At 38.2% G+C, this 66013-nt stretch overlaps 2 protein-coding genes across 7 annotated transcripts in view; both read left to right on the top strand.

The window, feature by feature from the left end:
• LOC135584199 (PTI1-like tyrosine-protein kinase 3) overlaps nucleotides 1–12797 on the top strand; it is a 13506-nt gene extending 709 nt beyond the window's left edge. For 2 of the 5 annotated variants that reach the window (XM_065093880.1, XM_065093882.1), the window contains exons 2-9: nucleotides 697–827; nucleotides 6549–6793; nucleotides 6949–7075; nucleotides 7259–7532; nucleotides 9406–9538; nucleotides 12068–12154; nucleotides 12350–12528; nucleotides 12618–12797. In XM_065093880.1, coding sequence (XP_064949952.1) covers nucleotides 697–827; nucleotides 6549–6793; nucleotides 6949–7075; nucleotides 7259–7532; nucleotides 9406–9538; nucleotides 12068–12154; nucleotides 12350–12496 — 1144 coding nt within the window. In that variant the 3' untranslated portion in view covers nucleotides 12497–12528; nucleotides 12618–12797. Of the gene's footprint in view, nucleotides 1–693; nucleotides 828–1104; nucleotides 1239–6548; nucleotides 6794–6948; nucleotides 7076–7258; nucleotides 7533–9405; nucleotides 9539–12067; nucleotides 12155–12349; nucleotides 12529–12617 lie in introns of those variants that run through there. The other 3 variants (XM_065093879.1, XM_065093884.1, XM_065093881.1) reach the window with 2 other exon arrangements.
• Nucleotides 12798–31504: 18707 nt separating this feature from the next.
• On the top strand, nucleotides 31505–63938 carry LOC135599123 (flowering time control protein FPA-like). Of its 2 annotated transcripts, none has more exons than XM_065093877.1 (6): nucleotides 31505–31992; nucleotides 38998–39243; nucleotides 39506–39640; nucleotides 39765–40705; nucleotides 40795–42219; nucleotides 63581–63938. In XM_065093877.1, exons 1-5 carry the CDS (start codon nucleotides 31678–31680, stop codon nucleotides 42197–42199), a joined length of 3042 nt encoding a protein of 1013 aa, XP_064949949.1. In that variant the 5' UTR covers nucleotides 31505–31677; the 3' UTR covers nucleotides 42200–42219; nucleotides 63581–63938. The 2 variants fall into 2 exon arrangements, with proteins under 2 accessions (XP_064949949.1, XP_064949950.1); XM_065093878.1 differs by lacking the exon at nucleotides 63581–63938 and adding an exon at nucleotides 61876–62010.
• The last annotated feature ends 2075 nt before the right edge of the window (nucleotides 63939–66013 follow it).

Raw genomic sequence — 66013 nt, 5'->3', positions numbered from 1 at the left:
GGAGTTTATGGTTCCATATGCATCTTTTTTCGTATATTTTACCGATTGAAATTTGTTCGTATGTTTCTTTTTGGGTAACGGCTCATGTCCTCTAACCGTATCTTATTTGAGGATGAAATGCGATGACTCAAATATTATAAAGATTAAGAAACTACCTGTCTCTTGGTCCCAGTGAAGGGCTGAATTCGTCAGCAACATAGCGGTGTCCATTTTCTGCACCCTATGGTTGTCAAAGTCTCTGAATTGCCGGTATTGCAATTCGGGCAATTTTGTCATCTTGCTTTTCTTGTGCTCTTTTTTTCTAATCTTTATTTAATTTTCTGTTATACCGTCACTGGCCACGATCTTGTGCATTTACTACAATGTGTTTGTCAAACAGCAGATTTTATTGAATGGATCATGAGTCAAACAGAAGATTTTATTGAATGGATCATGATTGGGATAAGAATGTTGTCCTTTATGAATCATGATTTGGACAAAATTGTTCCGAGATATTGGTCTGTAGTCTGTGTATTAACCGTTTAAGTTTCTCAGAATTTGGGAATCTGTTTTGCATTCCATTCTCGATACTTATTTTACTAGAGAATATCAAGTACCACATACTTGTTTGCATTCTCACATTATAAAATTAAAGATATCTGGAATTTGAATTTCTATCATGTTCTAACACAATTTTTATGGCACTCCTCCTAGAAGATATATACAACACATAAAGAAGACAAAGAAGAGTAAGATGCGGCGCTGGCTTTGCTGTGCTCGTCATTTGGGCGGTTCTTACCATGCTCATGAAAATGAATACCTGACAAGCCCAACAGATGATGCATATGGTATATGGTTTGACGTGTTAAATAAACATACAAGAATTACTTTCTGTGAAGTATCCTGATGTTTTTCTAAAATATCTATGTTCTTGAATCTTCACCCTGTGCACTGAGATTCTAGATGGGCTAAAATAGATACCTTATGAAGATCTCTATCGTCATTGAATCTAGGGTTTAGTGGAGAGACATTTAAAGTGTATTTATCTAGTCCTTGTCACATGCCATGGCTTCTCTAAATCATCTACTTTGATCATTATATTAGTAGGTCTCTTGTTCAGTTTTTTCTTTCTAACTTCCTTTTTTCTTCCTCATTATGTCATATGATTTGCTTGTGCTCTGAAATCTGCCCCTTTTGGATTGAGATTCTAGAAGAGCCAAGGCAAATATCTATGAAGGTCTCTGTTGTCATTGTTAAAGGTGAGACATTTAAAGTGTATTTCTCTAGGTTTTAATCCTATCCTCGGTCCTTGTTGCATAACTTGTCTTCTTGAAATCATCTACTTGGATTGAGATTCTAGAAGAGCCAAAGCAGATATCCATGAAGGTCTCTGAAGTCATTGTTAAAGGAGAGACATTTAAAGTGTATTTCTCTAGGTTTTAGTCCTATCCTCAGCGCTTGTTGCATGTCTTGGCTTCTTGAAATCATCTACTTGGATCATTACACTAGTAGGTTTTCTTTTTCAATTTTGATTTTTAACTTCACTTTCACATACTCATTATGTCCTTTGATTTGCTTACATTCTGAAATCTGTGCCTACTGCATTGATATTCTAGAAGAGCTAAAGCAGAAATATATAGTCTTTGTTGTGGTGACTTCTAGAGATCCTCTACTTGGATCATTACACTAGTAGGTTTTCTTTTTCATTTTTTGCATTCTAACTTCTTTTTACATGCCCATTATACCATAATGTCATGGATTTAGCTGGAATTGCCTAAGTCATGAGGCACCCTTGCGGCAAAGTCACAGACTTAGTTAGAGTTGCATAAGTCATGAAGTACCCTTGCGCTAACGTCTTGGACTTAGCTGGGATTGCCTAAGTCATGATGCAATGTCGCGATATGCATCTGCAAAGGGTCAGCCAATTTGCAACCTCGCTCAAGTCCCGTAGGACCTATAAAAAGAGCAAGTTGATTAGTTCGAAAGTTAACGGCGGATAAGTGCTGATGTCTCGCGAAGAGGGAAGCTTTACAAGCAATTCAACAATCACTTTGAGTGCAAGAGAGAAAAGAGAGGAATGAGAAAATAAGGACTTTAGAAGGCAAACCAAACAATCGCAAGTCCGCAAACGATTGCTCACTGGGTGTCGAGTGCGATGGCAAGTTTCTGTCAAGTTAACGTGCGAACTTGTGTATGCCGATCAACGCCTAACACTACCCCGAAGCCCCATCCACCCCTGCGCCACCCGAGGGGTTCTAGGGGTTTGAGATGGCTAACATTTTGCGCATGACTACGGTCTGCAGAAAACATGTCGTGGCACACAAAAACGAAACCATTTTGGGGTAGTTTTGCCTAGCATGGTGAGCGGTTGCACTGTAGTGCTACGAACAATTCTTGCTTACATTTTTCCAACAAAAACACATAAAACCAAAGCAAAACATGCTGCCAAGCATCTGTACAAGCATGCAAAAGCGACAAACAGTTCATTGAGCGAAGATGTTATGGGTGCGCGACGACCGTTCGTGGCACTATGCATTGCTTCTTTTTTATTCTTTTGCTTTTTATTCTCCTATTATGTTATTTCACTACTTGAATTTTTTAGCTTGTACTTCACTAACATAAACCACGATTTTGGTCCCTTCATAACCTAATATCTTGGTCTAATACCTTTATATTATTTGTCTTATGGGGTAAGTAATATTCCTTCGAGCCTGAAACTATTGTGCATTGTATTTATTTATTACATTTTTTATGGTATAATCTATGTCACATCCTAGAATTTTGTTTTTCATATAATTACAACATCTTTTCATAAGTACATCAAGAGTCAAATAAATAAACATCATTTTATTAATATGTATAAATTATAAATATTATTATAATTTATTTATTCATCAAAATATAAATAAAAAATAGCCATAAGCCTTATTAAGAAACATAGTAATGTCAATCCAAAAATAAAATTCAATTGGCTCTACCTAGTGATAATGGAGGGTCTGTTTTTCACTGGAATTTAGTTTAGTGCTATTGGGAGGTTGTTTTGAAAATAAAAAACAAAACAAAGAAATTTCGACAACACTAAGTAAGAACCCCTATAAGTTAACTATAAAACAAATACATGTTTAAAGGTCAGTCATCCTACGAATAAAGAGGCTTTATCCTATGGGATGAGTTTATGTTCCTAACAACAAATGGAGACAGACTCATATCACACCCCCAATAGCAGATGGAGTGGTGTCCCTCACCTGCCAAAGTGGGGACACATTCCTCCCAACAGTGGATGTAGGAACCATCCAATCGTCACGTATGACGGCCCACCAATCTTCAAAGGGAATCGTTTTACCTACCCTTAACAGGGAAATAAAATCATCTCATACTGGTCATGTCCATATCAAGATGAAATAATATATTGAAACATTTTATTTTATCTTTCAAACATCATTAATGTCAAATAATATCAATTAGCTCTCAATTGGCTTGAATCATAACTCAATCGATCTAATTAAACTCTAGTTAACAAGAACCTAATTGAATTGGTCTTTAATTTTTATTTAATCGATCTGGAATCACCTTAGGCTGGTATAATTTAGATTAGGTTGAGTTCAATTTAGGTTAAATATATTTGAATAAGTCAAACTGATTCATAATTATCTTGAATCGATTTAAACTGATCAAATCTGATTTGGTTCAATTAATGTTTAGGCCTAAATTAAATAAAGCAAGGACAATGGGCTATATTGCATGGCATTAGGCTAGGTTGGGCCAACCCATGTATTGGTCATGTGCACTGCACATGATTGTGCATGCACTATACCAAGTTGAGCCGGCCTAGAGCTCATGGATTGGTCATGTGCACTGTACTTGATTGCGCATGTTGGGCTAGGTCGAGCTAGCCTATAGGCTAGGACCTAGCCTACTTACTGGGCTTGGCCTGTTGGCTGGGTTTAGTCTATGAGTCGTGGCTTGGTCTTCGAACTGATTTTTAGCCCAAATACTAACCAATTCCCTCAATTCTTAAATATAGCATCATAGAATTATAATCAAACTATTTAACGATTAACATTGAGTCATTACAACATAATAAATAGTAGTAGATTAAAAATAAAATTGCATAAGGGAGAAAATAACATTTTTAATCATCTAGTATTATGCATGCAAAATAAAAAATTTAGAAACTGCATATAACATGAATAATTATCACATGTATTAATCCAAAAATAAAATTTTAAACACTTGAAGGAATAAAAGAAAATTTTAGAAACTGCATATAGCATGAATAATTACAACATGTTTTAATCCAAAAATAAAATTTTAAATACATAAAGGAATAAAAGGAAATTTTAGAAACTACATATAGTATGAATAATTACAACATATTTTAATAAAATTTTAAACACTTAAAGGAATAGAAGAAAATTTTTATTTTTCAAGAAAGGCCAAGGAACCTATCTCTCCTTAGTACGATGTAACTCTTCGTTTTTCTCACTACTAAGCTTAGCTTGATGAGGAACGAACAAAAGGAATCCCTCTTCAGAGGAGGTGAGCACTTCACATAAGAATTTTTTTTATATTATTAATATTTATTTTATTTAATTTATTGACAAAAATAATATCACCCAACTTGGAATGTTAAATATTTATTTCCTAAATTTTATTAGCAAGAAAGGAAATGAAATAGTTATACTTAAATTGGAGGATTTGATTACAATCTAAGGTTTACAATTCTAGTTTGATGTTGACACCAGCTGATAGCTAGACCAGTACAGTTCAAGTGTGGACTGATGTACTGAGACTTGGTATGGGTTGGTATTGTTTGGACCAAGACATGGGGGAGAGAATAGGGAAGAAGGAGAAAAGTGGACTGGCAGAGTGTGAGGAAAAGGCGAAAGAGGATAAGAGGAGGAGGAGGAGGAGGAGGAGGAGGCCGGCAAGAACGCATACCAGAGGTGGAAGAAGTGGTGACCCAGCAATGCAGTGAGTGACAACAGCGAGGTTGCGGGAAGGAAGAGACAGAGGGAGAGAGGAAAGAGAAAGGTGGAGAGAGAGGAGCATGGGGGAAAGCTAAAAGAAAAATAAAAAGATATATATGGTAAAGCCATAAAAGTATTAAAGGATAAGCATCTGAATCCTTAATATTTTTCAGCCTTCTGAGTGAGGAGGAAGGAGAAAAGTTGACTGGCAGAGTGTGAGGTAAAGGCGAAAGAGGATAAGAGGAGGAGGAGGCCGGCAAGGACGCATACCAAGGTGGAAGGAGTGGTGACCCAGCAATGCAGTGAGTGACAACAGCAAGGTTCTGGGAAGGAAGAGAAAGAGGGAGAGAGGAACGAGAAAGGTGGAGAGAGAGGAGCATGGGTGAAAGCTAAAAGAAAAATAAAAAATATATATGGTAAAGCCATAAAAGTATTAAAGGATAAGCATCTGTATCCTTAATATTTTTCAGCATCTGAGTGACAACAGCAAGGTTGCGGGAAGGAAGAGACAGAGGGAGAGAGGAAAGAGAAAGGTGGAGAGAGAGGAGCATGGGGGTATTAAAGGATAAGCATCTGAATCCTTAATATTTTTCAGCCTTTGATTTGGAACAGTGAGACTTGTAGAAGAACCTTAGCTGAAGTTCAAACAATTTATCTTTGGGGATGAGATGACTACATTATGAATCTGCCTGTGGCTTCACTAAGGCATGAAATCTTGACCTTGTAGAACTATATACTTATGGGACAGTAAGGATGCAATGATGTAGAGCAGTAAGAGAAGTAGAGAGAGACCAAGAGAGCAAGAGTGGAGTGAGATTAGAGAGTAGAGTAAGAGACTGGAAGAGAGAAGAAGGAAGTTTTTTTTGTTCAAATCTGAACTGTTTCATCCATTGTTAAGGTAATGATTCCCAAGAGTAACCTCCTAGACTTTCCTCCTTTGACTTCTAGAGAACTTCTAGGAGACCTAAACAGCTTTAAATACTTATCACTGCTTTAAAAAGAGTACACTCAATGACTCAATACAAAATTAGAGTCCCAAGATTAGCATCTAGAAAGATCAAAAGACTCTTTACTTTCCCACACAACTCTTACGAGTTTCTGGGCTAATTTTTTTTTGCTGATTTCTTTGCCTAGAATAAATTCTTCTATAATCCTTTCTGCTGATTTCTTTGCCTAGAATAAACTCTTCTACAATCTTTTATAAACTTAGATGGTTCTTCATCATACAATTTTTTTACTTTCTGATAAATGCGTTGTATATTCAGTAATAAGAATGTAATTTTTTTTTTTCTGTTTATGATAATCTTGCTCAGATGTTGTCATAAAATATGACATGATTGTTTATATATTCCTTGAGAAACTCTCAATTACATTATTACATATTCACTCAATAAATCAGAATATCACATGTATGATTTAGATGTAGTTACAAAATGTTCTATATATTGTTTTTCAGACATATATTAAACATCTAGAATGTTTACTCTTTCTTCTTTAGTTTTTTTGCAATATCTTGCTCTTGTGTGCAACTTTTTTGATTGTGCTGTTTCCTATGTTCCCATTGTTGCATTAGCTGTTATTTTCTTTTCTTTTGTCCAGGCATGCCAAAGTACTCTGCTGGTCCCAAAAATGAACCCCCCAAGGCACCACCTCCGATAGAAGTGCCAGCACTCTCATTAGATGAATTAAAAGATAAGACTGATAATTTTGGATCAAAGGCTTTGGTAGGTGAGGGATCATATGGAAGAGTGTATCTTGCAGTTTTGAACGATGAGAAGCAGGTGGCCTTGAAAAAACTTGATTCTTCATCAGAGTCCGAGACCAATGCTGAATTTTTGGCTCAGGTATGTCTTCTAGTAGAGTATTATTGCAAGAATTTCTCTGCCTCTTTCATCTTAACTAACAGACTTTGCAGGGCAATAAATAAGTCTCAATTCTGTTTACTGTCATTTGGTTGTGTGACCTTGAAAAGTTGACTTCCCACTGCTTTGAACATTAGGTTTCAGTGGTGTCGAGGTTGAAGCATGAAAATGTTGTAGAAATGTTGGGGTATTGTGTTGAAGGAAATCTGCGATTGTTGGCCTATGAATTTGCTACAATGGGTTCTTTACATGACATCCTTCATGGTATGATATGTTTTATTGCTATATATATCACATTTCTCATTATTTTGACAGCTCTTGGCATCCTTCATGGTATGGCATGTGCTGTTGCCATATATTTCAGATTCTTCTGACAGCCATTTTATATCATTTGGACTGTTTCTATTGTTCAAGAAACAAGGATTCTGACTCTTAGTAGAACTATAGGTAGAAAAGGAGTTCAAGGCGCACAACCTGGTCCCCCACTTGACTGGATGCAGCGTGTCAGAATTGCTGTTGATGCTGCAAAGGGGCTCGAGTATCTTCATGAGAAGGTTCAGCCTTCTATAATACATCGTGACATCAGATCGAGCAATGTCCTTTTGTTCGAGGACTTTAAAGCAAAAATTGCAGATTTTAATCTCCTAAATCAGGCACCTGATATGGCTGCTCGTCTCCATTCAACTCGTGTCCTTGGAACTTTTGGTTATCATGCACCAGAGTAATTACACAACTTGGAGACCCTAAGTTCCCTCAACATTATAATGCTCATATGTTTCATGATCCTTTTGTGTCCTTTGGCTGGCTTGGTTTTTTACTTATTCAAAGTTATGCACTTGTGATATGGTTTCTATTCAACTATGCTGCTTGTTGTGCTAGGTAATTGCTCTTGTAACAGGTAATATCTTTGTATTTATGTTAGTAAGGTGAACTAGGTCTTATAGCATAAAGTAGGTGATATATATATATATATATATATATATATATATATATATATATATATATATATATATATAGAGAGAGAGAGAGAGAGAGAGAGAGAGAGAGAGAGAGATTTTAACAAGGAAAAGGTAGAAAGATGGAACATGAGAAGTTATGAAGTGGGTTAAGTAGGTCAAAAATAACTATTCATGCTTTAGATGTATTAATCATAAAGGATTTGAAAGAAGGCTTCAAGCTGTTTGTTTACTCCATTGCATGTTGATGAGTATATGGAGTGATGTGACCATGTACTGGTTGTATTCAGTCATTATGTGTATCAAGACTTATGTGATACTATTGTAGGATTTGGATTGGGATGATACTTGGTTGAAACAAAAACCTTAGAGCAGCCAGTACCTATAGGATAGAAAAGGGAGCGATAGGCAAAGCCGGCAATAAGTTCTGATTCAGTGAACTTTTAGCAATCATGTGAAGAAAACATTATTTGTTTGTGAAGATCAGCAGCTTTTCCAATTACATATGGAGTAAACTTTCTGATTACAATTTTTTTGAGTCCTTTATCCCCTGGATGGCATTCAGTTTGATGTTTTTGAATTTCAAGGTGGTTTTGGAGGTGGTACCTACCTAAGAAATCCATTTTTTTGTTAATTTGAGGGCTTTGATTGTTTCCACCATGTTGAAACTTGTTTTCAGATTATTTCTTTTAGAGATAAACCATGCTCATCCTGGCAACACTTTTATTGTCAGTAAATTGCATGTACACTCTTGTAACCAGGTTAAATGTGTTAGTTAAAAAAAAGCACTTGTTACATTACAATTATGTGCTCATTTATTGGCTTCTTCCATGTTTGTAGAAAAGGATTTGATAGAACTTAGGCAGTAACAGAAGACAAGTAGTGTCCCGTATGATAAGCAAATAAATTTAAAGTAATTAATATGTAGAATACTTGTATAATTTTATAACACAAACAATCTGCATTTGCAACTTCTTGGACCACATTGGTTTATCAGTGGCTTCCAATTGATTCAGATGTCTAATTGGATAGGTTAATCTCCTAATTCCTTGTATTTTACTGCTTGTTTTGCTTCTCCCTTGGGAATCGAATCTCAGATAATTATGAACAAGGGATCTCTAATTGAGGATTGGTTCTATGTCCTCAGAACATATAAAATGTTACTTCTGTGGCACTTGTGTTTTGAATGGTGGAATTATTTGTTGGAGAGAGTTTTTTGTCCAAACTTAAGAAAATATTCTGCTCCATAAGCCTTGTTAATCTAGTACGGTATATAGTTGAATAATTCATAGAGAATAATTGGCTGGCTTTAGTCATTATAGAGGTTGTAGCTAGTAGTGAAAGAATGTTGAAATGTTGAACCAGCTCACTGGAATCAAATGGCCTAGCATCATTTATAAATTTGATCATATGCTGTGATAACAATTGTAAATTTCTGTCTTCATCAACAACATCTATTTTTTCTGTTAGACTTAGATAATTTTGTTTTACTAGTTGAATCTGTTTCTCTTGTAGCAACTAGATAAATCTTATCATGGAACTTAAAGAGATGTTAATCTAATTTGGGCAGAAATACTATGCATGCTTAAATGTCATTCATATTACTTCTTTTAGTGAATAACATCAAAACTTATGCAGGTATGCTATGACAGGCCAGCTTACACAGAAAAGTGATGTATATAGTTTTGGTGTTGTTCTTCTGGAGCTGCTGACTGGCAGGAAACCAGTTGACCACACAATGCCCAGAGGGCAGCAAAGTCTGGTTACTTGGGTAATTGTTACTTAACTATTGGCTGCAAATTTTATCTCATCACTTGTTCATGCAATCTAAAGTATGAAGTCTCTGATGAGAATATACACATACATATTCTTATACATGTATGAAATGTTCAAAAAGCTTACGGTATTTTAAGTGCAGATCAACTTTTACTAGCACAACTTATGAATGATACATAGAACAGGCATACCATCTGATACACTTACCATACTGTGCAATCCTGTGAAAATTTGAAAATCTAGCTGGTATATATAGGTGCACTGGGTGGTTAACCTACCACCCTAGATGTTTCTATGAGACAGCTGTCACCTTTTTATTTTGTTTCTTTCTTTCCCCATTTATTCTCGCATGTTCTCTCTCTCACACTTCTCTTTTCTGCCAACTCCTCCTTTCCGTTAGTGGCCACTACTGCCTCCTCCTCACTCCTGAGTTGTTGCCACTTCCTCCTTTTCTCCACCACATTGTTGCCGAACGGATATGCCCAAGGACCTGTATCGGTTCCTGACCGAGAATTAGAAACTTATATGCATATATACTTATATATGTGTAGGTATATATACATTTATATATGTGTGTATGTGCACTTGTGTGTATATAGAGGATGAATCATAGTGTTGACTTCAATGCTTAGATTTGGTGTTCCGCCACAAAAATTGTGACTACATGATGGAGTAAGAGTGAGGATATTGGATCTGTATTAAATTCATCTGGAAATGACCAGGCAACTAGAATTGGTGAATTTTCAGTTGAGCTTGATCAAACTCACCAATCTGAGCAAGAATTTACTACCTGGGTGATTCCTGTCGATTCTTTGGCAGTGACGAAAAGAAGAAGCAAAGAAGATGGAGAGAGAGGAAGTGGTGTGGAGTAGTAGTACCTCTACGCCACCATAATCTCAGAAGAGCTTCTGCCGCTTGAAGCCTTGAACTAATGTTGTTGTGCTACAGGCAGAGATAACAAGAGAGGGGTGGGGTAGGGATGCAGTGTTTGAGAGGGAAGGAATTCAGCTGCCATCACACTAGTTGATTCTCCTGCATGTGCACAAGATAGTACTTGGGTCTCCAAGGAAGAATTGATTCTGTGCCAAATGGCTTTTACAATCCAGAGATGCAATTGGGGGGATAGAGATATAAAGATAAAAAAAATTAAATGAGAAGCGTTAAGAAGAGGAAAAGAAGATAGAAGTGAAGAGGAAAGAAAATGGATATTTTAATACTTAACAAAACAAGTTATTTTTAGATATCAAATAGAATAGCTGGCTGTAACAGTGTTTCTTAAGCATATAAACTGATATTATAAATTCACTTTAAATATTTTAAATTTGTCCTTATATCTTTGCCTATGTTTTGTATTGGTGCTTTTTTTGGTATCCTTGATTAGAAGAGTATGTGTCAAACTCTAAGATCCATTATCTATTTGAGATTAATATCCAAGTTCAATCACATAGGATGTTATTATGACTGGTGATGTTGTGTGATTGTGATTGGATTCTACAAAGATCCTAGAAGCTAAAATGCCTATTCCTTAAAGAGGACAAATGTGGAGCCACATTTGTATATTATTAACCTCTCCTAGGAATTGCACTGGAAAAAAAACTTCAGTATAGGAACCCTTTGCCAACCTCTTCAGATTTGGTCAATTCATTACTTTGAAACCTGTGACTGGTTATAAAACATTAAAAGAAACCTTTTGTCTAGCAAGAAGAAAATAATTTTCAGAACAAAGTCCTACTACATACAGAAAAGAAAATAATGTCATTTGAAGTCACAAAATAACAGTATAACATCCCTGTTTTTTGGCTCTTTAATGCTCCATTATATGGAATTGAGCAGCAAGTTTTAAGCTAATTGTCTATTTTGTTCCAACATTAGTAGGTTAACATTTTTTGAATAAATAAGCATAGTTAAAAGTCATAAAATTACTTGAAATTACTGTGTTCTTTTTGTGAAATATCCATTACATGGCAGTTGACTCTTGTTTCAGGGTATCTGTGTTCCTTCAGATGTCCATCTTTAAAATAATTTCTGCATTATGTAGTTAGTGATTCTGTATATGATCTTTCTTTAACCGTTTATGGAAACACTTATACATACTGGGTCAGTTAACCTTGTCACTCTAGCCTACTAATTGGCTAACTGAAGCCATTCATATGTTGGCCTCTGGATTAGCATGATGCACATAGCACCTTGGCCTTCACAGTTAAGCAGGTTAAATAAATAGGTAACATGGTTGGTAGGGCACTTGAAAGAATGTTAATCAGTATCTTTTTCACAAGTAATTGGCCACTATGATATTTTCAATGTTTTAGTCTGTCGACAGAATGTAACTGACACCTTGTTATCTCATATCACTCTAGCTTTTACTCTTTGAATATTGAATTGATGCAGTGACACCATATTATGGTAGTTTTCTGTAATATGCCAATTTTAGCATCAGCTTCAGTCTAATGCCAGCATTACATATGGGGTATATCTGATGACATAACCAGTCTTGTAATGTCTATCTCTTCTCACCTCTATGCAGGCAACTCCTAGATTGAGTGAGGATAAGGTCAAACAATGTATAGATCCAAGAATGAATGGAGATTATCCACCAAAGGCAGTTGCAAAGGTATCCTGCGCCCTTTTTATTTTCATTTATGCATGCTTGATTCTCTCATGTTGGATGAGTGTGCACGAGCATTTGCACACATGCATTTATGTACTTAGCTTCTGCAAACCATTTAGTAAATTAAATGTTGTTCATTCCATACAGTCCAGATCATTTTTGTGAGATGCTAGTGAAGATTTTGTGTTATTTGTGCAGTTTGCTGCTGTGGCTGCTCTCTGCGTGCAATACGAAGCTGAGTTTAGGCCTAATATGAGCATTGTGGTCAAGGCACTGTCTCCACTTCTTCTAAGTAAACAAGTCGCTCCCCTTACAGCTTCAGATGCCCCATCTCTAGTTTCTTAATGATGCAGTGATAAATATATTCACAAAGTTTGGTATGTCATCATGATGTCAGTTGATCTACTCTTTTCCCAAACTGAACCTAGTAATATAAAATTGTCTGATTTCAAGAACTCCTATGCAGGTTGATTATTTGGTTCTATTACTCGGGAGATGTTCTTTTGTGGCATCATGTATGTAAGCTGGCATGTGTTCATATCTCTGTTTTCATTGCAAATTTGCTGTCTTGTGACTACATTGCATTATAACTGTAATCAATTGTACGTCATGTGCCAAACTCAATAAGATATTTGTTTGATCCAAAGGCTTCTTAATTTGTAATGCACTAAACGTAGCATGATGTGGCAGCCGAGGTGGGTGGTATACATGCTTTCGATACCTTTGATGCCTTCAAACTGATATCTTACTGCATTCTTCAACTTCTGAAGTAAATTACGCGTTAAATCATCACAATGTTTCGAAAGCCTTCGCAATAGAAAGATTGCTATGTAGTGTCTCAGTTTAAGCTGGGAAATAATAAATCATGGTTTGATGAGACCTAATGAATGCATTTGGAATGCACAATTATTTGAAGACGTCATCCGAAGCCGCTGAATGCATGTATGCATTCTGCAGTGGATCTCCGAGTTGTCCTCAGACACAGAATTATCTTCATGTAGCCAATATTATTGCAGAACTCCTTTTCTCTGTAACTATTGAGTTTTTTTTTTTTTTTAACACAATATTAATCATATTTCAAATATTTATTTATCAAACATGCAATTCAAAATCTTGATTCATAACCCACTTTTCCCTGGCATTTATAGATCTCATAACCAACGCCGTGAATACAAACATGGTTAGTAGCTGCTCTTCTGTTCTTTTCTATATCCGTAGACCCTGTTAAGCTCCAAATTTCCATCAAATCTCCCCTCTCCGCTATCAAAAGTTTCCGGTCCAATGCAAAACCACCTTTACCACCGCTGCAGAAGATTGGCCCGACCATCTCTCTAACATCTGTCGTCTTTCTTGAAAGCAAAAGACGAGGTCAAACTTGGAGTCGTGCTCCAGTCGGTGGTGATCGATTTGTGTGCTTAAATTTGAATGGGTAGATGATGCTTTTCGACTATTGTGGACTTCGACTGATGGGTGCATCAGGAAACGGATTTGCAGAAATTGGTTCTATCGTTTTGTAAAATGACTTGATCGAGTTCTTCTAATACTAAGAAGTAGTGAGTTTCACTGATCTTGGGATATTGTGTTTGATCAAATGGTGAGACAAAGAGCTAGACACCTTTGATCCAAATAAATGATCAGCCCAACTTGATTCAGATGCACTTGTACCAAGTGAGATGATGATGTCCAAAGTATTTGTGGGCTCCCGATATGGTGTTAGATCCAAAACTATGTGTATCAGAGGCACTATAAGAAAAATGGTGATTAGTCACGGACGAAGTTGTCACCAAAACTCACCATCAGTAAAAGAATCAGTGTCACCAGTTTTCGCCAGTGTAGGTCCCATGATTAAAACCTTAAGCAACAATCAAAAAATTAACTTATCATTGAATTATTCTTTTCAGTGACAACTTCCTTTTGTGGCTAATACATTGAAACTCTATTAATAAAAATATATATATTGATAAATGTATTGATAAAAACTTCTAGTGACAACATAATTAAGTTTGTCACTTATGCTTGATTTAGTGGCAGACTTATCTATCACTAAAAATTTGAATAAATTTTTTTTTTGTGACAAATTAGTCTATCACTACTACTTATTGAAGATTACTATTCATAGTCCCTTTTTACTATTGATATCCTATAATTATTAACAATCCTTTAAAACATAAAAACATTATTTTAATTTATAGACACAATATTATCAATCTTATTCTTTTTTTTATTTGATAATTCTTTATTAATTAGTCATCATCGACCGTCGTTGCCGTCACTCGATGTCGTCTTCTAAAAAGGAAGAAGAAGAAGAAGAGGAGGAGGAAAAAGAAGAAGAAAAATAATAGGAGGATATTTATGTATATTTATAAAGGGATAGTTTTAAAATATAAAAAAAATTAAAAATAGTATTGTGAATAGTAAAATGAGGATTACAAATAGTAACATCCTACTTATTTAAATGAAAAGAACATTAGTGACAAACTATCTAGTAAAAATAATTTTATGACGAACCCATCAATTTTTAATAATTTTAAAATCATATCAGAGTTTTCAATAATTTCAAGATTAAAAATATGATATTTGAAACTTCACATTACAATGTTCATTTTGTCCAAAAATAATAATATTAGAGTTGATATAATCTCAAGATCCATGTTATCTTTAAAAAATATATATATATATATCAACATAATGCATAAAAGATAAAAAAAAAGATATCTTCATGTCTTCATTCTTTTGCACTCTCTTGTGCATTCTGCATGAAGCCACAATTACATAATTGCATAAAGATAAATAGTTAGATTGATAATAAAAAAATAAAATGAGATAAAAATAAAAGAAACTACGAACTGCAAGTCAAACTTTGATCCATACGATAATTTGTTTGTGCTTATCGGCAACTTCGCTCGGCGGATGTAAAAAGGCAGATGTTTCTTCGGTTAAATAAGGTAAGAATTGAACTCCCATGAAATGAACTTTTCAGAAACTGTATAAATAATTGAAAGCAGCCAAACAAGCATTTCTCACATATTTGTCAACCTTTGTTGGTCTCGGCCATATGATCGGACAATCTACATGCTCTTACAGTCCAAATTATGCATTCATCTAAATTTAACATATGTAATATTATAAACACAAAAGATATATATGTAATCAGTGACAATATACTATCACTAATTTTAGTATTCATATAATTTGTCACAAACATAAAATTCTCCTCCCGGAATAGAAAATTTTACTGATAACAATAGTTACAATTCGTCAGTAATTTATAAATACAAAAAATAATGTTTTAATGTCAGATTATGTTTCATCACTAAAAATCTATTTCATGATGATTCAGTCAATAAATTATTTTTTAGTGACAAGTCTAAATTTATAAAGCACAAATCTCGTAGCTAATAAGGTGTTTAATTTATAGTGATGGATTCTTGATGTGCAAGTTAGTATTTCCAAGATGAGTAGGAGAGAAATTGAGAGAGTGTTCAACCATATTTTATTAGCAAAAGGTCATTAGTTGATGCAATAGGGAAACCTTTGACGTCAACCATACTTTTGTGCATAGATCATTAGGGTTGGCTAGTAGTACACCAAGATTCATTCGTTGATTTGTTCTTGACATATCTCATCGTGTATCTCAGCCTACGCCCTTTGAGCTTTAAGAGGGGATGAGCATCTGAGTAGGGGCTAGCTAAATGACATACGACATAAATAATCATTGATAATGCAACATTAAGATTTGTTATATCACACTCGATGAGTTGAGGCTGGGTCGGTGAGCGTTGTTCCATCCTTTTTGTACTTTAATATATTTATTTATCCAATAGGATTCATCCTCGACTTGAGAGTTCTAAAGTTGAGGCATGGGCAATTGACCCCTACCGGTGGCAGCATGGCTTGATGCTATCCTTGTGAGCATTTTAGTATGTACATTCTCTTCCCGAGGCATCTATAATATTTTGGTGAAGCTAAGTGATTAGTTTATGCACCTCTAATAGATATCTTATCATGGATCTCAAAAATCCCTTTTGAGTTAGATTGACAACAAGTTGGAAGTCATCTAAGATTACCAACTCCTTTATAAGGTTGCTCTTTGTGAGGTAGAGGCCTGAGATAAATATTTTATATTCGATTTTGTTATTAGAGATCTTGAACTTGAACCATAGGATATTCTCATAGACTCACTTGGGGACTTTAATGATAAGTCCAGCCTTCTTACCGTTAGAAGTTGCTGATCTATTGACAAGGAGTGCCCAACCCCAAAGTGCATAAGATTCATGGATGGGAGGTATGGTTTAGTTCTAGGCCAAAGTTTTCTAATGCTTGAGTTTTGACTACTGCTTAGAGTATATCAAATGTCGAACTCCCCTAACTTGATCAATCATCTCGTTGATCTACCTGAGATGATGTGTCATAACATATATGATGTGTGCTTGGAAGTAAGGTCCAAATATCCTTATTGTCAACACCATTGCATAGACTTATTTTTGATATAGTAAATGGGCTAAATTGCGTAGAATATGATTAATATAATAAATAGGCTTCTGGTTGCCCCCATCCTCATGTACAAAGATTAAGATGATAGTAGAGGTAGTAGTAGCCAGGTATAAGTAAAAGCTATCATTTAGGTTGAGGGAGGTGACTTATAATAGTTCGCCAAAGTACTCCTTCAAATTGTTGAAAATCATTTGGCATTCCTCGATCTATTCTTGAGATTCTTGAGTATTTAAGAAAAAAATATACTAGTCTCCCGATTGAGAAAGGAAGTGATTTAACTTTGTAAAATGACCTACCAAATGGTAAACCTCACTTAGCAATTTCATGTATTGGATTTTTTTTTGCCTTCCTAGGATTTATATAGGATTTATATTGATCACTCTATGATATACTATGAGCCCATAGAACTTTCTTGAGTTAATTACAAAAGTACATTTGGCTAGGTTGAGTTACATCTTAAACCTCTTTAGCATTTCAAAGGTTTTAGCTAAGTTAGCCAGATGCCCATCAATCTTCTTGCTCTTCACTATCATATTATTGATATATGCACAATTTAAGACTTAAACATCCAATTCACTATTCTAGGAGCACCAGCATTCTTCGAATCAAAAGGCATAACCCGATAATAATATGTGCTAGTCATAGTTGCCCTGCAAGCTAATTACGTGAGTGATGACACGTATGACATGATATATACTCTTTTTACTTATTATATTATTTGATATTTTATTACTTTATATTCATTATTATATATATTGTAGTGTCCATATATATGTGGAATGAGAATTGGATCGTGATGAAATCACGATAGTAAGACCGATTCACCTTTAAACATAAACCCTAAATAATCTCGGTCATAGGTTACTCAAGAAAGATATCGAGATAATCAGACAGAATAGTGTGTTGTATACCCATCCATATGATGGAGGCGGCTAGTCTCATAGTTTCTCATGTGAGGATGCTAGGGATATAGTGCAGGTGCTCATTGGAGAATGAGTTCATTGATTGATCCACTCATAGAATCCTAGATGGTTGAAGATGCCTTATTGTTAAATAGTAATTTCATCATCCTAGTGGTGTATCTAGTCCTTAGACTTAAGATACCAAATTTGTCCTGTATGAGTACTTCACTCTTTGATACCGAACTTATAGGTTTAGAAGTTTCAGATATAGCATAACCGGTCATCAGGAATGATAACTAACCTTATGAGGGCTATTGAGTGTTAATAAAAGGTCATCCACTCTTGGTGTAGTGAGAGAAATATCATATGTATTCTTGCTCAAGAAAATCTCTCACTAGAGTCATTCGGATTGAGAGAAAGAGTTCTCCGGAAGAATTTGATTATAGCGAGACTCGAGTAGAAACTATATGAGTCTGATAGCACTATACCCGAAATACAATCTCTGGGATATTAGATAGATGAGAGACTATAGTTATACGGTAATTGAGGATAGAAATGTCCAAATGATTGGATTCCCTTTTATTGTCTAGGGACTGTGGCATAGTGGCCTAGTACGTTCGTAGTCGATGAATCAAGTGAATGATTATGGAGATAATAATTCATTGAGTCAGAAGAAATTTTTATATGTATGACTCATGCCCAACTCAATATTAGGCCTAGAGGGTCACATACATATGGTAGGTGTTGCGACGAGTAGATATTCAGATATGAGATATCTGTTGGAGCCTTTATCTTATTGAATATCCAATAAGCCTCTAAATTATTGGATCCTATGGATGAGATCTAATAAGAATCAATAAGGGATTATTGGGTAGAGACCCACTAATTTAAGAGACTTAGATAGTTGGATAGAGATCCAATACTCATTATGGCAGGATCCATTATGGTTAAGTTGACGGGGGACCACTATAAATAAGATGAAACCAAAGGGCCATGGGCTAGGTTCGTTTGGATGTCATCTCCTATTATCCTCTCTCCCTCTCCTCCTCAACCTATAGCCCATATTTGAGGTATGTGGATAGCAAGAATAGGTAGTCCCTTCTTAATTGTGTGGTGCATACAACAAGGAGGATTATGCAAAGACTTGAGGAGCATCTTTACAGCCCCTACTATATGGATCATCGCTAGAGAGGAGGACAGATGACCTCTTTCATCCTCTTCTATAGATCTATAGGAATTTTAAGATATATGATCTCTTTAGGTAACATAATCTCCCTATATATTAAATATGTATGTGTGTGACATATCATATTAGGAGACTAAATAAAAAATTCTCTCTATAATATTAAGTCGATAAACGTGAGACAATTAGATTGACCCACATAGCCTTCCATCGTTATAGGTAGGGACTAATTTCCGACGTAGGTTGAGTTGGTCAAGTCACTCGAGGCTCACCTATTTTATGATTCGCTATCTTGCCGATGATATAGTGATGTCACCGGTGACCTGAGGATATTGTATACTTGGTCGAGTCATTCAAGGGCATATTATCGAATTGGACTCATCTTGTAATGATGGTGATGACTTAATCGAACACTATGTTGGTCGAGTCACTCGAGGCTATGGTGGTTCGGAGGTCGAAGAGGACGAGAATCACAAGGAGTTGTGATTGGCAAGAGTTGCCTACCTTTACGGGCTTAGCGTAATTGGTCAAGTCACTCGAGTTTACGTTAAAATGTTGATTGGATCCCGATACCAACTAGAGATCTATCAGGGGTCTCTGATTCACATACCGGATGGAGTTGTGTGATTCACGAGAAAATAATGGGAGAAGAGTAAGATAAAAGTATTTATCTTTATTTGTTTATTTTTTATAAAATCTGTATATTATTTATTTCTGCTACATCTTTATTTTCATAAATATGTCACATTCAAATCCTTTACATGGCATAGTTGATGTCAACCACCTCACTGGTCCAAATTACACTGATTGGCTTTGCAACCTGAGAATAATTCTCATGGTAGAGAAAATCACATACGTCCTTGATACAGTGATGTCTACGCTCGAGGAAAGGGCAAGTAAGGATAAGATCGCTACTACATGAAGTACAAAGATGATTCCACTCTTGATCAGTGTTACATGTTGGGCTATTTGACTCTTGAGTTATAGAGACAACATGAAAAGATAGATACCATATCCATTCTCCTACATCTCCATAAACTGTTTGAGGAACAGGGAAGGACTTAGCAAAATGAGATATCCAAGAGTCTCTTCCGTGCTAGGATGATTGAGGGGATTGGTTCAGAACCATATCCTAAAGATAATTGAGTAGATAAAAAAACTCATAGGTATGAGAATGGTTGTAGAGGATGACCTATGTGTAGACCTTGTACTTTAGTCCCTACTAGATTCCTTTTCTCAGTTCATAATGAATTTTAATATGAACAAGCTTGAGGTGACTCTCCCTGAGCTCGTCAATATATTGAGAGAGGTAGAGAGCACCATCAAGAAAGAGAAGCCAATTCTCTATGCTGGTGAGACCAGAAAGAAAAGAAAGAAAAATCCCTTAAGAAGGGCAAGGGCAAGGGTAGATCGGGTAAAACAAAAGTTGTTAAGAAAGACCCCACAAAGGACAAAGGTCAATGCTTCCACTATGGCAAAGATGTGCACTAGAAGAGGAACTGCAAAAAGTACCTTATAGAGAAGGCGAAATAGAAGCTTGGAGAAGCTTCATGTACATTCATGATCAGTCTCCAATTGTTAGATTTTTATGATAGTGCATGGGTATTGGGTACCGATAATGCTTATCATATCTGTAATTTGTTATATATTCTAGTAAAGCCTAGGAGATTGGCATAAGGAACATTGTATAATGGTTTATTTATACTAGATACTACTCCACATATCATGAATGTAAGTGAGACTAAGAGGAAACAAGATGAGGTGAACAGTGCATACTTATGACATTGTAAGCTAGGTCATATCCATGAGAAAATAATTCAAAAGTTATTAAATAATAGATACTTAGATCCATTCGACTATGAGTCATATGTAACTTGCGAACCTTGCCTTAGTGGAAAGATAACTAACTCTCCATTTAGTGGAACTGGAGAGAGAGTCATTAAGTTGTTGGAACTCATACATAGTGATGTATGTGGTCCCATGTCAACTCATGTCATAAGTGGTTACTCCTACTTCATTACTTTTATTGATGATTTCTCAAGTTATGGACATGTGTACTTGATGAAGTATAAGTCCGAGGCCTTCTAGAAATTTAGGGAGTATAAGAATGAATTTGAGAATCAGATTGGAAAGAGTATCAAAACTCTTCGATCAGATCGAGAAGGTGAGAACTTGAGTATAGAGTTCACCCAGTTCCTTAAGGACTATGGGACTCTATCCCAATGGACATCTTCTTATACACCCCAACTAAATAGTATATCCAAAAGGAGGAATTGCATATTGTTAGACGTGGTACGGTCGATGATGAGTTTCGCTGACCTCTCCGTCTCATTCTGAGAATATGTTCTAGAGACCATAGCCTACCTTCTGAATAGAATTCCAACTAATTCGGTAGTGTCTACTCCATATGAGATATAGAAAGAGAAGAAGCTCGATCTTAAAGTTGTTAAGATTTGGGGCTGCCCTGCCTATGTCAAAAGATATAATCCTGATAAATTAGAATCAATGATGGAATGGTGCCTATTCGTGAGATACCCAAAGAAAACTAATGGATATTATTTCTATCACCACGTGGACCAAAAAGTCTTTATAGCCAAGTGAGTAGTGTTCCTTGAGAAAGAACGCATTCTTGGTGGAGACAGTGGGATCATGGTAGAGTTGAGTGAGGTTGGAGAACTTAGCTCAAGCACCATTCTACAGCCGGAGTATGTTTCGGTACCTAGTACACAAGTTTTAACTTTACATAAGTCCGGTAGAGTATCCCATCCTCCTGAGAGATATGTGAGATAAATCAGAGGAGAGGATATTAAGGATATTGATTCTTAGACCTATGAGAAGGCTATTATGAGTATAGACTCCGGGAAGTGGCAAGAAGCCATGAATTCTAAGATGGATTTTATGTACTCCAACAAGGTTTGAAACCTAGTTGATGCACCCAAGGGTATGGTACCCATCAGTTGCAAGTGGATCTTTAAGAAGAAGGTCGGAGTAGATGGAAAGGTAGAGACATATAAAGAAAGGCTAGTAACTAAGGGGTATCGTCAAAGGTAATGTGTTGACTATAACGAAACCTTTTCACCCGTAGCCATACTAAAATCCATCTGAATTCTATTAACTATTGTAGCACACTATGATTATGAGATCTAATAGATGGATGTGAAAACTATGTTCCTCAATGACAACCTCGAGGAGGAGGTGTATATGATATAACTGAGGGATTCGTGTCCAAGGATAGTCCAGATAAAGTGTACAGGCTGCTTAGGTTCGTCTATGGACTAAAACAAGCTTCCCGAAGTTAGAACATAAGATTTGCTGAGGCGATAAGATCTTATGACTTTGTTAAGAATAAAGATAAGCCTTGTATATACAGAAAAGTAGTGGGAGCGTTATCACCTTCTTTGTGTTATATATGGACGACATCCGAATCATTGGGAATGATGTAGGAATGCTCTCAATAGTAAAGGGTTAGTTATCTAGACACTTCTCTATGAAGGACTTAGGGGAAGCATCCTACATATTATGGATTCAGATCTATAAAGATAGATTTAAGAGGATGCTTGGCTTGTCCCACTCTAGGTACATATACATCATTGTCAAAATATTTGGTATGAAAAATTCTAAGATAGGTCTCATACTGATGAGACATGAGATATTACTTTATAGGAGTATGTCCCAAAAGACTCCTGAAGAAATAATAGACATCGATATTATTGGGAAATCTTGGGGGGGCGACATCATATGCGCAGCGGAAGAACAAGAAAACAAAATCCCTGATTCCCAAAGATATGTTCGTCGTCGTGTGAAGATTGGTGCTCAAAATCTACGAAACTTAAAACTGCGTATATAGTAGATTGTGTTACCTAAGGAGATTGTATATCCTTGTTTCCTTGCAGATCCTTAGGAGAGGGTGAAGGAGGTCAAGCATCCTCTTCTCTAGCGGTGATCCACATAGCAGGGCTACGACGACGCTCCTCAAAACTCCAGGCCTGCTTTGAGGTGGAGAGGGAGAGGAGAATAGGAGAGACAATCAAAGGCTCTAGCCTATGAGGCTCTGAATCCCTTCTATTTATAGAGGTCCTTTATTAAACCCTAATGGGTCCTCCCCTAGTGGGTATTGGATCCGCATCCAATAAGACAAGGGCTCCGTCGGATATCTCATATCCGAACCTCTACTCATCGCAATGCCTACCATATGTGTGTGACCCTCTAGGCCCAATATCGAGCTGGCCGTGAGTCATACCTGTTAGAAATCCTTCTAACTCAGTGAATTATTATCTCTGTAATAATTCACTCGACTCATCGACTACGGACGTACTAGGCCACTACGTCGTAGTCCCCAAACGATACAGGAGAATCCAATCCATTGGACCTGTTTGTCATCAGTTACCGTGTACCTATAATCCCTCATCCATCTAATATCCCAGAGACCGTATATCGAGCATGGTGTTGTCAGACCCATACGGTTTCTACTCGAGTCTCGCTCTAATCGGATTCTCCTGGAGAACTCTTTTTCTCTCAACCCGAATGACCCTGGCCAAATATTTGTCTGAGCAAGAACACATGAGATATTCCTCTCATGACGTCGAGAGTGGATGATCCTCTACCGACACTAAATAGTCCTCGTAAGGTTGACTACCATTCTCAAAGAGTGGAGCACTCATACAGGATATCCTTGGTGTCTCAAGTCTAAGGACCAGATATACCATTAGGACTACGGAATCGCTGTCTGACAATAAGGTATCATCAACCATCCAGCATTCCGTAAGCGGATCAATCAGTGAACTCATTCTCCAATGAGCACTTGTACTGTATCCCTAGTGTCCCTACACGAGCAGCTATGAGACCAACTGCATCCATCATATGGACGGGTATACAGCACACCAGTCTGTCTGGTTATCACGATGTCCCTCTCGAGTAACCTATGACCGGGATTATTTAGGATATGTGTTTAAAGGTGAATCGATCTCATTATCGTGATCTCATCACGATCCAATTCCCATTGCACAAATCCAAGGACATCATAATATATATATACATATATGCAATAGTTATAAAGTGATATACACCAAAATATAATAAGCAAAAAGATTATATATCAAGTCACACGTGTCATCACTCACGTGATTGGCTTACTGGGCACCTATGACTAGTAGATATGATACCCTATGCCTCAGCGATAGGGTCTATCATATATGTTATGCTATGTACCAAGCTTGATATAGCACATGCTCTGAGTGTCACAAGCAGGTATCAAACGAATCCAGGCTTGGAGCATTAGAAAGCAGTAAAATATATCCTTAAGTACTTGAGAAGGACTAAGGATCTTTTACTAGTATATTGAGGTAGTAGCCTCATGGTTGAGAGCTACATAGACTCGAGCTTCAAGTCCAATATCGATGATAGCAAGTCTAATTCAAGGTATATGTTCACCCTAAATGGAGGAGCAGTATGTTGGAAGAGTTCCAAGCAAGACACTACTACTGACTAGACCATAGAGGAGGAGTACATTTCTACAATAAAGACATCAAAGGAGGGAGTCTGAATGAAGAAGTTCATTATAGATTTTGGGAGTTGTGCTAGACAGTGAGAAGTCGATTCCATTATATTACGACAACTACAGGGCAGTTGCTCAAATGAGGGAACCAGGGTCTCATCAAAAGTGTTCTAAGGAGGTTCCAGCTTATTAGAGAGATCGTGGCCTGAGGAGATGTAGTTGTAGAAAGAGTTCCATCCAAAGATAATATCTCAGATCCATTGAAAAAATCATTATCTCAGATTGTCTTTGAGTGTCACAAGGGTCTGATAAGGATCAGACTCATAGGTGATTGGCTTTAAGTCAAGTGGGAGATTGCTAGTCATAGGTGCCCTACAAGCCAATCACGTGAGTGATGGTATATGTGATATGATACACATTCTTTTTGCTTATTATATTTTAGTATTTTATCACTTTATATTGCTTATTGTATATATGCATATATATTATGATGTCCATGGATCTATGCAATGAGAATCAGATCGTGATGAGATCATGATAATGAGACAGATTTACCTTTAAACACATACTCTAAATAATCCTAGTCATAGGTTACTCGAAAGGGACATCGAGATAACCAAACATATTAGTGTTCTATATACCCATCCATATGATGGAGGTAGCTGGTCTTATAACTGCTCGTGTGGGGACACTAAGGATACAATGCAGGTGCTCATTAGAGAATGAGTTCACTGATTGATCCGCTCATAGAATATTGGATAGTTGATGATGCCTTATTGCCATCTAGTGATTCCGTGTCCTATTAGTGTATCTGGTCCTTAGACTTGAGACACCAAGAATGTCTTGTATGAGTACTCTACTCTTTGATACTAAACTTATAGGTTTGGAAGTTCTAAATCTAGTACAACCGATTATTGGGAGTGGCAACCAACCTTACGAAGGTTATTAAGTGTCGATAGAGGATCATCAAGTCTCATTATCATAAGAGAAATATCCTGTGTATTTTTGCTCAAACAAATCCTTACCCAAGGTCATTTGGATTGAGAGAGAAAGAGTTCTCCGGGAGAATCCGATTAGAGCGAGACTCGAGGAGAAACCGTATGGGCTTAATAGCACCATGCCCGGTATATAATCTTTGAGATATTAGATGGATGAGAGACTATATGTACATGGTAACTGAGGACAGATAGGTCCAAAGGATTGGATTCCCCTGTATCGTCTAGGGACTATGGCATAACGGCCTAGTACGTCCGTAGTCGATGAGTCGAGTGAAAATAATTCACTGAGCCAGAAGGAGTTTTGATAGGTATGACTCACAACCAGTTCAATATTGAGCTTAGAAGGTCACACACATATGGTAGGTATTGTGACGAGTAGAGGTTTAGATATGAGATATCAATTGGAGTTCTTATCTTATTGGATATTCAATAAGCCCATGAATTATTGGATCTCATGGATGAGATCCAATAAGAGCTAATAAGATATTATTGGGTAGAGACCCACTAATCAAAGAGGCTTGGATAATTGTATGGAGATCTAGTACCCAATAGGATAGGATCCATTAGGGTTAACTATTAGCCTCTATAAATAGGAGGGAACTAAAAGCCCATAGGCTGGGGTTTCTTGGTTGCCACCTCCTATTCTCCTCTCCCCTTCTCCTCTTAAGATAGCAGGTGTGGAGATTTGAGGAGCATTATCGTAGCCCTACTGTGTGGATTATCACTAGAGAGGAGGACGCTTGATCTCCTTCATTCTCTCCAACATATCTATAGGGATTCATGGATATACGATCTTCCTAGGTAACATAACTATCTTTCTGACATATAGTTTTTAATTTTGTGGATTTCACACACTAATCTTAGCACGACGACGAACACATATTGGAAATTTTGAGTTTTTATTTTTTGTTCTTTCGTTGCGCATGTAATGTCGCCCCTAGATTTCCCTACAATCAAAGCTAAGATTTTTCTCATTTAGTTTAACACCTAAGAGAAATGGCTTTTACTGGCAATCAAGAGGCTCTTTCTATTACTTGACCTCATATGTTCAATGGAACAGACTACACGTATTAGAAAACTAGAATGAGAATTTTTTTACTTTATATGAATTTCGATTTATGGAACATTGTTGAAAGAGGTTTTGAAAAGTCTTTCAAACTAATGAACGAATGAAATGATTTAGAGAAGAAGACTTTCTCTTTGAATGCTAAAGCGATGAATGCTTTATTTTACGCTCTTGATAAAAATAAATTTAATCAGGTTTCTATATACAAAACTGCATATGAGATTTGGCACATACTCGAAGTCACACACGAAGGTACAAGTAGGGTTAAATAGTCAAAAATTAATCTTTTAGTTCATAGCTATGAGTTATTTTGTATGAAACTAAGTGAGACCATTGGAGACATGTATACCCGTTTTATGGATGTTGTCAATGGTCTAAAAGCACTTAGTAAAAGTTTTTCTAACTTTGAACTTGTTAATAAAATACTAAGATCCCTTCCAAAAAGTTGGGATCCTAAAGTAACGGCAATACAAGAAGCAAAAGACTTGAATAATTTTTCGCTCGAAGAATTTATTGGGTCTTTGATAACCTACGAAATGACATGTATTGCACATGATGAACTTAAAAATAACTTTCCAAAGAACATGAAGGATTTGGTACTTAGAACAAAAGAAAACCACTCAAGCGAAAGCTCAAGTTATGATGACTTTGAACTCCTCACAAGAAAATTTAAAAAATTCAGAAAACAAGAAACTAAGAACAAAAACAAACTTAAAAGGAAGTGGCTACCAAAGAAAATAAAAGTATTCAAGATGACGTGGGATGAATCAGCTGCATCTGAAGACGATGAGCAAATCGATGAAGACGAAATGGCAAACTACGCCTTGATGACTCTCTACGATGAGTTAAATGACTCAACCAAAACTCCTTTACCTTACAATAAATTGCTTAATGGTTTCCATGATTTATTTGATGAATTTAAATTAGTTGATAAAAATTATAAATTATTAAAAAAGGATCATGTCTTTCCTTCTAATGAATTTGAAAAATTAAAAAATAAGCATGATAATTGCATGTTAATGTTTTAAACTCAATGTGAAGTATTAGATTCATGCAAAAAGAAAATTTTATTACTAAAATAAACATTAAAAAAAATTAATATTGGTAGTAAATCTTTAAACACGATTCTTGTCAATAAGAGTTATGTTCGTAGAAAAGAACAAATCGACTTTGTGAATAGTAATACTCAATAAAAGTCAATCACATTTGTTAAAGGACCCACATTACATATTACCCATAAGGTTAAGTGTAATTTTTTAATAGACATAGTCATTTTGCATATAAATGTTCATTTAAAATATATGACTTGCATAAATTAGTTTGGGTTCCTAAAGGAACTATAAATGACTTAATACCAAAAATCAAAATAGATAGATCCAACCATGAGGGACCCAAAGTCAAATGGGTACCTAAAAGAAACTCATCTTGGACATCTCTACAATTGAAAGCTAGGAGCACAAATAAAATTTTAATAGTGGATGCTCAAGACTTATGAGCAGAGATCCAACACACTTCACAAAGCTCACTAGCCGAAACAAAATAATTTTAATTGAAGGTGCTTTATGTTCGATGAAATCATATTGATGATTTTATATTATGCATGAGGATTTGAAGTAATGATGATTTAAAATCTTATATTTTGAAATTATGTATTATACTTTTGATCTTGATGATTTTTGTGATAAATCTTATTTTTTAGTTTTAAACATGGTGTATGGTTTTGAAATAATAAAAAAAAACTTGGGCATGCTTCTATGAAATCAATTATATGAATTGAAACAACTAAAAAGAGAAAAGCATTTTTCCTAAAATTTTCTCAATCGAGTTTTTCAATAAGAGATTGATGAATTTATGTTATTTTATGAATCTCTTGAACTATAAAAGTGATTTTGATGATTTAAATTTGAATGACTTTTATCTAAATCTTTTTCATTATTTACAAAAGGAGAATTATCTAAATGAATCATGAATTTTCTTTTGATTCCTCATAATTATAACTTGAAATATTTTATTAATCAAGATTTCTTACTGTATATTCTCGTATCATTCCTTCTTATTATTTTAGGGGAGATTTTTTTTCTATGAATCATAATTTTTCTTATGAATTATAGGAATTATAACTTAAAATTTTTTAATATATGAATCATGATCTTGACAACTTAAGATTTCTTATACATGAATCAAGATCTTTTATTCTTCTATGTTCCTTTTTGCTATTTACTAAAGAGAATATCTTTTTCAAAATTTTTGACTTAAGATTTTTCTTATTATTTAATCTCTTAAGATTTTTTTTATTTTTTTTAAGGAGATCAAAATGAATCATGTCTTTTGGTATTCACATGATCTTTGATATTATATCTTTCTTAACATGATTTTCATTATATACAATTATCTTGTATTTATGATTTGTATATCTCATGATATGATTGAATCATTGATGTAAAAAGAAAAAAATTATACTATTATATTCTTTCCTTCTCTTTGACAATAACAAAGAGGGAGAAAGTCTTGCTAGCTTGCACATTATAAAGAAAAGAAAAATTACTATCTTGTATATTTTAAGGAAAGAAAACTTGCTTGCTTACAAAAGGAAGCAAAAATTGTTAGCATGCATATTGTAAAAGAAAGCAAAATTACTAGGTTGCACATTTCAAAAAAGTAGAAACTTGCTATCTCACACATCTCAAGAGAAAAGTGCTAGCTTACTCATCTAAGAAAAGCAAAACTTACTAGCCTTTGTACTTTAAAGAGAAGTAACACTTGCCAACTTGTTAGCTTACACATTCTAAAGTGATGTAAATCTTGCTAAATTGCTAACTTAAACATCGTAAAGAAAAGCAAATATGCTATCTTGCACATCTCAAAAGAAACAAAAATTTTACTAACTTTCATATGTGAAAAACATACTATCTTACTAGCTTGCATGTTTTAAAAACTTGCTAGTTGCACTTCTTCTTTTGGTTGATGACAAAGGGGGGAAGTTATGATATCATGTATAGTAGGATATAATGTACTTTGATATTTTGATACCATGATGATTTGAAATATTTATGATTTGAAATAATGCATATAATACTCATGATTTTATGATGCATGTAATGATGTAAAAGTCAACAGTTGTCATTTTATGAAATTTAACCTTATTTCAATATGGCATATTGATAGGGTGAGTTTAGTTTAAACTCCATCATCAATTGGTTGTCATCATCAAAATGGGGGAGATTGTTGAATCTTGAATTTTGATGATAAAATCAATTGATGAAGTTATGATCTAATGTGTATTTTAAGTGATACAGGACTAACTTCAATTAGGGAAGACAAATCGATTAAAGCAGTAGAATCAGATGTTGGGCCGGAGTGGAACATGTCAGGAGATTGAACATCGAGCCAAAGGATCAATCGAAGTACCGGCAAAAGGACTTCGTGCTATGAGTTCGGGCATCAAGCCAGAAGGATCGGACATTATGCCAAGGAGATTGGATATTGCGAAAGTCAACATATCGATTGGGCAATATGCCGCAAGAGAGGATGATGCGCCGAAAGGATTGGACGAAGCGTTGGATGAACCAATGATATGCCAGACAACATAGTATTTTGTTTGTAATCGATTGTGTCTAGATTGAAGTAGTCATAATTGTAATTGAGTTAGTTTTAGGAGGAACCCTACTAACTCAATTAGGGGCCCATTGGGCTTGAGTTGAAACTATTTTGGGCCAAGTGAAAGACCCATTCAGTGACCCAAGATTAGGTGGAACTACCTATGAGCTACAAAAGTTAAGAGCATACTTTTCTAAGCTATCAAACGGTGGTACCACCAGACTAGGCGATGGTACCGCCTAGTGTTAGTGTATCAAGTGATGGTATGACTAGATTGGGCGGTGGTACCACCCAATGACAGTGCTGCAAGCGATGGTACCACCAGGACTTGGGAAACCCGGGTTGAAATCTTTTTTGGCTCCATTTTTGAAGTCATTTTGGGTCTATAAATACCCCACTCTTTTTTGCTTGAGTAAGCAAGAAAAAAAAGGATAAAAAAGGGAAAAAAATCCTTGACAAAAAAGAGTTAAAAAAACTTAAAAAGTGTGAAGTGTTTCCCTACACCTTTTAGAGTTTAGAGTTCATTTTAGGAGATGTATGAAACTTATAAATGTTCTCTCACGAGCCTGTAAAAAGGAGAAAGAGTTATAAAAGAGTACTTGATCTTCGCCCGTTGAAAGAAGATCAATAGTGAAAGCCGGTGGTCTCGAGTGAAGAGGAATCGGGAGTGGACGTAGGTCACGACGATCGAACCACTATAAATTTGGTATACTCTTTTCCTTTGCTGTTTACCTTTATTGCAAACTGCTTTACTAGCTCATTACATCCTTATGAACGTTTTCAAGTTAAACATCTTTCTGATATGAGCTTTATCGAATAAGTTTTCGAACCGTCAAAGATTTTCGAAAGCACTAATTCAACCTCCCTCTTAGTACCGATATAATCCTAACAAAGGTTCCTCCTCGAGGGCTAGGTCGTCCGGGTGTTTTTGTGCGGCCAGCGATCCTACATGACAAGCCAACGTCAAGGGTTGCCCGATGTGACTCATTTGATGCTTAAGTTAGAGAAAGGGAAAAGACAATAATATAAGTTGTATGATTGAGTTAGTGTGTGAAGAGCTCCCCTTTAGCGTGAGCTGATGGGTACCTTTTTATACTTGATACTTGGGCCTTTTTATCGGCTGATCTGGGATAAGATCAAGTTAACTACTTGATCATTCTAGTCTCTGATCTTAATAAGATAGGATGATTATTGCTATTCAATGATGCGGGGTACATCGGGACGCACTTTAAAAATGAGTTGGTAATATTATATTGAGATTGGTAATCTAGAGTCGTTCTTAGGTATCGACCTTTGTAATAAATGAGCTGGTACGAGAAAAAATCATCCATATCAATCAGTATAAAAATAGTGAATTCAACTATATAATATTACATTAAAACTATGTGACTCGAAGTCCAAACCCGTTACGTTACTCTTAATGACATGATTTATTCAACATCAATATTATTATTATTATTATTATTATTACATCATCATCTTGTTGTTTTTATCCTGTTGCTTTAATAGCCCGAGAAGCCCATTGCCAGGCAGTCGTATCCCTTGGCGTAACGTTCGTCGTGACCCTGAACAGGCCACGTCCACAACTCGCACCGACATATGAGGCGAGGGTCGCAAATCGCCCCCGTCATCGCGCTAGGGTTTCTTTTGCCTCTCCCTTTTGTCTCCGTCGTTCTACCGAATCAACGTCGACGCTTCCGAAATCTTCCCTGAAGATCGATTTTCGTCGCTCTTGTGTCGCAAGATCTCGTGGATTCCATAGAAATTGTCTAGGGTTCCTGCGGAGCCGGCGATGTCAGCGAACAATTCGGCCGGCGGATCCGGATCCTCGGACCATCGCAGGCCGCCACCATCCAAGGAGTCAGAGAGCGATGAGGGCCCATCGAACACCCTCTGGGTCGGGAACCTTCCCGCCGACACTACCGATTCCGACGTGATGGCCGTCCTCGCGAAGCATGGCGCCTTGGATTGTACCACGATGCGCGGGTCGAGGAGCTGGTACACGTTCGTATACTTCCGGCACGTCGATGAAGCCAAGGCTGCAAAGGAAGCCCTTCGGGGTACCACAATCCATGGGACTGCATCTAGGACCGAGTTTGCCCGACCGGTTTGTACCCCCCCTTTCGTGTAACCTGACATGGATATTAGCTAAATTAACGGAAGAGTTAGTTTAATTTTTTGAATCTACGATTTCGTGTGGAAATTGAATGGGAGTGTTTCAATGTTGAACCATTCATTAGGTTCATTTCGCAGGGTTGAATCATTCGTTATATTTGCTTTTCAACATGAAATCGATCATTAGGAAATAAGCTGCTTTTGCATGCGACGGAGACACAAGTACCTTTCTAATATCACCATCGATGTGGTCAATAGGATCCAGCAAGCTCCAACACGTGGTTCTTAGAAATGTGTTTTATCTACCCTTATTCGTTAGCTGGGGCATCTATCAAGTAGGACTTTCGTTTATTAATAATGATAAAAGACCGGATCAAAACTGGGCAAACCCCAGTGTTGCCCATTATTACAGATTACACGTCCATCCTCATGTCGCAACCTAATAGCGTGGTGCTACTTCCAGTGAAGTATAAACTGAATTGCCTAACACTGAACATCTTTGATTAAGTAGTAGAACATACGGGTGGAACGAAGAACATATTGTTTGAAGACTCCAATCGTAGATTAATAAATTTGACTAGGTTCCTTGAAATTTGGCTATTCAGCATAATGGTTTGTTAGATTTGTACTTCATAAACATTACATATGTATATGTATACAAATGCTAATAAATATATTTAAAATAAAGGATAGAATTGAGGTAGCAAGCACTAACACTACTACTTCCTACGAGAAGATGGAGATCCTTAACGTAGGTGAGCCTTTGATTCTTTTTCAGACTTGATACATGTATTTTGAAGCAATTTGAAACAATTTCAAAATGGATTACTCATTCAATCAGTGCACAAGATCTGCTTAAATAATCTTTTGCTCATGTTTGGCTCTATCCAAAGCAAAAAACCATAGCAATCAAAATAGTTATCTCTAATTTTCTACATCGGGTAGCTTTTTTTTGGCATTTCGATCGATATCAACATGTCTACGTTACACTCGGAAGAAAATATAATCGGAAGGAGAGAATAAGATCTGTTTTTTTTTGTAAAATGCAATTCGTCAAGAAATTCCAATGAACTACGCATCTTGAGGACCAAAAAATTTTGATGATACATAATAGCTGTGGAAGTTGTCAAATAATTTGGTAGAAACATTATGAGTATTAGTGTAGATTTATTCGGAAGATTATACTCATTTCCTATTCAACTACAGTTTTCTTTGGATGAGGCTCCCTTGAATGATCATACTGGCGATCGTATAAATTAGGATCTTTATGTAAAGGTCTGGGATTGTGACCAGCCAACATAATCAAGCCCAATTTCTTATATGGCAGTTCTTATGATTAATCAGATCCAAACTGGTCCATTTTCTGGTTTGGCTTTGTGACAATGAAATAAACAGCAAAGGCACTACTTACAAAAATTAATGCAAAATAAATGACAATAGAATATAGTTGTAGTTCACTAATTTGCTTCCCAGGTACATATATGTTTTGTTCTCTTTTTTTCTTACAAATTTGCTTCCCAGGCACTACTTACAAAAATTAATGCAAAATAAATGACAATAGAATATGGTTATGGTTTTAGTGCAAAAATGGAAGATCGGTTCGCTATATCATTGTGTAAATCACATGAGTGTCCATCATATTTTGCATGAATAAAATTGAATGCTCATTTGTAACATTGGTAATTAATTGTTGTTTTAAGTTTCTTAAAATATACGTTTTTTAATTACTGTATTCTCGACTATAATTATTGTATATCCTCTTGTTGCTCTTGAAGAAAAGAAAACTTTTGTGGTTTTCCCCCTTTGAATAGGTTACCGATTAATAGGAAGCGTAAATTTAGCATGCTTCAGCTGCCACAAACTTAATCAATCATGTTTCTTTTTATGAACACTAATATATTGTTCCTTTAGTTTTTATTTTCTCAAGCCGAAGATTATAATCAAGGTAGTAGAAAAGGGTTTGATGTTTGTCATGATGTGAGTAAATTGTCACGCAAGTGAAATTATTTCGAACTTGATCCCTTAAGAGAACAAAAATGATTCATTCCATGTTGCGAACTCAATTTTCTTTTCATAATAAAGATAAGCTATTATTTTTGTCTTTTCTAGCTTCGATAAGCTATTATTTTTCTTGACATTTAGAACCTCTCTTTTTAGCACTTCTTCTTATTATGAATTAGTGCAGCGGATAAAAACGTCGTTGGTTCAAAATTTCGTTTCGATTAAACCCGTTTCGGAAAGATATTAACTTGAAACACGTTCGTAAGAGTGTGTAGCTAAAGTAATGAGGAAGTATGATAGTTTGCAATAGATGTAAATAGCAAAGCAGAAATGCAAATAAGAATTTATAGTGGTTCGGTCGTCGTGACCTACATCCACTCCCGATTCCTCTTCCGTCGAGATCATGGGCATCCACTAACGATCTTCTTTCAATGGGCTAAGATCAACTACCCTTTTACACCCCTCTTCTCCTTTTCACAGGTTTAGGAGATAACCTTTTATAAGCACTCACTTCTCTTTAAACAAAATTCTAAACTTAGAGTTAGAGGAGGGAATCTCTCAAGTAATTGCTACAGCATTTTCTCATTTTTAAGTTCTCTGTGCTTGTGTATGTTAACCAGGGATGAGAGGGGTATTTATAGGCCTCAAGTGGATTCAAACTTGGAGCCTAAAAATGTCTCATCCCAGGTCCTCCGGGTACTGGCGGTACCATTGCCTGTAGCACTGACACTGACACTGGGCGGTACCATCGCTCAGTCTTGCGGTACCATCGCCTTACACCCTACCATTGGGCGGTACCATCGCCTGACATAGTCTCGGAGAATGTGCCATGACGGTTCCACCTGTTGGGTTACTGTTTGGGCCTTTCACTTGGCCCAACACAGCCTAAACTTAGGCCCAATTGGCCCAATTCCAATCTAATTATGTGCTAATTACGAATTTTAAGGCATACACTAAACAAATCAAGTTCGGTTAGTCTAGGTTTCTTTCGGCAAGCTTCCAACGATCTTCCGACAAACTTCCGACGATCTCTTGGTAATGTTCCAGCGGACTCCCGATAAGCGATTGGATTTCACGACGATCTTCTTGACGAGTTTCGACGAGCTTCTTTGGCAAGCTCCTGGACTTCTCGGTCAATTTCGGCAGAACTTCCGACGAACGTCCGGACTTCCGACGAACTCTCGAACTCCCAACGAAATCTCGTTCTTGACTTCAGGATTTCATTTTGCTTTATGCCTTGATCGCTATCATAGTTAATCCTGTACACTTAAAACCTACTTCAATCTAGACAATTATTACAAAGCTAAATCAAATATTGTCCGACATGTCATTGATTCATCGACGTCTCGTCCGATTTTTCGACGCATTGTTCTCTCTTGCGGCCTATTGCCCAATTGGCCGGTTGACCTTCGCAACTCTGATTTCCTTGGTGCAATTTTCGCTCTTCTTGGTCCGATGCTCGAACCCATGGCTCAAAGCCTTCTGCTGATACGTCGACCGATCCTTCGGTTTGACGTCCAATATTCTGACATGTTTTTCTCCGGCCAAATATGATTCTTCCTATTTTAATTGTCTCTTTCTGATCGAAGCTTCCTACGTCACTCAAAATGCAGATCAGATCATAAACACTATCAATTAGTTTCATTATCAAAATTCGAGATTCAACACTTCCTTGATTGAATTAGGAACTCTAAAAAAATTCTAACTATTAGCTATTGGATCACTCTCTAATAAATAGTAAATTCTATCTTATAGTTCATGCCATCAATATGTGCATGCATTGGCATGACCTTTTGCTAACCCTTTTACAATGATGACCAAGGTCCAATACTGGTTTTGACAATTTATCATATTGAGAGTGTCAATATATAGGTTTGTGCTGCTTAATGTTACTTAAAGATAATAAAAATACAAATTCCGATTAACATCAAGTTATATGGTCCAGAACTGTTCCTTGGTTGGATTGGTAGATATTTGTGCATGTCTTTCTGAGCAGCATTATATTATAAATTAGTCATCATATACCAAATGGTGGAAAAAACTTTATTACATTTGTTGAACTATTTCTAGTAAGAGAAACTGAAAGTAACCACCATACTTAGTTTTTAATACCAACTTGCTACATTGCCTTCTTTTAATGTATGGGGACTAATTGAAAAACAATTTATACAACACTTTAGTATGAAAGCACCAAAAAGCAGAGCAAAGTTGCCATTTGGGTTTGCGACACAATCATGTAAGCATACTCCAAATTTTGAAATGAAGTGCTTCTTTTCAATGATAAGTTAACATCTTCACCTTTAACTTTTCAACTCTGGTAGACTTGGATTTCTTCTTTAATTGAACAATAGCCTTGCATCTCTTTTTTAACTCAATGCAGCTGCATCATTTTGTCAAAGTCAAAAAAATATAAATAGGTTCCTGATATGATATTTTAGGTCATCAAAAGGAGAAAACATTTTGTCCATATGCAAGGAATGGAAGATATATTTTCTTTGTCCTGGTGTATCTGCACAGTTGTCTATCCATGGGCACTATGTTTCTTTTTAGAGCCTCTTGCATATGTCAGTCAGATATATCTTTGTTAGCATCTGTTTATGATTTTCTATGATATGTGTGGTACTTATTTGTGAAATAGATATTAGATTTATAGATACTGTAAGCCATAGACAATGTAAGCTAATAGTGCTAGCAGTGTTAGCACATGCCAAGGTATGTCAGCAAGCCAAGCTGGGTCCACACAAGTTGATGTAACACCTTCTCATGTATGAGAAACCAGCACACGCTAGCAAACAATGAAAAACATATTCTTAGTTATGTTGGCATGTAACACATGCTGAAAGCTGAAGACTTGATGATCCCACCTTCCCCCCCTTGTGATATTTTCAAGGTTTGCAATTTTGCCCCATATGGTACGGGCAGTATAAATATCATATTTTTATATATGTCCTTGTATCCATTGTTGTATACACATCGATAAAATTTTACATATAGTACTATAGTCATGGCAGATGTCATTGCGAGTAAATATAAATATAACATTTCAATCAAACATACATCTCCGATTACATTTATTGTTCTGTAGGTATATATGCCAGTCTTTTGTCCTTGGGCATCTTGTAAGTCATGGTGTCAAGGCATAAAGGATGTCTCTTATAATAGATTTTAGAAGCATAGGTTTGAGGTCTACATAGTGATTAAGACCTGTTTTAGGATATCTTGTTAGTCATAGTGTTTAAGGCACCAATGATATCTCATAATCAGATGTGATATTGTATCCAGTTGCGCTGATGTAGGTTCTTATGAGACAAATATCATTTTTTATATTTTTTGTTAAATGCAAAGTATTTTTCATTTTTTTAAATGCATGAATAATTCAGATATTCTTTTTCTTGTAGCATCAAATTTGTTCTTTAGTAAAAATGTGTACTAGCCTTGTGAAAATGATTTTTATCTCAAATAGCTTCTGCTGATAGATTAATGGGACTAATATTTCTTTTTGTAAAAATGCCTTGTTTGAAATACTTCATTATAAATGCATGACATTATTTTTTCTATTATAAATATTCATTTGTTGATCATGTGTGCATTTGCTGGTTTATATATGGCAAGCAATCCCAACATACTAAAGGCTTTTTAGTAGTTTCATTACGAGGATTGCAATTTTGGGTATCAGACCTGTGTTGGTCATTGTCTGGACCCATGTGGGTTTGATATGTATTGCCATGTCGACACACATTATGTCTGTACGTATGATACCGAGAAAGCAAAAAAGGGAAGGGGGTGGGAATGCACAAAGAGGAGGATAAGGGGTATCTGGCTGCATGAGTGGCAGGCTGACAGCATGGGCAATGCAAGAGAGGGTAGCATAAGTGAGGCAAGTGGATATCAACAGAGAAAGCCACAGTGTGAGGGATTATTGATTTAGGATTAACCTTAAACTAAAAAAGAAGTAAAAAAAATCCTGAGCCTAGCTTATCTTTTGGTTCGCATGTTATAGCGTGGTAAAACCTAGGCCATCATTGGACCGCCTGAAATGGGATGGTCTGTGTTGTGGCCCTTGTTCGAATCATTAAACACCAGTTGGTACATACCAGTCCAGGCAAAATTGCAATCCTCAATTTCTGATGTCTGGTTAATCCTGCATTAAATTGTTAGAAAATAATCATTTTTAGTATATGTACCATCTTGGATAGAAGCTATCAGTCCATGTATTGTGATTTTGAAATTGTTTACATGCCTGATAAGCTACATATCATAAATTTTGAAGCTACTCTGTGAATTTGGGTGCTCTTCAGGTCATCATTATTTCACTGCAGAAGTAACATTTTGAAATTATGTCAATATAGTGAAATGAACTAGGGAACCTTGGTGTGAGTAGTTTTGATGTACTAGCATTTATTTTAAGGAGCTGTCAACTGATCTGGACTTTATGAATTTAGCATAATGCTTTGTAGCATAGCCTCCTTCTTTGTGATGTTGTTTTAAATATCACAATATTATTGCTTTAGCTTGAAGTCTTGAGGAACTTTAAATTTTAGCCTGTAGTCCAACTTATTTTTGTTGTTTGTTGCTGATCATAGGTTAGAGAGAGAAATTGTGTTATTTAAATCTTTCATGTGGGCTGGTTCATTTGATAAAACACAAATTTATTGGTTTATTTATCAGGTTTTATGGAGTTTTACCCTATTGTTATTTATGCTATGTTCATATTTCACTGTATTGTGTAATCATTCTTAGCTGAAAACAGTTATTCTGTTCTTGTTATTTTGATAGATAATATAAATGAGTTTAAAAGATATGGCATTTTTATAGAAGAATCAGGAAGATAGACTAATGCAAACGTACATTATTCCGTTCTAGTCAATCTATTTGTAGACTAAGCAGATAAACAATGTCTGCATGTCATAAAGCTGACATATTATAATTGAATGCTACAACATGTAGTTAAGTATTTCTATTTAATAATAATTTTGTGTTTAATTTTCTGATGCAGCCAAAAGCGGCTAAGCAGATATGGGTTGGTGGGTTTAATACATCCATAACAAAGGAACAACTTGAAGATGAGTTTTCGAAGTTTGGTAAGATTGAAGATTATAAATTCTTTAGGGATCGGAATTCAGCTATTATCGAATATCACAAATTGGAAGATGCCATTGCTGCTCACAAAAATATGAAGGGGAAGCGGTTAGCTGGTGAACTATTATGTGTAGATTTTCTGCGATCTCTACCTCCTAGAAGGGTCAGTACTCTATATAGCCTGGTGGTACCATTAGATATTTTTGAGCTTCTTGCTTGTAAGTTATCTTGATCAATGATTGCTGTGTGGCATGACACCAGCATTGATTCATGCCTAGTGTAGATTTTGTGCTGGAACAGAAAAATGTCAATGGGCATGGGCTGTAGTAATGCAGTCATTTATCTTGATGATTTTGCATTTGATATGCATCTTTAGGATAATTTACTTATGCTTCTTGCTCATAACAATGCTGTTAATGAAATAGGATTTGCCTGACCGCCATGATTCGAGAAACGGATACTTCGGCAACCGGACTTTGGGAGCACTAGAACGATCTGTTCCACCAGATGACTTGAGAAATTTTCATAATTCTTCTTTGCTTGGGTCTAAGAGGGATATGGTACATTTTGAACACAAAAGTTCAAATCATGCTGAATCTCTTTGTCTTTTGCTGCTGCACATAGGAATGGACAATGCTTTATATTTATATTCACATGATTTTGTGTTTTTTTTTATAATTTCAGTCTCATGGAGCTCACAGAGATGGTCAGCCAAGCAATGTTCTGTGGGTAGGATATCCACCTTCAGTTCAAATTGATGAGCAGATGCTTCATAATGCTATGATTCTTTTTGGTGAAATTGAAAGGATAAAGTGCTTTCCATCGAGGCACTATTCTTTTGTAGAGTTTAGAAGCGTTGATGAAGCTAGGCGTGCCAAAGAAGGCCTACAAGGCCGTCTTTTTAATGATCCTCGGATACAGATACTCTTCTCAAGTAGTGAACTTGCACGTGGTAAGGATAATCTGCCACCTTTCTCTGCGTTAAGAACACGTAGACCCGAGATGTTTTTGGATGAAGGCCCTTTTGGGCCTTTGGAAATGTTAGGTCCTGGCCGTTCAATTGCCCTGGATAATTTTCCTGGCTCACTAAACCCTAATGGAATGCCTGGAACAAATATCTTCAAAAGGTCATTTGGACCTCAAGGATTTGATGCTCATCATGTGGGACCTGAGTTCCATGAATCTGGTGGTCTTGCACCAAACTTGTTTGATGTCGATGCTAGCAAATCTATACCTCATAGTTGGAGACACCGATCTCCTTCAGCTCCAGGCATTCTACCTTCTCCTCCAGGTGTTCTCCAAGCTGTCCGACCCATGCCTGAAGGATGGGATGGTCTTGACATAAGAGATACAAAGAGGTTGAGGGTGGATACTTCTCCCACCAATAATGGTTTACTTCATGCAAGGAGGGTTGACAGCAGCAAGATTGGGGAGCACCCCTTTCTGTTTTCTCATCCTGATGGAGGTGCTTCTAGTCGAGGTCAACTTGGTCCTGCCCCTCATAGCCATCGTGATGTACACTCTTCTGATAAAGACTACTGTTGGCGCGGTGTTATTGCTAAAGGTGGAACTCATGTTTGTTATGCTCGCTGTATACCAATAGGAAAGGGCATTGACTCTCCTTTGTAAGTCTGAATTTCTTTTCCCTTTGCATGCTTGGTTTATATGAGCAAAGTGATTTATTTGACCATTGTGATATGACATCTTTTGGCAGACCTGATGTTGTTAACTGCTCAGCCAGAACTGGATTAGATATGCTTTCAAAACATTATGATGAAGCCATTAGTTTCGACATTGTCTTCTTTCTACCAGATAGTGAAGAAGATTTTGCCTCGTACACAGATTTTCTCCGGTACCTGGGTTTAAAAAATCGTGCTGGGGTTGTGAAGCTTGAGGATGGTACTACACTATTTTTGGTGCCTCCATCTGAATTCCTGACCAAGGTACTGGGTGTCAGTGGTCCTGAACGTCTCTATGGTGTTGTTCTGAACATGCCACAGCAACCGATCAGTGTGGCTGTGCAACAATCACAACTGACGGTTCCTCCCCTAACATCTCATCACACTGATCGGCAAAATGTACCTAGCTCACAGAAAAGTTACAATTTTGTCTCCCGTATTGAAGATCATGCTTCGAGTGTTGATTATAATCAGTCCTTGAATGAGGAAATGGCATGCCATGCAGTGACTGAAAAATTCCTGATACCACATGGGAACGAACAACGCCTTGCACGAACAACTGCCTTGGAACAGGAAAGCAATGCTGCTCTTGCTGCCTCCCAGTTGAAGGTCTCCTTGACTCCTGATCTGATAGCTACTTTAGCTTCTTTGATACCCAACAACAACCAATCATCAGCTTCTGCTGCTGTTCAATTGCCACCTAGCTCTACGGTGAGACCAACTTCATCCTATGCTGGGATGCCTGATGGATCAATGCAATCTCAAAGTTGGAGGCAAGAGAATCAAACAAGTCTTTCTGTTACTTCTATGGAGCAACAGAGTCTGCAACCACATTTAGGGCAATACTTCAGTAACCAGGCACAGCCGGTCTCTCAGTTCCAACCATATACTAACACATCCAGTGGGACTGATCCCTCTCTGCAGCCGTTAATTGGTTGTGTGCAGATTCAAAATTCTGCTCTTAACATGCCTCAAGCTCTGGCTGCTTCAACTAGTATGTTGAATGGTTATGCGATATCACAACACGGACAATTTTCCACCACCCAGAGCAATCAGTTTTATCAGTTTGATACTCCTGTTGCTTCTCGTGATAACTATGGAAGTTCACAAACAACACATGCTGCTGATGTGGTTGGTTCTATTGTTCAGCAGCAACCTAGACTTGGTTCTTCATCTGCTCATGATCGCATTGGAAATATGCCTCAGCATCAACTTTACAACCCTTTACCAAGTGAAAAGGGAAATATGGAGATCCCTACCCAAGGGCAGCAGTTACAAAATGTTTTTTCAAGTTATGGCCAGGGAACATCCCAAAGTGATGATGACAAGAATCAGCGATATCAGTCAACCCTCCAGTTTGCTGCTAGCTTGCTTCTCCAAATTCAACAACAGCAGCAAGCAAGTGCTCACACTGCTCAAGGATCTGGAAACCAGCAGTGACAAGTAATTTTTGGTGCAAGGTAACCTTTTCCTTTGTGTATGCTGAAGTTTTACTACTTATTTTAGTATACCCTCCTTGAAGTTACAAACTCTTTCTCACAAATTCTCACTCTTGTTCAATATCAACGGAAGAACCATTTGACATGTGTCGCAAAGTTGCATATCAATGTCTCAAAAACATAAATCCACTATCCTTTCTCTATTTGGATTTTTTTTATTGAAAGAGAGCTAAATATACATTTAGATCTAATTAAAATATCCTAAATTAGGCTTTTCCCCAATTTTCATGTATTTTTTAATATTTTCTATATATTTTTTGGAACTATCGGCATGTTTTCTGGTATCATGTGTCAGTATGTTGGTATAGATCAGTTCCTATTGGATTGGCCATAGACCTGCATGGTCGGTCTGTCACGAACGGTCGTTGCGCACCCGCAACAACTTCGTTCAACGAACTGTTCGTCGCTTTTGCATGCTTGTACAGAGACATGACAACATGTTTTGCCTTGGTTTTGTGTGTTTTTGCTTGGAAAATGTAAGCAACGACAGTTCGCAGCGCTGCAGTGCGATCGCTCGCCGGGCTGGGCCGAACTGCCCCAAAATGGTTTCATTTTCACGTGCCGTGGCTTGTTTTCTACAAACCGCAGTTGCATGTAAAACGTCAGCCATCTCAACACCCTAAAACCCCTCGGGTGGCACAGGGTTGGATGGAGCTTCGGTATATTGTTGGGCGTTGAACAATCTTCACAAGTTCACACGTTAACTTGACGGGAACTTGCCTTCGCGCCTAGCACCCGGTGAGTAGTTGTTTGTGGACTTGCAACTGTTCGTTCTACCTTCTAAAGTCTTTGTTTTCTCATTCCTCTCTTGCACTCAAGGTGCTCGCTGAATTGCTTGTAAAGCTTCCCTCTTCGCGAGACGTCGGGACTTGTTCGTCGCTCGTTTTCAATCTAATCAACTTTCTGTTTTACAGGTCCTTCGGGACCTGTACGAGGTTGCAACTAGGTTGACCCTTTACAGACGCATAGGTCACAAGGGCGCCTCATGACTTAGGCAATCCCAGCTAAGTCCGAGGAGTTGGCGCAAGGGTGCTTCACGACTTAGGCAACTCTAGTTAAATTTGTGACTTTGCCGCAAGGGTGCCTCACGACTTAGGCAATTCTCGCTAAGTCCGTGACATTGTGGTATCAGAGCAGGCAAGCCATTCGAGCAAGCAACGAAGAAACTTCGCAATCTCGCCATGACAAAGCATCGTGGCGAATCGAGCAAGACGGGGCCAGCTTGTCACGGACTTAGCTGGTTTTGCCTAAGTCGTGCGGCACCCTTGCATGTTCGTCCGTAAAGGTCAGCGTCCCCGAAGTCTCCCACGGTCCCTTAGGACCCACAAAAGAGAGAACGGGTTAGAGAAAACGCCTCATTCGGGATCCACAAGCAAACATTCCAGGAAACACTTCATAGACAATGCAAATTACAAACAGACTTTACAAGCTCTGAACAGTTACACAACAAAGGGTAAAATGGTCCATTACAGATCGAAAATCTCTCACACGTGTCCACATGACACAACCTTTATTTACAAGTCTAAAGCGGCCACCAACCTAACTAAAATGGGACTATTAAGCCTTCGGTCGTCCCTCTACATGCTGTACAAAGCATGAACATACCAAAAGACATGGACATACATAAGTATTACATTAAACATCCTGTTTAGAAGTTTGTCCGTGGCATTCTCCCCCACTTATTCCTTCGACGTCCTCGTCGAAGCCTTTGTCGACACTGCAACTCCTCGCCTTTGCTGAGTCTTCAATCTTTTGCTCCAGCTGCAATGCGCCTCTTGGCTCCCAGCTGCTCTCCGCTGCTGTTTTTGAGTAGTCGAACCTTTAATCCGCCATGCTGCTTCAACTCGCCAATAACTCTGACTCTAGTGTGGGGTTGGCTGAGTTGTGTTGATCCCTGTTGGTTCCTGCGGATCCTCCAGATGAAGGAAAAGACCATCCTTACTATGTGCCAGTCTCTCAAATGCTCATGCTGCTTGAACTTGGTGGATGCTTGTTGGAGCTTTAACGAGCATCGTCTCGCAAACTTTTGAATTTTTTTTTTTTGGGTCCTTCCTCCACAAAATTTGCCCACTCTTCTTTCACTTAGTGTTGTCACTTCCAAGTAGGTTTGCATCACTTCCGCTTTCGATTGACAGTTCGTTGAGAAATGAAGCGGACAATCTACTCTCAATAGCACTGATCACCGTTGGTGAGGATTTGACAACTATTGTCTTCCATTATCTTCGAAGGGTCTTTGAACATGTGCAGAGCTCCTCTGCTGGATAGATAAGAGAATTGGGGTACTCGGTTTCGCCCATTCTCTTAAGAGTTGAGAAGGCAAAGGTTACTTGACTTCGCCCGCCTCCTCGAGGTTGTACTCCATGCATCGAGCTGATTACTGGCCTTCGCCTGCTCTTTGCTCACACTTCTGAAGTACTTGAAGTGTTTGCACTCCTTGCGTTGAGTTAGTTACTGTGATTCACCTTCTCAATGCCATCGAACTTATGGAATGCAGGAAGTTTTCACCCCAACTTGGAGTAATTCTCTAATAGATTTGGTCGCCTCTGGGATTGTACGGTCTTCTCCATCAACTCTGCTGCCTACTCCCCTGAGTAGCAAAGGTACAGCACCGCGTACTGCCTGCTTCGTTCCTTGGTCATGCACTCTTGCATGACCCGAAGTCCTTCACTTTCGGCTATCTTGATGAGAAACTCGTTGACATCGGTCTTACGAAGTTCCTTAGCCTCTGCCCTTCAGCCTTGTCTTGGTACTTGGAGATTGCCTCTTGCATGCTCCACCTCCTCGGCCCCTTTCACGACCAAGCACTCTCCCTCCATGAGAGCAAGGGATCAATGACTTTCACGGAAGTCCCGCCTCTGTGGTACCATGGCGCTGCCATGCCCATGGCACTACTATCTGTCGCCTCACATCTGCATCTCTTTTCTTCACATTCAGTAGATATGCCACTATGGCACTCCTCCGAGTCCACCTCCATTCTAACTGATGCTTGATTTTGGGTAGCTAAGTCCCTCTAGACTCGTCGTCGCTTCCTCGCCCCTTTCGACCCCCTGCTTCAATACCTCTGTGTTCTCCAAGCAGCTCCCTTTGGTCGATGGAAAGATAGACTGCAACTCCCATGCATAGCCTCTGCCATCACGTTGTAGGATTTACACCGATTATGTTCTCCTTAGCTTTCTTGGTAGCAACGTTCGCTTACTCGACCTTGTCCTCTGACTTGTCGGGCTCCCTTAAGCGAATATGAGCTCTGGAGCAGTCCAACTCTCCAGCTGCTTCGATTATACCTCTGTATGATCAAGTCTCTCCCATGGGACTTACTGGTACTTGCATTCGAACTTTTTCCATTAGTGGAACACAGCCCCCATATGCTGATGACCAAGGCTTTCATCCGATGCAAAATTCGATGCACGCACGGAAGACTCGCCTCTGCGGTACCATGGCCTTCACTCCTTGAATCCATAGCCCTTCTTATCATCGTGTTGTTCACCGAAGTGGAGCTTCCAGTAGCTCCTGATCATACCTCCGTATGATCTAGTCCCTCGCGGGATTATGTCGTGTGTATCGCATTGCCACGAATTGTTCCACCACGATCCGCTACACCATGTCGCCTCCTGGTGACATCTCTATTGCATTCTGATCCTTGTGGGATGAACTCGAATTGTGATCCCTCTATGTGTGGCCTCTGCCAATACATCGCTGGGTCTCTTCCACCTTCGATTTTGTTCGCTTCTTTGGCAATCAACCTTCATCCACCCACTCTTGGGTCACACCTAGATGAAGCATCGCTCTAGGACAGTCCGTCGCCTAGTAGCTCCCAAAGTCCCCCAACTTCGCTGCAATTAGTGCACCATTGTCTGGATCCTGAGCCTCTGCCTCTACCAGCACAATCTTCGCTGCACACCGCTTCCTTCATGGCAACTTGAATGGCAACACTGTGGCATATTCTTCAAGAGCACTCGCCTCTGTGTCCTCTTGCCCCGTGCTAAGACCTTCTGAATCTAACTTCGCCTCCGCAAATTGAGTCGCCTTAGTTCCTCCATCAAATTCTTTTCCGAGATAAGGTGCATGTGCCTAGAAGCTCCCTTCGTCTTTGGCACCATACAAGATGAGTCTGCTCCGTCAGAATGAATGATCCATGGAACAACATGATCCTGCTCTTGCCTCTATAAGAGTTTATGTCCTTGACCTCTGTCTAAGGAAAGCACTATGCCTCCGCTCCATGTTCCATCTTCTATGCTGGCTCCCTTCATGCGGCTTGGGTACTTCGCCAAGTTACACCCAAGTTGCTCCGCGCCTCGTTTTTGCATTGAGTTGATGGTGACCCTCGTGCCCACCATTCCACGGGTCAGCCCTCCCTTGAGTCCGATCTCCATATCGACTCCAAGTGTGCCTTCATTTGTATTGCTTTGGGTCACTTCCCCACTTGATCTCGTAATACATCCACCAATGCATTCTCTTGAGCGAGATCATACGACGACTCCTTGCCACTTGCTTAGTCCATTGAGCTTCGTGGAGTTGTTGTTTGTTGAGATACTCCTCAACATGTGAGGTCCGTCCCACATGATTCTCCCTTTGGAGAGCCGGGACTTATCCCTTCTGGATAACTGTCTCGTTGGAGCAACATCTCTCTTCGTTTCGGAGACCACCATACCCTTGGATTACTCCGATCTGCTGAACAAACTGTGCATTGTTCTGCCTCCTGCAAACGCACTTGCTAGATTGCGACTCCACGTCAATACAGCCCCCGCTGCACCATTGAAGGCCGAGCAACATGCTGAACTCGTTGCACACTTCAGCCTCCTACGAACGTATCCTTCACATGCCGAAGAGAAAGTTTCAATGCTCCATGGCACCGAGTTTCGGTCGCCTTGGGATGACCACGAACATTCCATCGTCCGCATACAAGCCCATGCATGAGTACCAAATTCTTTGAGTTAGCAATTCCCCTCACCTCTGTGAGCTTTGCATAACTCTTTCGGTCGTTGAGCAACTCATTCCACCTTGCATGGTCTTATCCTTTACCAAGCGCCTCGTTTGCCTTGAGCACCATCAAGTATAGTTGTCAACGTTGAGCCGTAGCTCAAACTCAGCCATCCCAACCTTTGTGCGCTCCGCATTCTTCCAAGCTTGCCCGTTCTCGTGGTGCCTCTTGCGCGAAGGGTTGGCCATTCCTCTGAATGCCAATGTCAGATGCCCGCTCCTCCGAGCGACTCCTTTTCCCTACATCTCCATGCCCGTTTTCCCCCAAACGGTCGCGCGTGTGTTGACTGCCCTCAACGCAGCCTCGCTAGGTCCCCCACATTTGCATGCTAAGTGTTTCTATGAGTGTTTGTCCCGCTCTGATACCATTTGTCACGGACTTAGCTGGTTTTGCCTAAGTCGTGCGGCACCCTTGCGTGTCCGTCCGTAAAGGTCAGCCTCCCCGAAGCCTCCCACGGTCCCTTAGGACCCACAAAAGAGAGAACGGGTTAGAGAAAACGGCTCATTCGGGATCCACAAGCAAACATTCCAGGAAATACTTCATAGACAATGCAAATTACAAACAGACTTTACAAGCTCTGAACAGTTACACAACAAAGGGTAAAATGGTCCATTACAGACCGAAAATCTCTCACACGTGTCCACATGACACAACCTTTATTTACAAGTCTAAAGCGGCCACCAACCTAACTAAAATGGGACTATTAAGCCTTCGGTCGTCCCTCTACATGCTGTACAAAGCATGAACATACCAAAAGACATGGACATACATAAGTATTACATTAAACATCCTGTTTAGAAGTTTGTCCGTGACAAGCCGGACCGTTGCCCCAAGCAATCGCAGGTGGGCTGCAAGTGCAAACTCGCTCTTATGCTGTTGGAGTCGCTCTGGAGGAGCGTGACACCAAACATGATGAGCGATATGTTGGCTACTCTCCGCGAGCGGAGGAGGCGCAATCTAGAGCGCCAACCGGGAAGAAGAGCCATAAAGAGAGACTCATAGTGGCGGAAACCTGCCTGGATGTTCTTGAAGCGAGCTTGGAGGAACTCTACCAAGGCCAACGAAAGCTTCTTGAGGTAGAGATCTCGCAAGAAGAAGCTGAATCTCGAATCGACAAGGTGGAGGCCCTAGTCGATCGACTGATGGATGATACCAAAGACTCCGTGCAACATTTGCACAAAGTCATGGCGAAACTCACTTCCAGAGTGAACACTCACAAGGGCACTAAATGCGGGAGGGAGCAACACTGGCGTTACGTCACCACAAAACTTGAGGGCACCTGAGCCTCATTGCAATGGAGGTGCCAGGGACGCAAAAGAGCTCGAGAATTTTTTGTTTGGTATGGAACAATACTTTCGAGCTACAAGGCCTGATTCTGAAGATACCAAAGTTTTAATAGTAACCATGTATCTGAATGGAGATGCAAAACTTTGGTGGCGAACTCGTTGGGAGGAGATCCAACAAGGTCGGTGTTGAGTGGACACATGAGAGGACTTGAAGCGGGAGTTGAGAACTCAGTTCCTACTCGAGAACACAAAGTTCATTGCAAGAAGGAAGTTGAGATAACTCTGCCAAAAGCACTTCCATCGGAGACTATGTGAAGCAATTTTCTGCACTGATGCTGTACATATAGGACATGTCCGAGAAGGATAAGTTGTTCAGCTTCCTCGATGGCCTGAAGCCATGGGCTCAACAGGAACTACAACGAAGGAATGTCACCGATGTGATTGGGGCAATTGCGGCCGCAGAAAGGCTCACCGACTTTGTTTCCTCGGAGGACTCGGGGAAAAGGAAACAATCTTCAGGAAATCGCCCTCCAAAATATTCTCGAGGGAAGGAACCCGGGGGCGAACAAATAAAGAAGAGTTCCCACAAAGGACAAGCTCAAAAGGCAAAGCTCCAAAACCTGGCAAATGCTTCTTGTGTGGAGGGCCGCACATGGTGAGGGACTGGCCACAGAAACAGGCACTCAATGCCTTAACAGTTTCAATCCATCCTCCTAAGTTAGACAAGGGCAAGGCCGTCGCCCTCAGTTCAAGTAGTTCAGAATCCAGCAACGACGATGAGGAGTCGCAAGGTCCCCAAATGAGAGCAATGTGTTTGTTGAATGCATTGCAGGGTCAAGTGGGGGAGAACATGAAGGCAAAGCCATTGAAAGCAGGGAGTAGCGAGCTGATGTATGTGGACATTAAGCTCAATGCCCAAACAACCCGTGCAATGGTGGTCACGGGCGCTACCCACAACTTTATTGCCGATCGAGAAGTAAAGCGACTTGGGCTGATCTTGGAGAAGAACCCAAGTTGGATAAAGGCGGTGAACTTGGAGGCTAAGCGGATCTCCGGGCTAGCAAAGGGAGTCCCCATCAAGATTAGAACATGGATCGGGAGCACAAACATGATGGCGGTGCCATTGGATGACTTCCAAGTGATTCTCGGAATGGAGTTCATGCACGTGACGAAGTTGGTGCCAATGTCGTTCCTAAACTCCCTATGTATGATGGGAGGTGACGACCCCTGTGTGGTACCCGTCTCTCGGAGAGGAACTAGGGACCCCCAACAAATATCGACTAACTGAAGAAAGGGGTACGAAAAGGCGAATTAACATTCGTGGCTATTGTGAAGCTAAAGCCCTTCGACGAGGAGGCCATTCATGAACCTACTATGGTGGCGAACATTCTGAAGGAGTTCATCAAAGAAGGCCATTCCAGGATCAGGGATGGACTGTACAGTGATTCTCAGGCAGTAACCCTGATGCGGCTCATCAAAGAAGGTAAGGCACGACAATTTTGGGTCTAGGAGGGACTCGTTTACACAAAAGGAAATAGGGTTTATGTTCCTCGAGTGGACAATTTAAGGCGTGAACTTTTAAGAGAGTGTTACGATTCCCTTTGGGCTGGACATCCCGGTATTCACAGAACCTTGGCTCTTGTGGAGAGGGCCTTCTACTGGTCGAAGATGGGGATTGATGTGGAGGAATATGTTCGAATGTGCCTCACTTGCCGACAAAACAAGGTGGAGCAGCGGAAGCCGGTCGAACTTTTGGAGTCGTTGCCTGTATCAGAAAGGCCATGGGAGAGCGTTTCCTTGGACTTCATATTAAGCTTGTGGGCAGTAGGGGGACTCAGATCGATACTCGTGGTGGTCGATTGATTTTCAAAGTATGTAACTTTCATTGCTGCACCCCTACACTGTTCAGCAGAGGAGACGGCAAAGCTGATGATGAAGAATGTGATGAAATATTGGGGAGTCCTGCACAATATCATCAGTGATCGAGACGCTTGATTCTTGGGATGATTCTGGACCGAGCTATTCAAATTGTTGGGGTCTAAGTTATACTTCTCCACAAGCCTCTACCCCTAGACGAATGACCAAATTGAAAGGATAAACTCGCTCCTTGAGCAATATCTTTGGCATTACATGAGTGCCAACCAACGAGATTGGGTGAAGCTGTTGGACATAGCCTAATTCTCCTACAACTTGCAGCGGAGCTCTGCGTCTAACAAGAGCCCCATCGAGATCATTACAAGACAACAACCGTCGACTCCTCACACCTTGGCTACCGGGTATACTGGGAGTAGTTCGTTAGCATATCACTTTGCAAAAGAATGGCATCGAAATGCGGATATTGCACGGGCTTACTTGGAGAAGGCGACCAAAATGATGAAGTGGGCATACTTGGGAAGGCGACCGCAGGAATTCAAAGTCGGCGATTTGGTGTTGGTAAAGCTCCAACCAGCATCACTCTAATTCTTTAGAAACAAAGTACACAAAGGATTGGTGCACAAGTATGAAGAGCCCTTCCCAATTATCAGTAGGGTGGGCAACGTCTCTTACAAGTTGCAGTTGCCGGCATGGCTCAAAATTCATAATGTTTTTCACGCCCGTAACTTGAAAGTCTACCATTCAGATCCGCAATATGCTTCCCGAAGTGTTTCAACTCAACTATCCCCCACCAAAGCCTTCTACGAAAAGCGAGTTGAAACCATTTTAACGGATTGTAAGATAAAGCTACCCAATGGAGCTGAGCAGATTGAGTACTTGGTGAAGTGGCGAAAGCTTTCCCGAATCGAAGCTAGTTGGGAGCTCGAAGATGCCCTACGACATGAAGAAGCAGTCGTCAACAACTACCAACAAGCGTTGACGAGTGCGTTGACAGTTTAAGTGGGGGAGAATGTCACGAACGGTCGTCGCGCACCTACAACAACTTTGTTCAACGAACCGTTCGTCACTTTTGCATGCTTGTACAGAGACATGGCATCATGTTTTGCCTTGATTTTGTGTGATTTTGCCTGGAAAATGTAAGCAACGATAGTTCGCAGCGCTACAGTGCGACCGCTCGCCGCGCCAGGCCGAACTGCCCCAAAATGGCTTCGTTTTCACGTGTCGCAGTTTGTTTTTTGCAAACCGCAGCTGCATACAAAACGTAAGCCATTTCAGCACCTTGGAACCCCCCGGGTGGCATAGGGTTGGATGGGGCTTCAGTATATTATCGGGCGTTGAACAATCTTCACAAGTTCGCACGTTAACTTGATGGGAACTTGCTTTCGTGCCCGGCACCCAGTGAACAGTTGTTTGTGGACTTGCAACTATTTGTTCTATCTTCTAAAGTCCTTGTTTTCTCCTTCCTCTCTTTTCTCTCTTGCACTCAAGGTGCTCGCTGAATTGCTTGTAAAGCTTCTCTCTTCGCGAGATGTCGGGATTTGTCTGTCGCTCGTTTTTAATCTAATCAACTTTCTGTTTTACAGGTCCTTCGAGACTTGTACGAGGTTGCAACTAGGCTGACCCTTTGCGGACGCATAGGTCGCAAGGGCGCCTCATAACTTAGGCAATCCTAGCTAAGTCCAAGGAGTTGGTGTAAGGGTGCTTCACGACTTAGGCAACTCTATCTAAGTCCGTAACTTTGCCGCAAGGGTGCCTCAACTTAGGCAATTCCAACTAAGTCTGTGATAGGTCGGCACGAAATTGCAGTCCTTGAGGTTGAGTCACAAAAATAGCTTCTCTGCTCCTTGGGATAAGGTTGCTTGTATGATAAAGTTATGTATATTGCTCCTGTCCATATCCTTATTGCCCTTTTTATCTATTATCTCTTGTATGTAAGAATTAGAGTTAAATATTACTTAGTGACAACTCTTCTTATCATATTTGAATAGATAAGAAACTAATATAGCTAAAGCTTGGATTCTTTGCTTAGATGTTGCTTAGATGTGGGGAGGTCAAATTTATGCTTTGACATTGATAACCAGGGAATAAAGGGAACTCAAGCAACAAATTACTTAAGACAATTGATGAATGTCAAAGCATAGATAAAATGAGGATAAGGAAAATATCAATGATTTGGAGCTTGATAAACAATGAAGTGCATAAAAAATATAATAAGTATTAAATTGCTCCTAGCAAGTTGATCACAATATCCTTTGGTCCAAAACAATATCTAACTACTAAACATGTGAACAAAAAGAGGTTCACTAAAGATAGCAACCAAAGCATCAAATGATTTGAATTACTAAATGCTTGGTGCATTTTACAAGTTTTTTTGTGTATGATCAATATTGATGATATCCTTTGACACAAAACACTACTCAAAGTAATAAACATGTGAACAAAAATTGGTTCATTAAGGAGGGCCAAATGATTAGTACTTAATGCTTGATATTTTTGCATATTTTTTGAATCATCGATGTTTGCTTTAAAATTCTAACAAGGCAGCAGAGTGATGTGTAGTCTATCAGCATTCTGTGGGGAGGGGATTTGGTAAAGAACATGTCTTTTTTTCTTTTTAAAGGATTTGATAATGGTGAAAGAGAAATGAGAGAGGGAGGAGAAGATAATACCAAGACTAATTTTGATTCCTTACCTGATTTCATAACAAATGCACTTTACACACGAATGATTGAGACACGATTGGGGGGCCCAAGTATCATATTCACCTTGGCACTTAAATCTCCACCTGATATGAACAATTTACACCTCATGCATAATTAGGAAAACAAAACTACATAAATTCAGGCTAAATTTTGTAATTTAAATCCTTTTGTTGTATAGATCCCCAAGTAAAAGAATGAATAAATAAATAAATGAAAAGAATACAATTTAGGAATTTATATGACATGATTTTAAAGCTAGAGACTCACCCATCTTTGATTTCTGAAGAATTGTCACTTCCATTTTGTTTTTGGTGATAATTTTTCTTATTGATAAGATCTTTGATTGGGTTTTTCTTCATGGAAGAGTATCTTTAATCGATATTTTCTCATCCAGCCTCTGTAGTTCATCTTCTTTTTTATTACCCTTGGACAATCTTGATAGATAATTTAAAAATGCATATGATGCTGCCACATGATAACTTGCTACAATTGCCAAAAGAAAACACATGTTGAGGTTTATCTTTTCTTGAAGAAACACCCAAATAATGAATAAGGGAACAAAAAGAAAAAAAACAAAATGACTCCTGCTTTACTAGCCTTTGGATTTTTGTTTGATCATTGCATGTTTATTATGTACTTGCATACATATACAGTATAGAGAGGCTTTGAACATCATTATATTGGTCAGTATTGACCATTATTTACTGGTCCAGTGTTGACCGATACTGAGTCTGAGTGTCCCGTTTAGTAAGGTTGCCTTACAGAGAGCACCACTGGCTAAGAGAACCAGTACTAGAATTTGGAATTTTTAATTGTTTTAACTTCTTAGATATGGGATTCGGATTTTAACACTTTCAATAGCTCCTAACCATCACTTCTCTTCTCTCTCCCCCATTGCCACCCTTGCTGCCATCTCCTCACATTGCTGTCATCACCTTTGCATCTGGCTTTTGGCATTGCTGCCGCCTTTTTATTCATCTCCGCACACCTTTCTTCATATTCTGCGGCCTACTCATGCTGCTGTTGTCATCTCTTTGTGTCATTGTTGCTTCCTCCTTTGGTACAAATTGCCTCCACCTCTGCCATCTGTACCTCCACCTCCTCTTCGTCTTCCCCTTTTAACTCTCTCCTCTGTCTGGCTGGTATTGATCCATATGATCTTTATTGTTATCTCTATATTTCAGATTTTTCTAGGCTTTATATTCCCTCTATGTGACAATTTTTTTTCTAGGCTTTATATTCCCTTGCATTTAATTTTATCGAATTTGATATGAATTGATGCTTATTTTATGTTTATGTATCTATATGTGTTGTACTGGTAATTTTTTGAATGCATGAATTTAGTGGTGATAATAGATTCTGAAAAATTCTTGGTGGTTGCCCATCGTCTAAATGTTGAGGTATAATATTATTTATACCATTTATAGTAATACTGCCAATATGCAGAAAGTGTTTGATGTAGTATGAACTTAGGAGTGAAAATGAATTTAGGTATATATTTTAGACTGTGAGCCTGCTTAAACTTGTACACTATTAAAATTAATCTTTGTCGAATATTTGCATGTGAGTTATACTTATTAGTAACTCAGTGGGCAGTCATTACGAATACATAATAAAGGGTGTTTCAGTCTTAGATTATCCTAAGTGACAGTAGGAAAGATGATTTGAGGAAGAAAAAAAAAGCATGTTGAACTTCTTGATTTCTCCAATTTGATGGTAGTTTAAGTGCTTGTTATCTTATATCTTCTGATGTATTATTTGTTCTTGGAAAGAATATTTTTGTTGATTGTTTTCGTGTTTTACATAATTAGCTTGGAATGAAGAGAGATGTTGATGTCTTGAGAGCTTCTTGGTAACTTGTATTTTGATTGATGTGTAAGATACAGTTATTGCTAACTTTGTGAACAAATGGGGTTTTTCATTCAGCTTTCTTCATGTGCCCTTTTTATTTCTAACTTTATGGACAAACGGGGTTCTTCGTTCAGCTTTCTTCATGTGCCCTCTAAAAGCCATCTCAAAGGATTTGAGGGCTGGAATTATATGTTTCCCTCTACCTATTATCTTCCTGTTAACTTCTCTTGCAATTTGTGGTTTTGTTTGAATACTACAAACTGAAAATGGGATTTTTCATTCAGCTTTCTTCATGTGCCCTCTAAAAGCCATCTCAAAGGACTTGAGGACTGCAATTATACGTTTCCCTCTGCCTATTATCTTCCTGTTAAACTCTCTTGCAATTTGTGGTTTTGTTTGAATACTCAAACAAGCGTGTTTTCCAGTTATCCTAGTAGTATGTCTCTGTAAATTAAAATTGAGAAGGCTTTATTGAATCTTAGCGTAATTTCAGCCTCATGACTGTATGTCAACATATCAGAATCCGTTTCTGCATGGTGCCAACTGCCAACTTACTAGCCAAGTTCACAAAACAACTTCAAAAAAGAGGCACACAATACTGTAGACCTGCTGATCGATACGGTCATCAACTCAATGCTTGTAGTTACATCATAAGAACTCTAGTAGAATCACATCTAGGCTATTAGTGATTTTGGTCTTATAATAAGAACTCTAGGGTAATTGTACCATGGTACAAGTGAGCACTTACTGATTTTGGTCTTAGCTTTTATCTTGTCTTTTATATACTTTTTATTGTAGGATTTAATCATGAAACTTTTCACTTGATATTGGCAAACCATGTTTAAAATGTCTAAACCCGAGTTACAAGGTACATGAGATAAATTCTGGCTTTTACACTATAACGTACCATTTGTGCTATCTAAGAATTACAATTTCGGTTTGTACCGATGTATTGCTTGGTATAGTATATACCGAGGCATACCGACGATACATCAGGGTGTACAATAATAAAAAAACTTCAAAAATACTTGAAAAATAGAAAAAAAGTCATATTAGGGTTTTTAAGTTAGAAATAAATATACATTTAGTATAATTTCAATAAAAATAATGTAAATTAGAAAAGAATAGTGTTATATATCTTTTTCAGGCTTTGAGGAGTAGCTTTGTGGTATGTTCTAGATCGTCCTTCCGTTAATATTGAATTATCTACAAAGAAATTATTTGAATTGTTGTATTATTTCTTATACAACTTAAACTTTAATATTACAATTAGTGATTTAAAAAGTGCTAGGTGCCAAAAGACGTCAAGGTCCAAAAATGCCCGAGGCGCTCGTTCGAGCGAAGCAAGGCAAAAATATAAAAATATATAATATAATTAATAAATATAATTATTTAAATAAAAATATGATATTAAATTGAGAAAATCTAAAGTACAAAATCACAATGTCACATTAACAAAAAGTCTCAAATTCAAAACAATAACAATAATTTTAAATAAATAAAAATATTGTTACTAGTATATAGTTAACAATATACTTTTAATATAGTGTTAACAGTATACTATCGAGTCGATGTGAGAAGAGTGAGTAAGAGTAAGACTGAGGCTGTTGACTGAGAGCAGCGGGAGTGGCGAGCAACGATAGTGGCAGCGGCAAGCAGCGATGGTGGCGGTGGCAACGGAGAGTAGTGACAACGGAAAGAGGCAACAGTAGTGGAGAGAGGCAATGGTAGTAGAGAAGAAATGTCGATGACAGAATCATGAGCAGGGTTAGGGTTGGGGAAGTCACGAAAGGGATGTTGGGAGGTTGGTATCGATGCTTTAATTGGTTCGATTGAACCAGATGTAAAACGAAGACCGAACCAGATGTAAAACGTTAGTTCGGTCGCTTTGTTTAACCTGGGCGCTCGCCCGAAGCGCCTGGCGCCTGGGCTTGGGCGAGCGCCTAGGCGGCGCGCCTCTTTGAAGCGCGCCGCATGGACATGAAGCGAGGTGCTCGGGCCTCGCCTCGCCAAGCCCGTGCACCTATTGAAATCGCTGATTCTAATGAATTAAATAATCAATCGATTGATATACCAGGTTCTACTACCAAAAAGAATGATAGGACACTACAGGTGGTGAATCGGGGTTCTCGATTTTATATACCTGTATATCAATATGATATGTTTGTTGGACCCAATCTTGAAATTGATCTCACAACATAGTGTATTGATACACCGTATGTCATGTAGTGATGGTTGTAGTCTGATCGTTGTGAACCACATGTATCCAAGGCGACTCCTGAGGAAAGGACTAATATAGCATGTATTGGTGTGGAGCATAGAGAATGTCAGAACTTTTACTTTCGTTACTGATCTGCTGCTTTGTATCATAAGATCGATTATTATACTATTGCTCAGAGAAGTATGACTATCACCATACTGCTATTGGCCGTAAGATTTTTTATAATACGATGGTTGTGAATATGACGGGCTTCGCTCTGTGTCTATGTCATGTAGGATCTGTTGCATCTGCTTAAAATCAATCATTGGCTTCCCCTTCCCCTTCCGTGCATAAACTTAATCGGTATCTCGTCGAGCTTCATGATCTGAATCTTGAGTGATATGTGTAAAATACTACTCTTCAGTTTATGCACCAGCCTCAGATATCTGAATCTTGAGTGATACGTGTATCTCGTCGTTGCCATGTCTTTGGACCGAGCTGGTTTTTAAATGCGATTGCGAAGGTATCTCATCGCTTTGACTCGATTTTTTCCAACGGTCTAGCTGATGCTACTGCCTTCCCCTTTGCCTTTGCCTTTATACGTTGGGCAAACGATTGTGACTGTTGGGTGTCTCTCTAGAGTAGTCTAACTCAATGTTGTTCGGCTCCTTCCACCACGTTTTGACTCGATGTTGTCTCAGCCCTTGATCGGTAATGGTCGAAATCCGAACGTATCGACCGGTACAGGTCGGTAACAGTCATATTTCGACCATTACCATCCTATACAGACCTCGTATCGCTCAATACGAGGTCAAGTGACCGGTACCACCTGGTAGAGGGCGGTCCACATATCAATATCCTATCGGACCAGTACATACCATCCATACCAAGCATTACACATGTGTATTGCAAACCTTAATGCTATCCATGAGGCTACTCATCTATGCATTATACTAGGTATACTATAACATTAATTTGTCGGGTATTGAGTTAATAATGTAAAGAACTTTAAATGAACTTGAAAGGTTTATGTTCAAGTTGCTAATATGAAGCACATCAACGTTGTATAATAGCCCAACCCTTCATCCACTTTTGATAATTGGGACATAGCAAATTTTCCATTGACAATTGTCATTATTTAGGTCTGATGAAAATGAAGCTAGAGCAAAAAGGAACATTAGAAACTCCACAAAGGATTTCAAAAGTTAGCTATCCACATAACAATAAAAATTACATAAGATCTGCTCTGTATGATAAAAATGATATGACCAGGTTGGTCTGACAAATCTTATGATGCCTGATTTGAATGCTGAGTTAAATTTTGATGGACTTAGTGCAGTATGCCCCCTTATGCAGCCAGAATTTCAAGAGTGGTAATGATGATTTATTGATTATGTTAAGTTGTGTCTGCGCTCTTACAGCGAAAGCTGTTCTTATTGTTTAACTTAAGTTTACATACAAATGTAGATCGAAAGTACCTTGACTCACATTTTTTTCAGTGAACAGAAAGTTTTTAACTTATCCTTGTTTCGGTGTGTACTCGCTTGGATTGACTTCCAAGCCCTGACCTTAGTCTGGCATGAATTAATGTTTGTTACTTGGTCTTATCCGACTATGCAGTCATGCATGCACTGGTCATTGGCTAAACTTCTTAATAGCATTCTTGAGTTAAACAGGACAAGTAACTTTCCAAGAGGACCACTGATGTTTGAAATGAACCTGATACTGGTAGCTTTTCACATAGTAAACTCAAACATCACCCAACAAATCACTCTGCTTTTTTTGACATGCTTCATTTCTTACAATCATTAGGGTTATTTTATTGTCTTCCACTGAGATTCCTGCTGCTTAGGACCGGCAAGCCAATTTGTGGCGAGGTTGGCTTGAGTATGTATTGCATTTTTCTTTTCATTTTTTCCATTCAATCTTTCTTTTCTATTGTTTTAGAGGAAACAGCTTCATAAAAGTGTCTTCAGACTTGTTCGGTAAATATGGATTCGTGTCAGGTGTGGCTATCATTTGACTGAATCATGTATGTGAAATTAGCTTGCAAAAACAACCATCACTGCTACACTCGAGTTAATCAAGCAGCCCATTAATTGCATCCTCAAGCTATCTAAAGTTGCTTGCTAGGCTTTAGGTCAAACTTCTGATGTCATTGTAATGCTGATGTGACATAGCATGGTAAGAAAGTCTGTTCATGTTATCCAATTCTTGACAGTCTTTCATATTATAATATACGAAAATGCAGTTCCAAAATTACAAACTATTACTAACACCAGTAGTCACTTGCCAAGGAGATTCTGTTGTCACCTTAGTGCAGTAAACTAACTTATGTTGTTCAAAGCAAGCCATGATGTGATAGAGACTAGCAGGATGGCGTTGGTCTTGTATAACCTTTGTAGAGTTTGGCCAAGTTGTTTTTGTTTTGTTTGGTATTGGTAGTTTGCAAGGGATAGAATTATTTTGGATGCGTGAGATAGTGTTGGGCTACTATAGAGAAAAGCATGTTAGAATATGGTCTATATGGAATTGTCCATGATTTTGATCCAAATTCAACCTGATTTTAAGATTAAGCAGTGATTTCAATAGGCGCTCAGGCACTCGCCTAGGCGCTCGGGCGAGGTGAGGCGAGGCCCGAGTGCCTCACTTCACTTCCAAGCGTCGCCTGGGCACTCGCCCGAGCCCAGGCGCCGGGCGCTTCGGGCGAGTGCCTGGGTTAAACCAGGCGACCGAACTAGCGTTTTAGGTCTGGTTCGGTCTCCGGTGCTTTAGTTGGATCAATCGAACCAACTAAAGCACCAATATCAGTTGCCGCTGCCCAACCCTAACCCTGCTCGCCGTTCACGCTGCCGCTGCTCGTTGCTGCTGCCGCTACCGCTGTCGTCGCTCGCCGCTCCCGTTGCCGCTACTCGCTGCCGCTGTGGCCGCTCGCCGCTCCCGCTCCCGCTGCTGCTGCCGCTGTCGTCGCTCGCCTCTCCCGCTCCCGCTCCTGCTGTCCCTGCCGTTGCGACTGTCGCCGCTCACGCTCTCGCTGTTGCTGCTCACTTTTACCGTTGTCGCTGCACCCTCGGTCTTCCCTTACACTCCTCTTCCTTCTCCTCTTTCGAAAGTATATTGTTAACAGTATACTGTATACTGCTAACAGTAACAGTAATGTATTTGTATTTATTAGATTAATAATATATTATTTTAATTTTAATATTGTTAAATAATTATATTTATTAATTATATTATATATTTTAATATTTTAGCGTCTCGCTTCGCTCGGGCGAGCGCCTAGCGCCTCGAGCGTTTTTGGACCTTGGCGCCTTTTGGCGCCTAGCACTTTTTAAATCACTGTAAGATTCTTTTTCCAACCCATGCTTGGCTAAGCTACAATGTTTAGGGACACATTGAGTTGCTGGATGATCCATAGTAACCAGTCTTAGGGTATATATTAATTATTTGCTAAAACAATTAAGCGACAAGCTCTGATTTTTTAGCTCTCCCTATTTTTCTGCACCTCTTTTTATATCCATCTGGTTTATTTTTGTAGATCTCTCTGTTATATCCATCTAATTGAAACTGTTCCGTCACAGTATTTATTTCATTTTTTGACCTAGCTAACATATGTTTTCTCATCTTTAATCAGTCTCATGGTTGCTGATAAAGTTTGGCGAAAATCATTTCCCTTTTCAATTATTGTTTTCTAGTTATCTTGTACTTTGGGAAAGATGTTGAATTTGCATTTGTTTGTTTTAAGGTCCAAAATCATTCATTCTAAATGCGTGGTCCCATTGTCTGATGGGGTTTGATATCTATTAGACATGCAAATCTTATGTACAAGTTGGGATAACTATATTGTTGTAATTTTTTTAAGATTATGATGCCTGGCACTAGATGTATTGGGCACAAATAAACAAATAAACATATAATATAGGAATAGAGTTCAATGCTAGAGGCCATGATAATTTTTGGTAGCTAAGACTTCTAAATTTTCCTAAATTATCTATGCATTTCAGCCTAGAATTACAATCATCTACAAAAGCCGGTAAGACTTGGTTTGCTTAGAACCGGAGTCTTAGACAAGTTGAAGGTCATTGATTAGAACATCCATTCAGGCTAGTTGAGGGTATATGATGCCAAGAGTTCATGATTGCAATCGAGGTTGTCAACTGCTGCAGCGCTAAAGTAAATTTAGAGGAGTTTTAACTTGAATGCTGTCTTCACATTTTTCTACATTGTTAAGAGCTGAGAAATTTGCTGAATTTTTATATGATTGACTATCAGAATCATCTATAATTGCAATATGTTGCACAAAATTTCTATTTAGGATGGTTGAACCATCATGCTGTCTTGAGGAATGCTTACTAGTTTGCCCATTTGGCAGTCCGAGCTTTTATATAAGTTCTGGATGTATTCTAATAATTTTATGAGCAAAATTAGTTCTGGAAATGACCTATATAAATCAAAATGTTTTATGTGAGTTTTATTAGCAAAATTAGTTCTGGAAATATTCTAATAGTTTTATATTAGTTCTGGAAGTGACCTATATCAATCAAAATATAGATACTGGCATAATTAGTTATGTGAGTTTGGAGCATATAATTTTTTCGTGGTGTATATTATGCTTGTTGTTGTATACATAGTGCAGCTGCGTTTATATAGAGGTGATATTTATTTCCTCGGAGTTAGATGAGTGGAGTAATGGCAAGCATTGTCTAATTTGATTGTGATTTTTAGTCATCTATGATTGTGGAGATGGAGCCTAAATTCAGGTCAAAGGACTGGAAGTAGATTAAAGCCTTCAGGAATCTGTTTGGAGTCTGCACTCTGGGATTTTAGTTACTTGTGGGAGCTGCTTTGAGTCACCTATTTGTTTCTCGCTGCAAGTTGCTGCCAATAAAGGTGGCTAAGTGGAGATGGGATCTCAAAAAGGTTAGGATAGCTAAGATGGTGACAATGCAAATGTCTGACATTATGATAAGCTCTCTAGGTTTCTTGAAACTGAATTTTTAACTTCTAAAATTAGGATAAGATTTTGGAGAAGATTGTGTAGGAAGTGGACTTGGTTGAATTATCTTACGCTTGAAATGTGTTTACTACTGTTTGTTGTTTGTGCAATTATATTGGCACACTTTGATAACAGAAAATGCTCAGAAGAATTAAACTGATATTGCTTGTGTGATCTTTGATAGATTTGGAAATTTATTATATATATATATTTTTTTTTTTATTTATATGTAAAGTGGTTGTAGAAAACCTTGTTACAATTTAGTTATACTACAGTTGGATATGGCAAGATAAAAGGTTATACAATTGGAGGTAAAAATCAAATAGTTCTCTTGTAAATAAAACCACATGCATACTTTGTAATTTTCTCTTTTTTCCATAAAAAAAGGTTTATCAAATTGCTCATTTCATACTACATAATTTGAGTTGAAATTGGTTTATACAGCAAGAATTAGGGATTCTCTAATAGACTAGGGAAGTTGGTATGTTTTTCCTACTAAAATATTTCTCGTGGCATCATCTGAGAATTGCATGCTAGTAATCAGTGTAAGCACCTATTTTGCCTGTTATTATATGAGACTTTTTCATAGTGTGTGTATTCATAACCAAGCTTTTCATCACTGCAGTTCGTCTGTTTGTTATGCAGTGCCAGCATTTTGATGTTAATAGCAGCGAGGCTTTCTTTTCATGATTTAGTCTTACGCTAAGAGATTGTTAAATGGGGTAGAATTACTCTGTTGTTTCTATAATTCTGCTTCAAGTTCCAAAGGCCATAACTCAAATTGTGTATTCCAACTCCAAGATCAGCCCTGCAGTCTCGATATTTGCCTCAGCCTTGTTTCCACATTATTATTTATCTATAAATGTTCTATTACGTGCGTTGCAATGGAGTAATAGCCAGTGTGCATCTCGGAACATAGGATTCGGTTTTCGTTTCGGATACAAGACAGTTCCCTCGCCATCTACTTTTTGAGGCTCCTTTAGCTATGATTGCCTAGCTAATTTGGTATTGATCTTTGTAATGTTGGCTTCATTTCTCGGACAAACAAACTAAACCAAACCCTGGGATTAGGGGATTAAAAGGTGTTAGTTAAACGCAATAATGTTGTGTTTATGGGCGGATAAACTTGAGAAGGTTGTACTCAGCGGTCAGCATGCCCGTGTACTCTTTATCGTCTTTGATCCTTGGTTCTGCTGAGTTATCTGTGCGACTCGCGCAATCATTCATGGTTGCAAATAATTAAAACATGAGCCTTAAAAAGGCTAATCAAGATGATAAAGTGATACTGTTGCTTGCATAAATAGTCGCCCTTATAAAAGCTCTATAAGAATTAATGTGGCACAGTTTCGTCCCTTGTCCTACTACAAATGTGGCTTCCTACTACAAATGTGGCTTCTACCGCTTCTTAATTAATTTCTTGTTTCCTTGCTGTAGGTGGATATGTGGATCGCTAGCTGTCCTCCCATACTCGGCACAGCAAATCTGCGACATTGGCGAAAACATGGGGAGTTTTTCCAATTGGTTTGGTCGGACGGAAAAATCTTACTGCATGTAGTCTCGTCTCACAATGACAGGTTAAAGGCCAAGTGTAATTAATGTAATCTCTTCCGCCTGCTCTCTCTTAGAAGAAGACATTTTGTGTTTCTTATTCTTGCCTGTGGCACTCGCTGGCACTCGCTGGCACTTCGCTGGAAGTCATATGTAATTTGTTGTTTGTGCACCATACGGGATGCCATGAGCATGCCTACTTATGAAGGAATCTAGTCATATATAATTACTTATTTTTCTCCAATCATTTTTCTCTTTAATTCCCACTATCATTATCTCCCATTTTCCTCGGGCTAGACATAGGTGATGACAATCTTAGCCACATTCACCATCTGTTTTCGTCCTTGCAATATATATATGTATGTATGTATGTATATATATAAATATGTATATACATATATATATATGTATATATATATATATATATGTATGTATGTATGTATGTATGTATATATAAATGTATGCATGTAAATATACATAATATGTATGTATATATATGTATGTATATATGTATATATATATGTATACATATATATATGTATGTATATATATATATATATACATATATACATATATATATATACATGTATGAATATATATATATATATATATATATATATATATATATATATATATACATATACATATATACATATATATATATATATATGTATACATATACATACATATATATACATACACATACATATATATATATATATATATATATATATATATATATATATATATATATATATATATATATATATATATATATATATATGTACAGTAGAAATAAACTGGTTAAACAGCTTTTTCCTCTTTCTTTGATGAAGTCTCTATCTCTGTATATTTTGACGCTTACATCTTGTTTGTTGTATAGCTGTCTCTTATACTTTAGTAGCAAATCACTGTAAACTGTAAATTAGGAACTCTTCTCTTTATGACGAAAGGACCTTCTCTGGGCCTTGAGGCTAGAGCAAGCAAGCAAGACCCCTAATATAAAATGAAAAGCAATTTTCCAATAAAGAATGAGCGATAGAAATCCATATAAATCATTGAGCAGAGAAATCAAAGATCAAAGCTAAGTTTCCCATCCAAAGAAGCTTAAAAAGAGAAACCATAGCTGTTAATATTGGAAAGATTGGTTTATGTCTAATGTAAAAAAGGACCCCTGCCCCCCTTTGTAGAGGAATGATTGGCTTCGGTCCACGGTCGTTAGGGCTCCTGTGTTCTTTTTAAGGTTGAATACTTTTTAAGGTTAGTACTAAAGTTTAATATAGGGTAATTCTTTTTCGTTCTAGGGGGTTTTAGTATACTAGGCTGAGGCTTATCTTTGGCTCGGTCCTTAACTTACTTAATGGGAGAGCAAGGGAAGAGATCGAAGAGGCATAGATCGCTTACTTGCCTTTCAGTCTAGGAGCATCATAAATCTTAGGGAGGCACTATTTGAATCAGGTGATTTACCCTTATCAGCACAGTAATGATGGTTGAAGACGGATAGTCGTCCGTAAAGGCAAAAAGGCTTTAGACCATCACGGAAGAGTTCTATTATTGGCAGTCAGACCTGAAATAATGGTGGATTCATCCTGAAAGGAGGTCCTATCTGCATAAATGGTTAACTTTATTCATGCCAATGGAGCAATGGATACATGTCTTGGGATATATGTTAGAGTTCCCTATATCTTTAGTCTCTAGAATCTCCCACACCAAGTAGAAATGAAAGGAGGAGAGAGACGTGTTCGTATTAATCCCTGGCCAAACAACGTTAATAAGTGAAAGTAGCCAAGCTACTACTAGAGCAAGAAATAGCTTGTCTATAAGGGTGAGCAACTACGAAGGCTTTGATGCAAGCAATTAGTACAGAAACAACTCCAACTCTCCGGTGAAGGGTATGCGCTTTCCTTTAGTTCAGATGGATTGATAGTCTCATAGAGAATATTCGGTCTTCCAGATCTGCAGCTAGCTTTCTTTTCTAAGCAGTTGAATGAATCCCGAGAGAACTACACTACTGGAATCTTTATGCACTGGAACAGCTACCATAGGATACTTTACTTTACTTTATAGAATTCAAAAACTAGTGAAGTTTGCTTAGAAACATATTTCTCTTAGAATGCATAGCCAATTTGATTCAAAGAAAAGGATACCTGCCAACACCTATCGATCTCGTATATTAGAGTCGCCTATCAAAATAACTTTACTTCCTAAGACTCCAATTAAGCTTGCCCTCGGATAGTATTGATGAAATGAGGCTACTGGCCTTGTATCATCTAAGGTTTCAGAAGATGAGAATAGCTAGAGCCTACATCAATAAAGTCA

Source organism: Musa acuminata, chromosome BXJ2-1 (genome assembly GCF_036884655.1).
Source record: "Musa acuminata AAA Group cultivar baxijiao chromosome BXJ2-1, Cavendish_Baxijiao_AAA, whole genome shotgun sequence".
NCBI lineage: Eukaryota > Viridiplantae > Streptophyta > Magnoliopsida > Zingiberales > Musaceae > Musa > Musa acuminata.
The sequence above is the reverse complement of the archived record's forward strand: the minus strand, read 5'-3'. Positions and strand labels throughout refer to the sequence as shown.

Coding starts and splice junctions, on each gene's coding strand:
- LOC135599123 (XM_065093877.1), top strand. CDS start 31,678: ATGTCAGCGAACAATTCGGCCGGCGGATCCGGATCCTCGGACCATCGC. Junction 31,993..38,997: donor GGACCGAGTTTGCCCGACCG/GTTTGTACCCCC, acceptor TTTCTGATGCAG/CCAAAAGCGGCTAAGCAGAT. Junction 40,706..40,794: donor AAGGGCATTGACTCTCCTTT/GTAAGTCTGAAT, acceptor ATCTTTTGGCAG/ACCTGATGTTGTTAACTGCT.